The 66,225-nt window shown below is 40.0% G+C and overlaps 1 protein-coding gene across 5 annotated transcripts; it reads left to right on the forward strand.

The window, feature by feature from the left end:
* The first annotated feature begins 3,801 nt into the window (after positions 1-3,801).
* Positions 3,802-56,151, forward strand: BOD1L1 (biorientation of chromosomes in cell division 1 like 1). Of its 5 annotated transcripts, none has more exons than XM_079154273.1 (27): positions 3,802-4,196; positions 9,778-9,902; positions 13,795-13,985; positions 14,405-15,013; positions 15,547-15,696; positions 18,311-18,477; positions 19,629-19,740; positions 20,374-20,512; positions 21,848-21,920; positions 23,710-29,812; positions 32,751-32,815; positions 34,195-34,261; positions 35,321-35,364; positions 36,640-36,700; positions 38,364-38,434; positions 39,066-39,138; positions 40,389-40,468; positions 43,994-44,078; positions 44,439-44,512; positions 45,498-45,573; positions 45,678-45,709; positions 46,723-46,768; positions 49,766-49,815; positions 49,913-49,997; positions 50,411-50,564; positions 52,116-52,256; positions 52,393-54,684. In XM_079154273.1, the coding sequence occupies exons 1-27, from the start codon at positions 3,954-3,956 to the stop codon at positions 52,547-52,549; spliced, it is 9,273 nt and encodes a 3,090-aa protein (XP_079010399.1). In that variant the 5' UTR covers positions 3,802-3,953; the 3' UTR covers positions 52,550-54,684. The 5 variants fall into 5 exon arrangements, with proteins under 5 accessions (XP_079010399.1, XP_079010400.1, XP_079010398.1 ...); XM_079154274.1 differs by lacking the exon at positions 52,393-54,684 and adding an exon at positions 54,883-56,151 and having other exon boundaries at positions 3,803-4,196; positions 45,675-45,709; XM_079154272.1 differs by having other exon boundaries at positions 3,803-4,196; positions 45,675-45,709; positions 52,393-54,683.
* The last annotated feature ends 10,074 nt before the right edge of the window (positions 56,152-66,225 follow it).

The raw sequence follows: 66,225 nt of genomic DNA on the forward strand, positions 1-66,225 counted from the left end.
GTCTGACTTCAAAGAAAAAGTCCTCCCTCCCCTTTCCTCTTTATGATTTCTCTCTTCTGAAGTTCCTGCCCTGATATTCCAGGGTTTACAAAACTTAATCCTAGTCTATGTTGGCCATGACTGCCACTGTGCTGCTGCAGACCTGTCTTCCTTTATCTCAACAGCTAGTCACTCTGCTGAATTCTGCAGCTCTTAAGGTAACACAAGCTCACACAGCTTAACACATTCACCATTTCAAAAGCACCTGCTCTCAGGTTCTTCCAGACTGACAGGGAGTGAGGTTTCCAGTCTCTGCCACATGTCCTAGAATCACCTTTCTCCCTCGGCACTTTACCATCCCTTCCTGTTGCCCGCCCCCCACGTTACCATTGTATAAGGTTCTGCCCAATCAGCAGCTCCACTTTCATGGACTGTTTCATACCACAACAGAAAAAACAGCTGTGACCATGTAGTTTGCCTTATAGAAGCAATGGCACATCTTTGCTTCTTCCCCTTGAGCTCTGCCTGAACCATCATTGAAGATTCTACCAGACTTTAGATGAAGAGTCGCTTAGAAAATGATATTTATTCACTTGTTTTTTTTTTTTTTTTTTTAAACACAAAAGGCTTAGTCAAGATGGACATGCCACAAAGTGGGGACATGAGGAAAAGGAAACAATTCTGCCTGGAAACCAGACAGGCTCCCCAGGGTTGGGAAATCACCAGTGTTTGACTTTCACTAGATACAACCCCCGAGAAACAGTGTTGGGAGGACTGAGTGGTGTGGTGGAGAGGCTGGACAGCAGGACAAAGAGGAAGCCCAGGAGTCAACCACTTGGCAATACTCTGGTACTCAAGGACACAGCTGGCTACCAGTAATGGCTATCTCAAAAACTCACCATTGCCTCCCCAAAGTGTTGCTAAAATTTGCTTAACTGTGAACTTAGTATCACACTTGAGAAACAAAATGAGAGTTAATCGTGTTCAGGGAAGAAGTATTTGAACTTTTGGGGTGTCCTTAATTCAGAACACACATACAGATGGCTAGGGGTATGATGGAGATTATTTTGTGTGTGTGTGTGTGAATATGCCGTCTCTTCCAGGACCTAACATAGTCAAACTTTTTATTTTATTTTATTATTTTCGTTTAGTTTTTGGTCCTAGGTATTGAACCCAGGGGCACTTTCCCACTGAGTTACCTGCCAGCCCTTTTATTGTTAAATTTTGAGAGAGGGTCTCTCTTAGTTGCTGAGGCTGGATTCAAAACAAAAAGGAATAAACTTAAAAATAAATAAATTAGGGCTGGGGATGTAGTCCAGGGATGAAGTGTCCCTGTGTTCAATCTTCAGTACAAAAATAAAAAATAAAAAACTTAAATACTGTCTCCCCTCACCCCAGGTATTTGCAATGCTTATCTCTAGGACCCATCTTCAAATGAAAAAGAAACTGTACAGCCAAAGCTGTACAGATCCCTGACCTGGATTCTTTTCAATGTATCCAGATGTTTTTCAAGGTTGCAACATTGTTCCATTTACACTGTATTCAGCACAATGTGGGTAACAAGTGTAACTTGAACTCATTGGTACAAATGTGCTATTTCTTTTAGATTAAGGTTGTGCTATTCAATAAAGCAACTATTACACATTTTAGAAAACCAGTTGTGCATTATCTACTTAAATTATTATCAATTCTCACATTAACACATTTTGGAAAATATTGAGGATTTTCTACAGGCTAGTCACAAAATAAAAATATTTAGTAGCGACCAAACAAGTTCTTCTTTTAGCATCAAATCTTTTTGACCATTTTTTTTCCTTTTTCCATTATTTTATTGGTGCATTAAAATTATACATATGATGGTATTTGTTACATATTCGTACATGCACACAATATAAGTTGACCAATATCACCCCCCAGAATTTTCCCCAATTTTGGTCATTTTGCCTAATTAAATTTGTGGAGATTTACAGAAGTCTTATGGACAATCCTTAGTTATTCTCAAAAGGATGAATAAACATGATATACACATCCACATATACCATTGAAATACCATGCCTTTTCCATATATACACTTGATAATTAACAAGTTTTGCAACATATTGTACTCCATTGGTGGCCAATTAAGTAGAGAATCATGTTATAGTCTCATCTTGTTTTCAAAACTAATTTTGAAAATAGGTAAAACAATAATATTTTACACCACTTTAACCTTGACTATTTTTTGTCAGAAATCTTTTAAGATTAATTTCATGATTTTTTTCCTCCCCTCTCTGAAGTCTTCATTATGCTTCTCAAAAACTGAACAGAGGCTATTTAAATTGAAATGATGAAGTCAAAAGGTCTTTGATGGGGAATACCTTGACATGAAAATGGGTCCTGTTAATTAGGTTATATGACAAACATTTTCAACTTGAATTAACTAAATCTGTAGCTGCAAAAGTTATGACAAAAACATAATTTAAACACCTAATAATGAAAAACATTTTTCCAAGACTATTCATTAAAATGCACAGTTTAGATTTTCACCAAACTTTCAAGTATATCCAGTTAAACAAGGTGCATTTTGTTGAAAAAGTTTAATTCATAGCCATTTGATATCTTTATAAAGCTCATCTGGTATACTTCCCAGAAACTGAAAAAGTGCAAGAGTAAGGACTAGGTAAACAAAGCCTTTGGTAAGCCAGTTTTTGGTTGCTGTCAATAAAATCGAGGGAGGACCTAACTGAATATTCAGTTTACAAATGACCAAATCTAATTTTCTGAGGTCAAGACTATAAAAAACATAAAAAGTGAATCTGCTACAACAAAATTCATCCAAGTACAGAATTTTTCTATGTGAACAAGATTTCTCAGGCCATACAGCTATAACAATTTAAAATAGGAAAAAAATTGATACTCAACCCTTTTCCTTCTAATCAGATATATTCATCCACAAGGGCTTGAATTTTAAAAGGAACAATAGTCATCCTATGGAGGCGCGACTTCTAATAAAATTTATATTCTATTCAATAATTGTAACTTTTTAATTTTTACTGTTGCTTTGATAGGGCACTAATAATAATTTTAAGGACAACTCGGTCCCAAATCAAGCGATCTGCTGGCTGTGTAACCTTGTGCAATTCAACCTCTCTGGGCCTCAGTTTCCTGTTTGTGAATTGGGGGTAGTAGTGTGACCCAGCCCTTCGTACTCCTCCGAAGATGGAATGAGTCAACCCACAGCGCGTGCTAGGTGAGCTTTACCCGTAATTTTTGTAATCATGAGCAAAACCCCTGACACTAAGAGTTGGGGGGTGTCTTCCCCGACGGGAAGAGCTGGAGGGCAGGGGTCCAGGCAAGGCACGCTGAACAGCAGGACTGCAAAAGGGAAACCCTCCCGAGTGGGAGGGACTCAGAGAGTCGTGCTGCGACCTCCGGGCAGAGCCCGGGCAGGACCGCAGGCGAGGCAGAGAGCGCAGCCTCGCGGAGTCTGAAGCAAGAGGCCTGACGCGCGGCTCGCAGGAGCGGGAGCGCCCCGTAGCGACGCCCGGCGCTCGGGACCAGCCAGCGCCCCACCCGCAGCCCGGCCCTCAACCCGCAGGTGCCATTCAGGCCCGCGGATCCCGGGCGTGCTGCACGTCGAACTCGCGACCGTCCTGGAGCCCACACTCGAAATCTGTGCACCAGACCCGCAACCCGCCGCCGCTGGGCCTTTGCGTTGCCGCCGCCACGGCTTCCGGCACAACGCAGCCTCCAGAGGGCGCCCGCTCCCGGACGCGGCCGGAACTGGCCCCTCGCGGCCCCCGTAGCCGCACTGAGCTGCTCTTATCGCCGCCTTTTCCTTCCGTCCCTCGGTTCCCTTTCACTTCCGGGGTTGCTCTGGATCCGCTGGTTCCGTAACAACATCCCGTTGGCTTCCCTCAGGCGGCGGGACCTGTGTAGCCGCCGCCTTCCAGGAGCGCCTCCCCGCACCCGCAAGCTCCCCGGCCCGGGCCGCCATGGCCACCAACCCGCAGCCGCAGCCGCCACCTCCGGCGCCGCCGCCTCCCCCGCCGCAGCCGCAGCCGCAGCCGCCGCCGCCGCCGCCGGGCCCTGGGACTGGCCCGGGCGCGGGAGGGGCGGGCGGCGCGGGGGCCGGCGCCGGGGACCCGCAGCTCGTGGCCATGATCGTGAACCACCTCAAGAGCCAGGGGCTCTTCGACCAGTTCCGCAGGGACTGCCTGGCCGACGTGGACACCAAGGTTCGGGGCGCGCGGGGGCTGGGGCCGCGGGCCCGGGGCCGGAGGCGCCTTGCGGGGCGCTGTCCCGCGCCCCCCGGCCGGCGGCGCCCCCACTTCCCCAGCCCGGCCCCTCCGAGCGCGCCTCTCGCCGCTGCTTTTGCAGCGCTTCCTCTTTGAGCTGCAGCTGCGTGGCACGCGCTGCAGAGCGCGGTGTGTTCATTCATTCTCGTGTCCTTGCTCATTTAACCGACTGGTGTTCCTTAAGTGCCTGCTGCTGGCCAGGCACGACCTGGGCTGTGGAATTACACCGGTGTGCTGAGCAAGACCAACCATCGTTCCTAGGGAGAGCGGTTTGCTGGCACTAACGCCAGGAGTGCTGTTTTGTGTCGGTTCTCATCTCTGACAATTTGTTCCTTGGTTTACTTTGTATCCAAGTTAATGTGTCTTCGCTCTTGAAGGTTCCTGGGCGGTAAGGGCCTTCCTTGTCCTTGTCTTTTAAAGAAATCACTCAGTGATGATTGAATAAATTACTTGCAGTGTGTTTGGCTGAACACTGGGGACGGGGGTAAGGAGGCAAAGCCAGGCAGTGAAAAGGGGTTAGGAGATGGGATTTTGGTTTGGTGTCTAGCAGTGACTGCCTGACTAAAGTAGAATAGGCCAAGTTATTTTTCTAAGGTGAGGGGCAGGTAGAGAGAACGGAGCCATTCTTTGGGGAAAGGATGGAGGAGAGGTGCCAACAAATACCGAAGAGGAAAAGCAGAAGAGAATGAGTTCAGGAGAATAAGAGGGAGATCGGGAAGATCGGCAAAGATGTTCCCTGTCCAAAAAGGGGGCTGGAAAGGGAAGGGACTTTGTACCAAATGTCAGAGTAAAAGGTGCATTAGCAGGAACAGGTAAACTTACTGGATTTGGCAGAGAATGAGCTGAAGACAACAGGAAGGAGCAATCAATGAGACGAATGAAAAAAACAGAACCTAGAACTCTGGAGGCAGGTGAAAGGTGCAGGTGAAGCAGGAAGCATGTTGGAAAATTGTTTTGTTGTTATGTCTTTTGGCTTCAATTCCGGTGTGTCTTGTTTTGATGATGTAAGAATTTGTTCATAAACTATTTGGCTGGTCTGAGAAGCCTGTTTCTTTGAAAAAGGGGTGTTTTCAGTATTTGCAGGTTCTTCCCAGACTTTGAGATGAATGCACACAATTCTCCCACTTCTAGGAAAAGCCCTCCAGAAAATCTGGGGATATCTTTCCCTGTCAGGACCACTATGTAGAAGATACTTTCTCAGGGTATTGAAGTTTTTATACTAAAGAGAATTTGATTTATTCAGGGAAGTTGCACAGCCATCTTTTTGTTTCTGTTTTTTGTTTGTTTGTGGTGCTGGGGATTGACGCCAGGAGCTTGCACGTGGTAGGTAATTGTATTACTGAAGTATGTACGCAACCCTTTTTATTTTTTGAGACAGGATCTTGCCAATGTACACATCTTTTTAAAACTGATAGCAGTTGCCTTTTTTTAAATTACTTGATAGAAAAATATTAGACATGTCCAGAGAAATGGTACCACATGAAGTTGGTTTTTCAGTAAGTAGAGATTTTACTTTGCTACTCTCAGAAACCTACAGTTCTGTGTGTTGTTATTTGTGTAGGCAACTGGAAATTTTTAATACATGAATTGGAGAGAGCTACAATGTCTAAGATTTAATTTTTATTCATCCTATTCATATTAAATGTTATTATTGTGTCTCTATAATATCCCTGCCAGACCCTCTAAAGTGGATTATTAAAACCTTTCTTGGGGATAGGGGGAAGCACAGTTTCTTTGACAATATAATGAAAGCTAAGGTCTTCTCCCAAGAAAAATACATGTATACACATTAAGATACTGCTCTCGTAGTTCAAAGTGATCAACTATAGACAATTTCATATGGTTCCACCTAATCCGTAGGTATTCAGGGACCACAAAATAAGAGCAAAACTGAAGTGACATCCACCTTCCAAAAAACAAGAATTTTCTGAGTATGGTTGAAGTTCTTCCCTCACTTCTCATATGCTGTCATACTCCTGCAATCAGTTACTCTCTCCCCACTTCTTTTCTTCCTCTTCCTTGGCAATTTTGTTGATTTTAATTGTATTTAAGGTATTCTTATTTATTAGCATTTTACATTCCCTTTTCTTACTTGGAAAAAAAAAGTAAGCTTAAAAATCTCAATAAACACAAAAAACTAAGTTTTCTTCATACGAGCTTCATATTCATAACAATGTGATAAGTAGGCCAAAGTATAAATAAGATTCCCTGTCCAAGCAAAGGAACTTCCTTGATTGTCATCTGCCACTTGAAATATGGTGCTTTTGATGACAGACCCTGAAAGACTGACCTGCTTTTTGTCAAAAAGTCTCACCAGCAGCATATAGGATTGCAGCAGCATTCATTAGTCATACACATGTAAGAAATAAGACTTCTGATACCTGCCAGGTGCTGTCCAAGAGAAGAGCTACCCAACCCCCCAAAAACTATGCTGGGGTCATCAGTGATCCCTGACCAAAGAAGATCTGACTATGTCAGACCAGATGAACTCTCCCAGCCCAAGGAATAGAAGCCTTGACTAACCCAAAGATCCAACTACTACTAGGGCTTCTCCATCGTAGACTACAGTTTCCAGATCTCTGGAGCAATTTCATGATTGTGAGGCCATTCTGACTCCTTTATATTAATTGCATCTGAAGAGGAGAAGGAGAGACATCGAGAGGCGCACCATTGTGGCCTAGGCAGAGAGCTCTCCAATAAGTAAGATCGGCTTCTCTACCCCAAGTAATATAGGCAGATTTTGGATACTTTCTCAGTTATACATGACTCCTAGTCAATTTATTCACCCCAGAAATATTCACTGAGCAACACCTACATATCAGGTGTAGTTTTCAGTGCCAGGGATACGGCAGTAAACCAAAAGTCCAGCTGTTATGGAGTTTACATCCTAGCAGAGAAAAATGGACAGTAAATAATGCATGGAGCTGTACGGGGAAATGAAAATAAAGGAAACAAGGGGAGAAAAGGCTTACCGTTTTCCTTTGAGTAAGTTGTTCAGGGAAGGTTCCAGTGAGATGATATTCTAGCTCACTGAAGGAACTGATGCATTCCAAGTAAAGAGATGGGAAGTATAGAAGACCTGAGGCCTTGGAACCTGCCTAAGGAAAGGTACACCTCCCTCCCTCCACAGATTCTGCAAGCTTTAGACACCAACCTAATTGGTTTGCCTTTTTCTTGAACTGAGAACCTATTAGCAGGTTTTGAACAAAAGGACATGATCTAACTTGTATTTTAGGAAGGTTGATCCTGCATAATTATTAACAACATTCCCTTTTATGCACATTCATGATCTACTTTGGATAATGAATCATGGTTACCCTCATTTTAGAATATCTACTGTACTCCCTTGGAAAATAGACTTCAGGTAGGCAAGGGTGGGCAGATCAGTTCCTGGAATCCATACAGATGAGAATACCTTAGGCCAGAGTGGTAGCAGGGAAAGTGGTGGGAAGTAGTCAAGTGTCTGAATGTATGCTGATGCTAGTTCTGACAGCATTTGTTCATGGAAGGAGAACTTAGAAGCAAAAACTTGAGCTTATTTTGGATAGACTACAATGCTAAATGCATTATGATATCTGAAACTAGTGTTTACTGGATTTGGGAATACTGGGGAGAAGTGTGTTAGGCTTTGGAATCATTGGGCAGAAAAATATTAGTTTTAGTTCACATTCGTAGAGTAAATGGAGAGGAGCATGAGAAATGAGTGTTGGAAGTGATGAAAGTCCATCTCCTAGGGTTGGAATCTCTGTCAACTGTGGCAGAGATAGCTACCCAATCGTCTAAGAATTCTTAATTGTTTATCCTCTAAGCAGTGTGAAAACAAAAAGTAAGAGAGGAAGAGGAGCAAGATTATACCCATGTGGAGAGATAAATATCTCTCCCAAAATACAGTGAAGTGGAAGGATCACTCAAATATTGTGTGTATAGAAGATAGTAGGAACATGGAAGAAGGTCATTGTAAACCTACCTTGGGCTTCAGAATGACTTCCTGGTTTAGGATGAGCTCTGAAGGTGAGAAGTTTCCCATACAGACAAGTAGGGGGAATGTTAGGTGCATGAGAATTTATTTCTGGAGTTTAAACTTTGAAAAGCAAAGGTAGCAAATGGCAGAATATGAGGTTGTACTGTTTCTGCCTAATATCATTCAAGGATACTCAAACTCATCTGAGTTAAGAGCCATATAAAGGAAAAATAAAGACCTTGAGTGGCAGGGGCAACTTCCAGGGACCGGGAGCAGTCCTGAGTGAATGGTTGCGAATTCCTTCAGACAATGCCCTTTTAAGTGGAGATGACCTAATATATGTCCTCTCTCTCTGTTCCTCTTCTATCAGGTTCTCAGCATTAGCACTGATGACATTTTGGGCAGGATAGTTCTTGCTTGGGGGCAGCGTGGGGCCACTGTTCTGTGCATTGTAGAAGCTTCAACAACATTGCTGCCTCTTACTGGGTGCCAGTAGCATCCCCCTCCGTTGTGGCAATCAAAAATGTCTTGGACATTGCCAGACTTCCCCTTGACAGTGGGGGAAGTTTGAAATCACTGTGGTTCAGAGCCACTGCCTTATTCACATCTGATACCTAATTCTAGTGGTTTTCCCTCACTAATGAGTCCACGCCTTTCAAAACATTTCTGCCACCGTGACACAGACCTCCATCAGTCTAATTATTGCATGCTTTCCTAAATACGTTTTGTGTCTTTTTACTCTTTGACTATAGGATGATTAATCATCCGGAGACAGCACATCACTACCCTGTGTGTAATGCGTTCCTGCTCTCTACCTTCTGACTTCAGACTTCTCCAAGTGCCAAAGCCTTCCAGCACCAGGCCCCAATCTCTGTCCCCAATGTCATTTCTCTGCTTTTTGTATTCTTTTCTCCAACCAAATTGGATCATCAGGGGGTTCCCCAAATGCTCCTGACCTGCAATTTCTCATCTGCTTGCTCTTTGCTCATATTCTGGACTGTATCTTCAAAGAGGGCAGTTCATATCCCAGCTACAGTGTGAAACTTTGGAACTGATTTTTTTGCAACTCAAATGCCACATTTTCAATGAGGGCTTATTTCCTCTACCTTTCTCCCTTTGTTTCAGATCATCCAAATTAACATGTACTTGTGTTTTATTTTCTAGTCCTTTGTCTATAATTATAAGAGGTGTTTTTCTACTTTGTGTTCCTCACCCCAAAATACCTTGTCCTAGATAAGATAGGCAATATTTGAATGAGTATAAGTTACAAGCAGGATTGTCATAGGTTGTGAAACTTTGTTGCCTTATTACTTACACTATAAGAACTATTAACACTGCTAAAAGTACACAAATTCCTGAGACTGATACTTATGTTTTATAACACTGGAAATTTTTTTAAAAATTTTTTTGAAGTTGTAGATGGATGGCATGCCTTTATTTTGTTAATATTCTTTTATGAATATAAGGATCAAACCCAGTGCCTCATACATGCTGGGCAAGCACTCTGCCATCGAACTACAGTCCCTTTAACGTGTATGTTTGTTTGTTTTTTCATTCTAGCCTGCCTATCAGAATCTCAGACAGCGTGTTGACAACTTTGTTGCAAACCACTTGGCTACTCATACTTGGAGTCCCCATCTCAATAAGAACCAACTAAGAAACAATATTCGGCAACAAGTCCTCAAGTAAGTCTCAGAATTGGAGTTTCTAGGCAGGTTTAAAGTGTCCCAACCTGCTCTGCCTGAGAGCTGAAACACGGCATAGAAGTTTAATAGTCTAATGATGTTGGCAATTTTTTTCAGGTTTGGTGTGGCTATTCCATGTGATGCAGTATAATTTTGGAATATGGTCTAATTACTTCACATTTCTCCCATTAGTTTTAACAGTCTGTTTTTATTTTATTTATTTACTTTTTTTTTTTTTTTTTTTGGCTGTTGGCCTTTGAAAATATGTGAAGAAAGGAAATAACATAAGTTTTAAAAAGTTCTACATGATAAATATAATGTCCTGTATAGCTGCACTCACAAATATGTTTTGACCCTGAAAAAGCAGACTTTATTATTTTTGTTTTATAAAGAAACATTAAAGATCACTGAAATTAAAATATTTTCACATAATTTGAGGCCATGTCTTTATTCTTTTATTGACTTCTGGCTCTACTGTTTATTAATGATATAGAAGAGGAGAAAAGGTATTGATCTATCAGAGCTATTTTGAGTGAACATAAAACAAAGAGAATAAGAGTTGAAATATTTAAATAGGTCTAAAAAATGTTATTTACTGCAAACAAACAAACCTGATTTACAGTGTCTTAGTTGTTTTTGAATATACATATTTGCGAAGACAAGAAGACTTTCTATCCCTGCTTCATCACACCCAAAGAGTAAGTTATTTAAATAGCTTTTAGTCTTTCTTCCTTGACAGATACATTCAGGCACATTTTTGAAAATGAAGTCCAGCTCTTAAACAATTAAAGTCTATTTTACACCTGCTACCTCTTTAATTCTCTTCAGTTCAGTAGGAATTGCAAGCCCTCTCTAGTGTGATAGCTTCAAGCCACAGGAAGCCCCAGAAATAAAAAAATTCACACCCTAACTAAAGGATTCAGTTAGTCACAGATAATACTAGAAACCAGGAGCCTGGGGGCTTAGACTGTGTCTCCTGGTGAATAAGAGAAAAGGGAAATTAACAACAGCCTTGTTGTCTACATTTTAAAGGATGTTTGAAGAACCTGTAAGAGAGTCCAGGTGAGATCAAAAGATTCCACTAGAGGGCTGCATCATAATACCTGTTGGAGGAAAAAGTCAAAGCTCTTGCAGGAAAAAGAAGAGACAGAAGACGTTTGTTGGGTGACAGGCTTGGAGGGCTATTCATTTCCACAGAGCTTCAGAACAGTTCCAAAATAAGCTGCAGGAATGGGACTTGGGCAAGTGGGGACCTGCTTACTGACAGTGTCCCTCCACCTTTATGCACAGCTCTACTGCTTATGTGTTGCTCTCATTCCACACTTTCTTAGCTGCCTTTTCACAAATGATTGTGTTGCTTCTTTAAAGCATATTTTATATATTCTCGAGTTCTTTTTCTTTGTATGTTGAGAATATCAAATGGAAGACAAACTTCTTGTTACATATTCGTATGTGCACATGATATAACAATACAGTTTGGTTAATATCGTTTTTTAGTATCTGAAATTACATTTACTCTTCAGCATACAGAAACTATAAGATGAAGAAACAATCTTTCATTATATTTTATTTAAGGGAACTTAACCTTGTGCTTTTAAAAATCAAACACTTAAAATATTGTACCAATATGAAAAATTGTTACCACAAAATTATGTTTAGTGAGGGAGTAAGGTGTTCTGTGAGGAATTCTGGAGCAGTCTACTTATGAGTAAGAACATAGACATTTTAAATGTCAGAAAACAGCTGTCTTCTTGAATAACTTAGGCATCATTCTTCCTGGGACATCTAAAAATTTTCTCCTTGTTATTTTTAAATTATTTTTATTTAAATATCATTAGTAAAGTTTTCTGTTATGGTGATAACATTTTAAAACTTTCTTGAAGGAAGAGATTATTTAGTTGTATGTTAACTGATGATATAGGAATAGATTAACCTATATAAATAAATATAATTTCTGTTTTTTTATGCATGTATTTTGAGAGATTAAGCTACTAGTAAGTTTGAGCTATCTGCAGTTGCCATTTTTGTTCTACAAAAATGTCCAATATCAGTAATCTCAGATGGTTTGACTGGATTCCTCATCTCCCAACTTTATTGGAAGGAAGTTTTGATCCTATTTAGGCTTTAGTTTGTATTGCTGAATTTGAAAATCTCAGAGAGCTTTGAATAATGATCTTGACAGAACTGAATTTCAAAGACAAAGAAGTAACTTTAACCAGGCAAATGTCAGCTGTCAACACTTTGGCTTTGCCCTTGAACCTAGGACTGAGGGTTCTTTGCACTCTTGTGAAGCATCTGTGGTCACAACCCAAGACATTGAGGCCACTCGGGGCGGTGTGATTGTTAGCACTGACTCCATTCCTATTTAAGATCAGAACTTACCTCCACGGGAGAGAGGACTAATGTAGACGTGTTTTCTTTGTTTCCAGAACAGAGACACTGAAGCAATAGTTTTGGAATGAATGGACTTTATTTTTTATTTTATGACTTTATACTTGGGTCCTAAATCAAAACATTTTTAAAATTGCTTATTTCTTTTCCACCTCCTGTATTTTGAAGGCACCTCTTAAATTTAGCAGGGTTTACAGGATTTGCATTGGGGTTTTTTTCACTACTTTTTTTTTTTTTTTTTAGTCTTAGAACTTTAAAAAGCGGGTAACCTACTTTGTGCTGTATTGGCTCATTTTTCTCTGTGGCCCACATAAGTGGAATTATAGTATCACATGGTGGAAATGTGCCTCAAGAAATGAAAATAAAATCCATCCTCCACTTCAGACAGAGCTATATTCAAAAATAGCTTTTGGAAGGTGTGAGAAGTAACGTCCTCTCACTTGCTCTGTAGAGGGAGACCAAGACCTAGAACCTGGAAGTGACTAGCTTCTCAATCTCCCAACACAGTCACTCCTCCAGTTCTGTTTTATGAAGAAAGTGTTTCTTACAGTAATTTCATGTTCACTTATTTTGCCCAGACGCCTTATAGAGAGCTTGTGTCAGATACTATTTTCTGCCCACTCCTCTTTCTGTTGTGTGTTATCTCTTCAACCTGAAGCTCCTTTCCTCCCTTTCTCTTCTTTAGAAATCAAGACTCAACTCAAAGTGTCTCCTTTGCGGAGCATTCCCAAGTTACTTTGGCCATACAAATGACTCCTCTCCCCTCTTTCCCTGCAGTACCTGATGTGCTCGTGTGCTTTTCGTATGTGTTATAATTGTTCAAGGCCAGGTCTGATTTGTCTCTGCTGGGTAGCCATATGATGACTATTATAGAGAAGACAATTGTAATATGAATGCTGAACAAATAAATTGCCGTCTTTATATCAGGAAGATAATAAAAAGAAAGCCAGAAGTCCTAAGTTTTAGTTGTTTTTTCCTAAAGTTTTATTTTTATTTTTTTTAATTTGATGAAATTATACTTTGTGCATGCGTTCTTCAGTTTTCCTGGAGTCTCTAAGACTTAGAAAAGGCTTGTGTTTTTCCATTTAAAAAAATGTTGCAGAGTTCATTGATTGAAAACCCTAAACTCAGCTTTAGTGATTATTTATTCCTGTGTACCATGGGCAGAGTGGGAGTGCGAAAAGAATCACCTATATACCTGGGCTCTAGTACTGTGGCTAGTTCTAAAAGGGTTTTGTTTTTGTTTTGTCTATTTTAGTTTTCAACCAATTGCACAATGATGAACAGTTTTCATTCTTTTTTGTATTTATAGTAAAATGTTACTCCAACATGAAACTTATTTTCTGTCTTCTCCACTTCCTATATAACCAGATAAATGGATTGGGACAATTTAAGGTTAAATACATACTTATGAGAGATACAGTTTTATTTAAAAGTAGTTAGTGCAAATAATAGAGGATTATTTTCTTCGTGATTTCTACTGTTAATTATGTTATTTCAGATCGGGAATGCTGGAGTCTGGTATCGACCGAATTATTTCTCAGGTTGTGGATCCAAAGATCAACCACACATTCAGACCTCAGGTGGAAAAAGCTGTGCATGAGTTTTTGGCCACACTAAATCACAAAGAGGAAGCAAGTGGCAGCACATCTCCAGATGATGAGAAACCAGACTCCTCCGTTGTTACACAAGGTGTTTTGGTTTTACTCTTGATCAGTCCCATTGTTTTTCTTCTTGAACTGAGTATCAAATTGGGATATTTGGTCTTTAAAATGTTGCCCTACTTGGCTACTCCAGTGAAATTATACTTATTTTAAATATTAACCAAGCTTCTCAACTGAAGCAATATTTCTTTTTTTGAGATTAATATAAAATGATAAACATTTTAGCAATGTGTGGGCAAGTAACAATAGAGGGAATAACTAAAATAGAGAAGATACTCTTTTTTTGGGAACTAGGCTGTTCTGGGGTTTGCTGGTGCCCTTCCCAGTATACTGTGTTAAAGGAAGTAGAACATTCTGAATATGTGTACCTGTACTGGTTCCTGAAAGCCTAAAGGAGCACAAATGGTCTGCATAAATGTACTCTAAAAATATTTTTTTTCCTTTAAGGTGTCCCTGCTCCTGGACCCAGTGCTAATGTAGCCAAGGATGCCATGTCAATCTTGGAAACTATAACTTCTCTTAACCAGGAAGCTAATGCTGCCAGGGCTTCAACAGAAATGTCCAATGCCAAGACCAGTGAGAGACTGTCTAAAAAACTCTCATCTCAGCCAAGCAGTGACATTAGTATTGACAAAGAGAGAACTTCAGAGGACTTGACTGATAAAGAAAAAACTACATCTGACACTGGAGGGGAAGGACTGGAAACAGCCCCAAAGTCAGAAGAGCATAGTGATCTCCCTTGTCCAGTTGAAGAAATTAAAAACTACACAAAGGAGAACAGTAGCTTAATTCTACTCAGTAAGGATGTTCAGCAGGAAAATGGTGATCAAAAAAATAAGTCAACAGACAAAGGTGAAAAGAAACCAGACAGCAATGAGAAAGGAGAAAGAAAAAAAGAAAAGAAAGAAAAGACTGAAAAGAAACTTGAGTACTCAAAAAGAAGTGAAGATACACAAAAAGTAAAAGATGAAAAACAAGCAAAGGAAAAAGAAGTAGACAGTTCAAAACTTCCTTCAGAAAAGAACAAAGCCAACACTGTCGAAGGGGCGAGAGAAGGTACTTAAGAACTTGCGAAAACCTGCAGCAGTGTGTAGACATTGTATTGATTGAGGAAAGGGAGTATCAAATTTGCCTTTAAATTTTAATTAACTTTTTGAGACTTGTTTCAAAACTATGAAAATATTTATTCCCTTTGCTAAAAGAAAGCAATAAGCATTTATGTATTTTCATACTAATGTATCTATGTATAGAAAATTAGCAGAGAAACTATAAATTTTGTCTTGTGTTTTCATCATATACATTATTCCAAGCAACGTAATTCATAGTTGTACATCCTAATTGCTCTAAGGTATCCAGTACAATTACTAAAAATTTACTTTTGTGTTTATCATTTACACTAAATTAATAGTTCAGTCGTTTTTACAGTATACTAGTTTGCATTTATATTTTCTGAAAACAGATCTATTTGATAGTTTAATTTCTTTGATGTATATTTAAAGCATAAATTGTTAAGTGTAATTTAGGAATTGGGCGTTGAGTATGTTCTTGTAATGAGGTGACTTATTTTCTATTTTCTTCTCTTTTTGGAGATTGCTCTTTGATAGATTCTGATGTAGATGGACTTACAGACATCACAGTTAGCTCTGTCCATACCAGTGACCTTTCTTCTTTTGAAGAAGACACTGAGGAGGAAGTGGTAATGTCTGATAGCATGGAAGAAGGAGAGATTACATCTGATGGTAAAGCATTTTCCTTACAAATGCCTCTGTGAAGCTTTTGTTGAGCACTATTTGCATATTCTGCTTTATCCTGGGAGATAAGGTGGTATTGTGGCAATAACATGGGATTTTGTAGTTGGAAAATTTCTTTTTTCCAGCTTCAATGTTGTCTGAGCAAGCTTGGTAAGGTAACCAGCCTCAATAAGCCTTGGTTCTCCATCTCTGAACTCCATCCCCTGGGTCTGTCATAATATTCAAGTGAGATAATGTATATAAAGATGCTTCATATATGTGTATGTGTGATGTTTAGGAAAGCACAGTCTACAAGACCAACCTTATCTCTGATACCAGTGACAAATTCAGGGGTCCCCAAAACTATCCTTCAGTAATTCACTAGAAGATCTTACAGAACTCACTAAGGTGTGGTATACTCATGGTTAGCAGTTATTACAGCTAAGACATAGATTAAAATCAGCCAAGGGAAGAGGTATATGGGCAGAGTTAGGAAAGTTCCAAACAGAGAACTTCCAGTCATCCTCTCCTCTGCAGTTCAGGACAGCCTCACTTTCTTGGCATCCATGTTTAATAATACACACGGAGTATTGTCAGCCAGAGGAGTTCATCGGAGTCTTGGTTTCCGAAGTTCTTAATGGGGCTCTCGTATGTAGTCATAGTTGGCTGCCTCTCTTATTCAAGCTGAAATTCCATGACCCAAAGCCCCTCCCCTCAACCACATCTTAGATTGTTTGGTTTGACCTGAGGCTGCAATGGAAACAAAAATCCTCCAGTCAGTCACAGCATTCCCAAGGCTTAGAGATACTTCCCAGAGGCCAAAACCAGACCTCTCCCTGTGCAAGGCTGAATTCTTTATATGCAACTCGTTTTCCAGCAAACCCTTCCTAAGAGCTCAGTATGTTCCAGGTACTGTGCTTAGGGCCTCTGTGATAACTCCTGGAGTCCTTGCCACAGCCCTGAAAAGCAGTACAGAAGAGGAGCAGGGTCACTGGAGAGAGTGTCTTGCCCAGGGTCACATGGCTGGTGAGCTCCAGTGCAGCTTTCAGACCTGAGACTGTGCTTCTCACCAATACCTTATGCTCTTCTTTACCCATGATTCAGTCTGTCTTCTGACTTTGTTTAAAATATTCAAAAAATACTAAAGTGAATCATCTGTCAGTATAGCATCTGGTAAATTTGCTGCTGGCTTTGGTTCGAATACTTAGGAAGAAAATCAGGAGAAAAAAGTAGAACCTTTTAACCACACAGATGTTTTTCTCAGTCTTTCCCATTATCCATTCACTTCTTTATATCTAAAAATAGCAGCATTACTCCCTAGTTTCCATGCCTGTGTTCACGAGACCAGTTCTACAGCGCCCATTCTGGAAGAATGCCGCTCCTTCTGTGGACACTCTGCCTACTCTACCCTAACTAAAATTCCAGTATGTGATGCTGTTTGGAGTCTCTTCTCTTTTTTTTTTTGCGGTGCTGGGGATCGAACCGAGGGCCTTTTGCATGCAAGGCAAGCACTCTACCAACTGAGCTATCTCCCCAGCCCGAGTCTCTTATTTTAAATAAAGATTTTATGTGTTTGGGATCTAAAAGATAAAAAGATGACTATTTTGACTAAATGGTGAGAAATAAAAAAACCTCGTTTATTCTTTTCCTTTTTGCCAAATGGAAACAAATCACCTTCTTAGTGCAGAGGAAGTAGTGTGTACTTGGTGTACAAACCGTTATTGATTCTTGCCTGAAATCAAAGATGATTATTAAAATCTCAAGTTTTTTGGTTCATATTTTCATTGGTGCATTCTAATTGTACATATTAATGGGATTTGTGTTACATATTTGTACATGTTCAAGTTTTCTTTTAAAGTACAGCTTCAAGTGAATTTGTTCAATATAACGGTGGTAAAGCATTCATATCAAATTCATGGACAAATAAGAATTAACCATTTGTCAAAAGAACTTTGTTTTAAAAATTTGGGGAGTGGAGGAAGCATAACACTGAGATGGCTCTAATGCCTCAGGTTCCTGGGTTCCCCAGAAGCAAACTGAAAACAATGTAAATCATAAAATGAAACTTAAACTTAACCCATCAGAAACCACCAACTTACCTCTACTGAGGGACTGCCACCTGACCATGCCAAATAAGGCAAAGACCATCACCAATTCAGTAAGTTATTTGCTTTGCTTCTGCATTCAACCTGTAAAACCTTCTTAAGGCTTAAAGTGAAGTTCTCAAACCTCTTCTGGTTCTGAGTTTGCCAGATTGATGAAACGTTCCTTGCTGACATAAACTGCGCTGGAGGAGTAGCTCCCTGGTAGGTTCTTACCTAGCATACACCAAACTCTGGGTCGTATTCCCAGCACTGCAGAAAAACTGTTGATTCAGTCTGTCTGAAGTTCTTCTTTTAACAACATAAGCAAGTGGAACATTTCATTTTTTCTTTTTCTTTTTTTATATGTGAGAAGATGATCCTTAAGAAATAAGATAAATAATAACTTGTAAAATTTTCGATTTCTGAATTTTCACATACCAGATACACTTGAACTATATTGATACTGCTTTTACTGCTTGTACTAATTGATTTTCTTACTAATTCATAGTCACATTCTTTTTTTGTTGACTTTCTTCCAGATGAAGAAAAGAACAAACAGAACAAAACAAAAACTCAAACCAGTGATTCTAATGAAGGAAAACCAAAAAGTGTACGGCATGCTTATGTTCACAAACCATACCTTTACTCCAAGTACTATAGTGATTCTGATGATGAGCTTACTGTGGAACAGCGACGACAGTCTATTGTAAGTCCAGTTTGGGCTGTTCTGTTTTAGCTTCCTGCTTCAGGTTGACAAACTGGTGCACGTCCAGAGCAGAGACATCTGACTCTGCCTTCAGGAACCTTGTCATTTAACTAGGTAGCATAGACATATACGTATGAGAGAGGTGTTTGGGACATTGTTATTAATAGAAGTGAATACTGGTAGCAATCTAAATGTTTCATAGTATGGACATATGGATCAGTATGGATCAAGTCATAGAAAAATATGATATGCAGCTATTAGCATATTACTAAGAGAAAAATGTAGTTAACCTATTTCCTGGATTTCAAAATACTTTTAAATTTGAGATGTGCTACTGAATTAATAATAGCTTTTTAAAGAAAATTCTTGTCTCATTGTATGTGTCCATCAGGTTAAGTTTATTTACAGTGTAAGAAACATTAAAATACAAAAAGTTAGTACATTAAAGTGCGAATAGTGCATAGCCTTCCTTCCAGTCCTGTCTCTTATAAAGATTACACGTTCAGGAGTTGTCCCTGCTTAGGATTGGTGGTGCTTTGACTTTGAACAGTGAGTCAGAAAGGGGTGGTGGGAGTATCACAGTGATTGTGAATTCTTCCTTATTTAAAATATGAAAGAAGAAGGTCCCAAATCCAAAACCTGTGTGCCAAGGGTATAACCACCAAGTCAGATCTGTTTAAAACCAGCCCATTAACTCAGACTTGCATTCCAACTTTTTCCTACCTGTATTTACTTGAAAATCTTTGATATTTTTACTGCTTGCTTTTTAATTGAAACTGACAGTTAAAACTAAACAATCTTTTAAATAGTACCTTTCCCATTTTGTAACCCAGTGGCATTCTGAATAAAGGAAAATCTTCACGTCTGTCTCTTATTCTTCTGATAACTTCCAAATTGAAATGTACACAACTATACATATATACACCTACACACTCACAAATGTGTGTGCATGTATATTTTCTGTGTACATACATACTGTATATACACATGGGTGTGTGTGTATAATATATATGTATGTAGTATATATATGTGTTTTTGCAAAGCCCATTAAATTATAAGAATATCTGAGGGCAAACTAAGACTTTTTCCTATTTAATTCAAAATATTTTTACTTTTGCCTGATAATCTGTCTGGGTATTTTGTGGGTTTAGGCTAAAGAAAAAGAAGAGAGACTTTTAAGAAGGCAGATTAATAGAGAGAAACTTGAAGAAAAGCGAAAACAGAAAGCAGAAAAGACAAAGTCTTCCAAAGCCAAAAGCCAAGGTACAGTAGATTTGACTTTTTTTATCTTAAGCTGTCTTATGTACTCTCTTATTTTCTAGTTGCTCTATTAATTAATTGTCTATTAATTGTGACATCATAATGTAAAATATATTCTTAAGTGTGGAAGATTTCCTTCCTTTTGATCTGATGTGTTTAGTTTTCTTTTTATTATATTTTATATGTAAATTAAGCATTCCATAGGGTACTAGTGGATGCTCTCCATGTGTTAGCAATTTGTTTTTCAGTAATGGTAGATTGAATCATCACTGGAAATCGATCATTGACATGTAAGTAATCAAGTCTTTCTACTGATAGTAATGCATTTAACCTATGCTCTATGTTAACTTTTTTTTTTTTTTTTCTTTTTTCTTTTTGGTGCTGGGATTAAACCCACCTTATGAATGATGAGCAAATGTTCTTCCAATGAGCTATACCCAACAGCTTCTTAAGTTAACATTTATCTGGAATATTGATTAAAACAAAATTGAATTCTGTTATGTTATTTCAGCACCATTTAAGAATATTAAAGTCATTTTACATTTTTAGAGTAATTATAAACCTTAATGAAAAAGAAATATAACACTGTTTATAAAATTTTCCTTTGAAATATTTTATTGATTGCTTCTTCTCTAGGAAAAAGTCCTGTGGACTTAGAAGAATCATCAACAAAGAGTTTGGAACCAAAAGCCCCCAGAATTAAAGAAGTCCTTAAAGAACGGAAAGTTTTAGAGAAAAAAGTAGCCTTAAGCAAAAAGAGAAGAAAGGATTCAAGGTGCATGTTTTTTCTGGCTGTGTTCCAATTGAACACTTGGTTGGCCTGCTTTTAGAAGAGAGGTGTTGAAAATGTAGTGAAGAGTAGCGCCTTAGACGTGTATGTTGCTGCATGTTTTGCAGGACCTTAGGGCTTCGTGTTTGTCATTGGGGTGATTCACTGAGTGTTTATCTATAACATTTCAAAGTAATATATCTTTTATATGTGTGGTTCTGGGAATTGAACCCAAGGCCTCATCCATACTCGGCAAGGGCTCTTCCACTGACATAATTGTAATGTATTTTAATCTTAATTACTTTTTCTATAATCTCATAGAAGCTTTAGAGCTTCTCTTGAAAATAGTGTACATGTGTAAAGGTATTATTATCCCTAGAATTTGAGAGTTTATGAACACTATAGATCACTATAGATATACTCTAGACGTATCTCTTTTCTGGGCATTTGGTAGCCATTTACTTAAAATGATTGCGTGCATTCTCCAGTCTTTTATCTAGTCGTTTTACCAGTGTCCCATGCTTCTCCCCCTAACTCAGAGCCTGAACTAGATTCTTTTTTTTTTTTTTTTTTTTTTTTTTTTAATTTTTCTTTTTTTTGGGTGGTGCTAGGAATGAAACCCAAGGCCTCATGCTTGTTAGACAAATGCTCTATACTGAGCTACATCTCCAGTCTTTTTCATTTTAATTTTGAGGCAGGGTCTCATTGAGTTGCCCAGCCTGGGCTTGAACTTTAGCTCTCCTGCCTTAGCTTCCCACATAGTTAGGATTACAGGTGGTACCGCTCTGCCCAGCTAGTTCATTTCTAACATTGCACTATCACTGCTAATTCTGTAAGAATTGGAAAGCCAGAGAGACTTCTGAGAGCAATAATAAGGTCATGTGAGTCCTGAGCTACAATTTTGTTGTTCCATCAAGTCACAGTTAGGTAACTTAATCATAAACTTCAAGATAACTGAATCAGTAATTTGCAGAACTCAGAAGTAAGCTGTCAGATTTATTACTGTACCTCATTTCTGTTGATCTGAATAAAAAAGAATGCCCTATTTACTCAAAAGTTGTAAGACTTTCAAAATGTAAATTTGGCCTGTACATTATTTCTCTTTATTCAACAGATCAAGAGTTTTTGTTTCAGCTAGTCTTCCCTTTAGCACCAAGAGTAATACATGTCACATTTCAGATTGTTTTCTGTTGTCTAAGAATAGGATTTAAATTGAAGTATTGCAAATCTCCTTTTCTAGATCAAGTGTTTATAGTAAAGGAAAGTTTTTTTTTTTCTTACCTTCCTGAGAAATTTTGACTTTAGATTCAAAGTTCATGTTTGACTTTTCCTCCTCTTTAGGAATGTTGAAGAGAATTCCAAAAAGAAACAACAGTCTGAAGAAGATTCCAAAGAAACCTTCAAAACAAATGAGGTGTGTGTTAATAAATCCCCATTTCAAGTGCTCTTTTTGTAGTAATCTTTTCCATGTTAAATTAAAAAAAAAAATGCCTCAGATTCAGCATTCTTAAACCCTCATCCTATTATGGTCTGAATTCTTCCTCATTTTGGTGAGCTGATTTATATGATCTTTTATCTAAGTAATAAGCTTTTGTCTTCCTTCCCCTCACCCTGTTTCTTATATCAGCAATAGCAAAACTGCCAGTAATAATAATGAGAAAGAAAAATGAGGGAAGAAAACTAAAAGGACAATAATCCATTTTCCTCTCTTTGATTCCTTAATCACAAATGCACATAATATTTTAGGGTGGAAGTAATCTTTTTCATTTGATGTTATCTTGCAAACTTTGTAATTATTTAATGATTGCATTGTGGTGTAGTAAGTGCATTTGTAGTAATTTATTTAAGCATTTTTTATATTTGAGCACTTAGGTTATATCTGAGATTTGATCATTTTAAGTAGTAAAATTATATGCAGTGAATACATTTCTTCTCCTTTTGGCTTATTTTCTCAGGACAAACTGGCTTTCATTGGGTTTAAATCCTCTTTACTCAGCCATTTTTACAGTTCTTTAGCTGAAATATCTTAACATTTCCAAGGGAGAAAACTAATAATTCAGTGATTATTTGTTCATAGCCAATAAGTATTTTACATTTCTTTATCCAGAAATTAGAGTCATATAGAAGTACATCCTAATATTTTACTGGCATATCTTTAAGTGTTTAATTTTTATTTTGGGTAATTTTTTTGGAAAATTATAAAATTTTATTCACATTAATTAATTAGAGTTGTTTATTGTATACATTGATGCAAACTCCTTTCTTTGAAAATTTTAATTTTAAAATAGTTATTAGGATCTTGCTGAGTCTGAGTCCATATATTAGTTGAAGTACATAAATCTTTATGTTGAAACATGCAAGTTGTATTATTAAACTGACCCAGAGACACAAAGGACTTTCCTAAAACAGGACTTTGGCCCATTATTTGAACAAGAATAATTATAGCTAATAAACAGTTCTTTTGAAGTGGGTTTGGTTAACATCTGCTGATTAATATTAAGAATCTACTCAGTACCAAGACATGGAGAGGAGAGGAAGGTTTAGATGCTATTATCTCTTAGTATCTGCCTCTGAATACATAAACTTACTTATTTTTTATATTAATTCTGTGAGTTACTGTGTACCTTTGAAACTTCATAAGTAGAATATTGTACAAGTAATCTAGTTGAAGAGTTTTTCTCTATAAACGATTTGGGGTTCTAAAGTGAAATAAAAGAAATCTTTATTTCAGTATAAAAGCATTTACATTATTTTCATTAGCATGCATAGTATTTTTAGAATGAAGATTGGAATGTCATTCATCCAGTCACGTTTATTAATGACTACTGGGCATTCGTGAGTTCCAACTGTTTAGAGTCGAAGAAGGCTTCCTAAGTGTGTGAACAGATTTCGGGAGAAGTAACTAGTCTCTGCAGATCTGCCTGCAGTGCAGTAGAAGAGTGCAGGACTCAGAGCAAGATTATCTAACTCACTGGTAGCACAAGTACTTATTGCCTGAATGTCCTGTTATTGAGTCATGTAGTCTTCAGCTTCCTACTGCATAAAAGAGGTTAATAATACCTACCACAGGCTGTTTCAAGGATTGGATGAGGTGTCACATATGTGGCAGGACTCAGCATAGTAATATAGTGTGCTCAGATATTAAATTTGAATCTAAAGATTGGTTGTGGTAACTCTCCCATTTTAACCTTTATTTCCTACAGCACTGTGAAAAGGAAAAGACATCTTCTTCAAAGGAGCCGAAGCATGCTTATGCAAAAAGTGAACCAAGTAAACCTGCCCGGAGACTTTCAGAGTCTTTGCATTCAGCTGATGAAAACAAGAATGAATCCAAAATTGAAAGAGAACATAAAAGGCGGACATCTACCCCTGTGGTTATGGAAGGAGCACCAGAAGAAACTGACACAAGAGATGGAAAAAGACAAACAGACCGCTCAGAAATTGCCGTGGAAGAACCCCAGAAACAGAAGAGCACACTTAAAAATGAAAAGCATTTGAAGAAAGATGATTCTGAAACACCACATTTGAAAAGCTTACCTAAGAAAGATGTGAAATCCTCCAAGGAGAAGCCAGAAAAAGAGAAAACTCTGTCAGAAGAGAAATCATCTATGAAACATAAATATAAAGGTGACAGTATGCATAAAACAGGTGATGAGACTGAACTTCACTCTTCTGAGAAAAGTTTAAAAGTAGAGGAAAATAGTCAAAAGCAAAGTCAACAAGTGAAGCTTTCTTCAGATGAGAAAGCTGAAAGAAAAAGTAAACATAGAAATGAAAGGAAATTATCAGTTTTAGGCAAAGATGGAAAGCCAGTTTCTGAATATATTATAAAAACAGATGAAAACGTACGAAAAGACAACAACAAAAAAGAGAGACATTTGTCTACTGAGAAAACTAAGGTAGAACACAAGTCAAGAAGATCAAGTGATTCCAAAATTCAGAAAGATTCTCTAGGTTCCAAGCAACATGGTATCACATTACAGCGAAGAAGTGAAAGTTATTCAGAAGATAAGTGTGATACAGACACGACTAATTTAGATAGCAATTTAAAACCAGAAGAGGTTGTTCACAAGGAGAGGCGAAGAACAAAGAGCTTGTTGGAAGAGAAGCTTGTGTTGAAGTCTAAATCAAAAGGTCAGGGCAAACAATTAAAAATTGCTGAAACAGAATTACAAGACAACGTCACAAAACAGATGACAATTCCAAAACCAGATAAGGAGAAGAACACAGAAGAAAATGACTCAGAAAAACAGCGCAAACCTAAAGTTGAAGACAAATCTATAGAAGAAACGGGTGTTGAGCCTGTATCAGAAAGTGCTGCTGCTTCAGCACATAGTACACAAAGGGACTCTAGTCACCGAACTAAGTTACCACTAGCAAAAGAGAAGTCTAAGGGGGAAAGGGACTCGGGCTCCTCCAGACTCGACAGGAAGCTATCAGATGGGCACAAAAACAAAAGCTTAAAGCATGGCAGCAAAGATATGAAAAAAAGAGAAGAAAACAAGTCAGATGACAAGGATGGTAAAGAAGTTGACAGTAATCATGAAAAGGCCAGAGGAAATGGTTCAGTCCTAGAAAAGAAATTGAGTAGAAAGTTGTGTGAAAATCGAAGAGGAAGCTTATCACAAGAAATGACTAAAGGAGAAGAAAAATTAGCAGCAAACACACTGGGCACTCCCAGTACTTCTTCCCTTCAGAGACCAAAAAAATGTGGTGACGCCACATCAACGCCTGAGCAGGAGCCAATGGAAATTGATTCTGAGGCAGTTGTCGAAAATGTACCGGAAGTGTCTAAACCCCAGGACAGCAGCAATAGTAGTTCTCAGCAAGACCTCGACTCTGAAAATGTTGCAAAACAAAAAACTGCTACCACAGTTCTAAAGGATGAGTTAAGAACTTCCACAGTAGATTCAAAAACAGCAGGTACAGCCTGCAAACCAGGGCGTGGAACAGGCGTTACTGGCAATTCTGAAAAGCATGCTGACCATAAAAGCACCTTGACCAAGAAAATGCATATCCAAAGTGCTGTATCTAAACCAATTCCTGGGGAGAAAGAGCCCATTCGAGGAACTCATGAAGTGAACGTGGACTCCAAGACAAGCCAGAAAATGTTCCCTGGTGTCCCATCAGAAAATGATAGGCCACAAAAGAATTTGAAAAGCACAGCCAGACCCACTGAAGAATGTGTTACTCAAGGAGATGCTGCTTTTGAACATTCCACAGATGTAGACCCCTCATTATCTTTAGGTTCAATGACTGTTATGCCTCAGAAAGAATTTCATGATTCAGCTGTAATTCCTCTGGTTGACAGAACTATTTTAGAAGGTAGCACAGCCAGCACCTCCCTTGTGAATCGCTCTCATATCCCTAACCAAAGTTTGACTACTAGGAAATCAGAAGCCCCTAGGACAAGTGACAGCAAAGAAGGTGGCAAAGCTTCCACAGTAGACACACCAGCAAAAGTAAGTGTGGCCAGCAAAAGACACATTCCAGAAGGTTACCAGGACACTTCCTTAGACAGCAAACAGGGAAAAGTGAACACATCTCTTGCTAGCAAGTCATTGGACATGATTGTGGAAAATGAGAATTTTAGTAAAGAAGGTGGATTGATAGACACAACCAAGCAAGAAAGTGACTTAAGTGCAGAGCCCAGTTTAAAGCAGACAGATAGAGCTCCAGTAGAAAATGGCAGGAAGGATGGCATTGCTGTCAGTCTTGTGGCAGACATGAGTACGGGAAACGATGCTGAAACCGTGGCACCTAAGCTTAATAGAGCCCCAGATGAAATTAAAAATCTATCAGTTGATGCCGAAAGGAGTGAAATCAGTGAGGTAGACACCAGTGCTGGGGGCAGTGCCGCATCCTCGGTCTTACAGCAGAGGAACGGAAAACCTGAGAATGTGGCGACTGGCGCTCGAGCAGAAAGGGCTTCTGCTGCCACTAGTACTGAAGAGAAGGACAAAGGCATTGACTTAAATCCAGTAAAGACTGGGGATGCCACTACCACTTCTTCAGAAACAGGAGAGCGTGGGGTAGCTCTTCCCTGCACCAGCATTGAGGCAGACGAAGGCTTCATGGTAGGTGCATGCCCCAGAAACAACCCCCTCCTGGGCCAGGCGGAAGCCAGCGAATGCACTGTTTTTGCTGCAGCTGAAGAGGGTGGGGGCGTTGTCACAGAAGGATTTGCTGCAAGTGAAACTTTCCTCACAAGTACTAAAGAAGGAGAAAGTGGAGAGTGTTCTGTGGCTGAGTCGGAAGACAGAGCAGCAGGTCCCGTGACTGCTCATACAGTTAAAAGTGAAGCCAGTATGAACAGTGTTGCCGTAGAAGAAAAAGATGATGCCGTAACCAGTGCAGGTTCTGAAGGAAAATGTGATGGTTCTTCAAGCACAGACCCTGAAATAGTTGAAGGAACTGGGACTTTTATTAGCGAAATTGAAAGTGATGGTGCAGTTACAAGTGCCGGGACAGAAATAGGAATGGGATCTCTGAGCAGTGAAGAGATTGATAGGTCCCAGGGAAATAGGACAAGAATGGGTCCCAAGAAAGAAACAGAGGGCACCGTGACTTGTACAGGAGCAGAAGGCAGAAATGATAACTTTGTTATCTGCTCAGTAACTGAGGCAGGGCCCCAGGAGGAGCGCATGGTTACAGGGGCGGATGTGGTTCTAGTAGATAATGACACACCCCCAGGAATAAGTGCCAACCAAGAAGGAGACGGTTCGGTCAATGACGGTGCTGAAGGTGAGAGTGCAGTTACCAGCACAGGCATAACGGAAGAAGATGGAGAGGGACCAGCAAGCTGCATGGGCTCAGAAGACAGCGGGGAAGGCTGTGCTATAAGTTCTGAAACAGAAGAAAATGGAGAGGGTGCAATGGACAGCACAGTAGCCAAAGAAGTCACTAATGCACCATTAGTTGCTACTGGTCCCTGCGATGACGAAGGCATTGTGACCAGCACAGGTGCCAAAGAGGAGGATGATGAGGGGGAGGGCATTGTGACTAGTACCGGGAGAGGAAATGAAATTGGACATGCTTCAACATGCACAGGAATAGGAGAAGAAAGTGAAGGGGTGTTGATTTGTGAAAGTGCAGAAGGGGACAGTCAGATTGGTCCTACGGTGGAGCATGTGGACGCTGAGGCTGGGGCAGGCATCATGAATGCAAATGAAAGTAACATTGATAGCATGAGTGGTGCAGAAAAGGAAATCAAAGACACGGAGATCTGCTCCAGTGCCAAAGGGATTGTAGAAAGCAGTGTGACCAGTGCAGTTGGCGGAAAGAGTCAAGTGGCACCAGTTCCACAGGGTTGTGAGGATCTCATGACTAGTGCAGCTTCTGATCAAAGCGATAGTCATCTCACCAGGAAAGAAAAGGTTGACGATGCCACTATTTCTACTGGCCTTGTGGGGGGCAGTCATGATATTCTTATATTTGGGGCAGTCCCAGAATGTGAAGTTGACCACACATCTCCAAGTGAGAAAGAAGACGAGAGCATCATCACCTCTGTAGAAAATGAAGAGTGTAATGGCCTCGTGGCTGCTACAGCTGGTGGCAGTCTTTCCAACCAAGATGGTTTAGCTGGGGGTAAAAGTCAAGGGAAAGGCTTGATGATTTCCACCAGTACAAGTGATTACACCTCTCAGGTGAGCACAGTTGTAGACATGGGGGAAGGGCATTCACGTAGTCTGAGAACTGAGGAAAATTTGGAAGGCACTAGAATAAACTTGGAAGAATTTGAGGCCCCCATGCCCAGTGCAGTTTCAGGTGATGAAAACCAACTTACAGCTAGGAGTTGTGAAGAGAAAGATGAGTGTGCTATGATTTCTACAAGTATAGGGGAAGAATTTGAAATGCCTATTTCTAGTGCAACAACCATCAAATGTGCGGAAAGTCAGCAGCCAGTTGCAGTAGTTGAAGAGAGAGCTAAAGGCCCAGTGTTGGTAAGCACTGAGGACTTCGAGGGCCCTATGCCCAGTGCTCCCACAGAAGTTGAATGTCCTCATGCCTCGACCAGCAAGGAAGACAAAGATGAGTGTGCTCTCATTTCCACCAGCATAGCAGAAGAATGTGAGGCCTCTGTTTCTGGTGTAAGTGAAAATGCACAATCCATTGCAGATGGGAGTGCTCTTATCTCAACAAGCTCTGTGGAAGATTGTGAAGGCCCCGTGTCAAGTGCCATCCCTCAGGAAAAAGTCCGTCCCCCAGTCACACCAATGGAAGAGCCAAGTGACACCACCATGATTTCCACAAGCACTTCTGAAGGGTGCGAAGCAGTCATGATTGGTGCTGTCCCTGCAGATGAGGACCAGGCCACCGCTGCAAGGGTAGAAGACTCAGGCGATGTTGCCATCATCTCCACCAGCACGGCAGAGTGTGTGCGGATGGTCACCAGCCTAGACAGACCCAAGGAGACTCAGCTGGCTGCAGGCAAACCAGAAGGGAACGACGACTTGCCAAAGGTGAGCAGGTGCGAGATCCCCATGCCAAGCCTCATTGCTGAGAGTAACTGTCAGTGTCCTGGGCCGTTCACAGGAGGCAAAGAAGCAGGCCCCCTGTTGGCAGTGAGCACCCAGGAAGGGCACAATCGACTGTCACTTTGTGAGCCCTCCAGAGAGCAAAGCCAGCCAAGGGCTGTAGCTATAGAAGAGGAAGACAGACATGACAAGGACTGCCCTGTTCAGGGCTCATTTACAGCAAGAGGACAAAATGAAAACACTTTGCACCTCATAAATATAGAAGAGAAGAATGTAATGTTGAGCTCCATTCAGAGAAAAGACAAAAGCCCAGAGAAAGAGACAGCAGGAGGCAGTAGCACTACAAGCTGCTCTCCAGCAGGAAGGGGCTCAGAAAAAAGCGCCACCTCCTCCATCCATCTGAGAGGACCGCAGCAGAGGGCTGGAGACATCTCTGTCAGTATTTGTTCTTTGTCAGCAGTAAATACCGGTGCTAAAGAGGCTGATGACATGCTACCTGTCAAAGACACTGCCCCAGAGTATTCTAGTCCTCCTGACCAGCAGGGGCAGGAGGACAACCTGAAAACTACCATCACCAAATGTATTACTGGCCAAGAGTCAAAAATTGCTTCCTCCCACCCAGTGAGCCTTCCAGCTGCCAGCCATGTAGCTCAGTCCTTGGCTTTAAAATGTGGGAAGGACTTGACCACAAAGAGTGATCGTAGCAGCAAACAGGCTGTGGAAGCTTCTACTGAGAAAACCGGTCATGGGAATGGCACACAGAGGTCATTGCATGGAGAAGGAAACGTAGAGGATACTGTTTGTGTCGAACCCAACGTGTGTGACATAGGTGAGAATCGGTTTGTAACTGCATATTTTAGCGTTTTACAAGGATGATTATTTAACAGTTCACTTAAAACATTTTCCAAAAGATGGTTTTAATTCCATTCCAAAAGAATGATATATCAGAATATTTTTTCATCATATCAGAATGTTGCAAAATAGTTCTCAAACTTCAAGGTTGAGCTTCTCTAAAAATATACTTGGGTTTAAAAGTTTAAAACCTTAGACCCACATCTCATTTTCAGGAGAAAAGATGCAGGAGGCTGAGATACAGAAAGTCAGTTAACTGTTTATCTCTGTGACTGTTTCAAGTTTCTAATCCTCTATCTCATCTTCAGATTTCTTTTTTGTTGTTTTTACTTGGCAGTACTGGGGATGAACCCACAACCTCACTCATGCTAGGCAAGCATTCTGCCACTGAGCAATATACCCCCAGCTGCCTATCTTCAAATTTCTTGTCAGTCAAAATGAAGAATACTACCAGAACCCTATGAGATCAATATGTTTTTACCACCCTAATTTTACAAATGAAGAAATAAGGTTAGAGAACTTAAGTAATTTGTATGACACTTGGGGATATCTTAGGGAAAAAAAATGTATAATTTCTGAGACTGTTTTCTATTGTATAAAATGGAAATTGAAATAGTTACAATCCATAACAGTAATTATAGATTTTGTATATGGTTCAGTTATTGCCTACTCCTAATTGAGGGAGCACTTGCTTTTGGAAAGCCTGGGAATGGATCCCAGGGCTTTGCATATATACCAGACAAGCCTTCTTCCACTGAGCTACACTCCAAGCCCCTACAATTTTTTAACTGAGTTTGCTTTTCAAGTAAAAAAAGTATTTGTTTTAGAATATGTTTGAAAGAGAAAGGAAACATAGTCCCTCCTGACAGATTTCGGAGAATGCTCGTCTTTTAGAAATAGGTGATAACTTTAGAGGTAATTTCTCTGACGTTCATTATACCATCCAGTTTCAGATACTTTGTACAAAATACTACTTTCTGTGCTCTGGGGATGCAAAGATAGAGAATCTGGGAAGACAGCTACAAATTCAGCCATGTATCATACCCAAGTTAGCAGTGATACTGAGATATGACACATACATAGGATAAAGTGAAGCCCTGTGTTGTGAAAACTCAAAGCACATGGGCTAAACTTGAAGGACTCAGGGGACAGATTTCTTTTCCACTCAGGGTGTGTAATTTGTGGCATCCTGGACTTTTAAACTGGAGCTGACCTTAGCTATCATCTAACATAGCCTTAGGAAACAGGCCAGTAGGGTTAGTCCTGTTCATTATAAGGACTTAGGTAAAATTAAGAAATGTCCTAAGGGTTAAAAGAAGTAACTTTAAAATTTTCCATTGAATTTAGCCTGAAGTAAATTGAATACTCTGGAAGTTTTCCACTTGGTCACTGGTAGTCTGTTACTCTACCCTCCCCTGTCCCCACCCCCAAGGAAGAAAAGTAGAAGAGCTTTTGCAAGAAACAGTCCACAAACTCTTGGAGAAAAAAAGGTTTTTTTGTTTTTTTTTAATTCATTTTTATTGTAAACAAATGGGATATATCGTGTTTCTCTGTTTGTACATGAAGTAGAGGCATACCATTTGTGTAATCATACATTTACCTAGAGTAATAGTTTTTGATTCATTGTTATTTTTTTTCTTCCCCCCACTCCTCCCACCCCTCTTATCCTTCTATACAGTCCCTCCTTCCTCCATTCTTGCCCCCCTCCCACCTCCCATTATGTGTCATCATCCACTTATCAGCGAGATCATTCGTCTTTTGGTTTTTTGAGATTGGCTTTTCTCACTTAGCATGATATTCTCCAATTTCATCCATTTGCCTGCAAATGCCATAATTTTATTATTTTTTATGGCTGAGTAATATTCCATTGTGTATATGTGTGTGTGTGTGTGTGTGTGTGTGTGTGTGTGTGTGTGTGTGTATACCACAGTTTCTTTATCCATTCATCAATTGAAGGGCATCTAGGTTGATTCCACAATCTGGCTGTTGTGAATTGAGCAGCTATGAACATTGATGTGGCTGTATCTCTGTAGTATGCTGATTTTAAGTCCTTTGGGTATAGGCCAGGAGTGGGATAGCTGGGTCAAATGGTGGTTCCATTCGAAGTTTTCTAAGGAATCTCCACACTGCTTTCCAGAGTGGCTGCACTAATTTGCAGCCCCACCAGCAAGGTATGAGTGTACCTTTTTCTCCACATCCTCGCCAATACCTATCATTGCTAGTGTTCTTGATAATCGCCATTCTGATTGGGGTGAGATAGAATCTTAGGGTAGTTTTGATTTGCAAGAAAAGGTTTCTCTGGCAGCTTATGTGTGAGGCAAGAGAGGGAAATTGAAGAAGCCACAGCCACAGAAGGACAGGGACAGAAAAGAAAGAGGCAAGACCCAGAGTAAAATTGAGTTTCCACCTGAGAAATTTTTCCTTGTCTTTCTTATAAGTTTTTAAAAAATGTTTTTATTAGTACATTATATTTATATGTAATAGCAGGGTTCATTTGGACTTAATCATGCATGCATGGAATAAAGTTTTCTTCAGTTCATTCACTAGTACTTTCTCTCTCTCTCTCCCCTCCCTGCTCTCCCTGTTCCCCTTCCTCTAATCCATTGGTCTTTCTTTCTTTGTTTTTTTGTTTTGTTTTGTTTTGGGGTTTTGTTTGTTTGTTTGTTCGTTTTTCATTCTTTCTGAGTAGCCAACTTACTGTACAGCAGGAAAGTTTTACTGCCTCAAAATGAATAAACTACCCTGCCTTTGATCCAGATTCTTTTCACACAACATATTCTTTTCTGTTGTTTTGTAATTACTATAAAATAAGCCAGCAAAGAAATCTCTGCCAGATAATATTGTCTTTTTTTTTTTTTTAGAATGTATTTTGCAATCAGATTCTTAAGTTATTTTAATTGTTTGGATTTCATTAGGTAATGAAGAGTCTCCACCAAAAGTTTTGGAAGGAGCAGAACTGTCAACCCACTTCAAAACAGAGGTATGGCTGATAATTACCTTGAGCTGTTAGTGGTTGTATGCCATTTTGCCATATATTCATTCGTGTGTGTGTGTGTGTGTGTGTGTGTGTGTGTGTGTGTGTGTACATAAGTATATATACATGCACATATCCAATATGTACATACCTAAGCATCACATAGCTCCTCTTTTTACTGAATTTCTGACACTGAGTATCGGCATTACCATATCCTATGGGGAAGGGTTGGTAAGAATCTCAGTAATATTGGTAAATATTACCATCATCAAGTCCATTTTCTCAAGCTTGAAACCCAGGAAGGAGTCAGCCTCATCTTCTGTCAACCACATATACTCCATTGTCAGTTCTTACATCTATTTTCATTTCTGTAGCTACTGCCCTCATCTAAGCCACTGTCTCAGTAGCTTCTCATTACACTTCTACTCTAGCCCCCACCTTCAGTCTGTAATTCATACAGACCCAGATTGAAAAATTAAAGGATTGGCTTTAGTTTTTATTTGTTTATGTATTCAAGTACTGGAAATTAAACCCAGGGTGCTCTACAACTGAGCTACACCCCCTACCCTGTTTATTTTTTGTTTTGAGACAGGGTCTCACCACATTGCCAGGGCTAGTCTCAACCTTGAGATCTTCCTTCCTCAGCCTCCTTGGTGGATGGAATTAAAGGTGTACATACTGTTCCCTGCAATGTGCTTTGTTTTATAAAACAGATCCTATCATTCTGCTTAAATTTTTCAGTGACTTCACATCACACTTAGAACAAAATCCTTTTTTTTTCCCCCTTAATTGTGGCCTGTGTACCTTATACAATTTAGTCTCTGTGCCTCATTCCATGCCCCATTCCAGCTGCCTGATTCCATGGCACCTTCCAAGATGGCAGTAAATGTGGAGGTTACCAGGAGGGAAGAGGGCTCACAACCTACCCAAAAGGAACCGTGGGCCAGGAGACATTTGAGTGGAACTTTGAGAGTAGACTAGATGCTCACCAGAAGAGAAAGCAAAGGAAGAGCCTTCCAGGCAAAGGAAGTATGTGTTCTAGATTCAGAGGGCAGAGCCTGTGGCGTCCCAGGCTCCTAGCAGCTTGGGGTTATGTAGGCCTGATCAGGAAGGCTGCGTATTGTGCTAAGTTGGACTTTTACTTTTAAAGCAGTAAGAGAACCATTGATGGGTGAAGTATGAGATTAGATTAATTTTTCTTTTTCATTTTTCGATTTTGTATGAATTTGAAAGTATGCTTTTATATTGTTTAAAGATTCTAGGTTTTTTTTTTTTTTTTTTTTTTTTTTTTTTTTTTTTTTGGTCTAATTCACTTGAGGCTAGTCTAACCTCCTTGTTTTAGAAACTTCAGTTAACTTATTTTTATGGCACTTTGGATTTTTTAGATACTTGTGTCTTCAGGGGAAGAGAAACATCAGAACGTTCTAGCATCACCAGGGACTGTGTGTGGAGGTAAGCTCCTTTTAGCAGTGGTTCATGCTGACTTCTCCTTGCATATGTTTTTATTTTCATTACATCTTAAAATCAGTAGCTGATCCAGGCTGTGTGAATTTGCCTCTAGAGGGACTCCGCTCCCCTCTGCCCTGCCCTGGTGCTGGGCTTGAACCTCTGAGGCACATGCCCAGGCTCTTTATTTTTCATTTGAGACAGGGTCTCACTAAGATGCCAATGCTGGCATCAGACTTGGTGTTTCTACTTCCTCTGCCTCCTGAGCTGGATTTATAGGCATGTGCCACCACACCAGGCTTATTCTTTCATTTTTAACATTTTTTTCTTTAAATATCAATCCATTTTATTTAAGGTAATTGCTTAAATGTGATGTCTCCAAATAATAGTAATCTTAAGACAAATCAATCAGTCCTGGAAGACCACACCAAGACTTGTTTCATGATGAAGATGTCTAATCCAGAATTTGGACAGATACCTTAATTAGTTCAGATAATTAACATCTTGTGTTAATCATTGAGAAGGTAACATTTTTGGATTCTGAAGTCCTTTGTTCCCACAGTTATATTTCTGACTGCTTTTCTGTGTTTAGTTACAATTCAATAAGAGATCTATTTATGTAAAAGGAAATTGTTTAAAAGAAAAATGTGTGTTCTGTCACTGTTGAGTAGAAGCAGCAGACCTTGTACTTCAAATATCCAAATATAAACAGACCATTGCTGTTTGAAGGGATAGGATCTAACTTGTCATTTGATGGCATTATTTTTAAATGAACCAGTGTTATATTGTAGCTTAACAGTTGCATTAAGTCTCCACCTTTTTCCTAAGCTTCAGATCACCAAGATAGTTAAATCACTGTAGTGACTAAATGGACCATTGCCATCATTACAAAAATGCAGTCAACCTTGATTTCCATTGTTTTTCTAGTAGTAGAAAAATAATTGGTCAGAATTTTATAGTTCACAAACACTTTGTGATCCTATTTAACTACCTTGAAAATCTTTAAATTTGTTTCTCTGCAATTCAAAAACTATTTTCCTTACTTCTCATTTTTCTTTTGAACAGCTGAACTACAGAAGGAGCTTTCATCACTGAATGAATCCCTAAATGTAAGTGACTAATGGTTCTGATTTTGGTGGTGATGGTGGTTTTGTTTTGTTTGAGAGTGAGAAACAGATACCAAGTGGAGGGGTTGTCTGTGCTTCTTCTTTTGAGGACTTATGAGGCCAGTTGGTAGCATGCTTACCACTGAAATTCAACCTACTGCCAGCTGCTTTTTACTCTGTCTTTTCCCTGTTTACCTACAGCCATTGATAAAGAAATTTGAACTTTATGGTTTTTATAATTATAGTAAAATGAAAATTGGATCATGATGTCTTAATTCATCCTGGTACTGTAGACAAAATAGTTTTTAGTTTTGAGAAATTTTAGAAAGCTGTCTGAAGGTACTGAACCATAATTGCCATATATACATATTTTTCCCCAGATCAGACTCATAATTCCTTTCATGCTTGGAAGAGTGTTATTTGGTTTTGTTTTGTTTTGTTTTTCCTCAATGTATTCATAGGAAACCTAATATCATTCCAGAGGTAAGCATTCTGTAAAACACTAGTAAATCATTGATAGCCACCTTCTCTTCAGGGCTCTTAGAGTTGCTGAGAGAGCTTTACTTACCATCAGGCCCCGTGGGATCATAGTGCTTACCCTGTTCTGCAGCTGCAAGCTCAGACACAGTGTGCTAAAAAGGAAAGGAAGGATGGAGAGAAAAGCCCCACTAAGCGTGCTTCAGGTGTGCCCTCCAAGAGTTACAGAGATTTTAAATAGGGCTGAAACCCACAGAACTCGCCTGTGTGCTCCCTCCTGTGTCGGCCTTTCTCCAGGACCCCAGCAAACATCCTGTCCCCAGATGAGCACAACTTCCACCCAGGCACAAAGTTCTATAACTGGAACTTGGAATATTGTAGGATATTTTGAGACTTTCCTCTCAGTTTAAAATAAAGTGGTATTGACGTGATTTACCTAACAAGTAATTATGACAAAATCCTGCAGAGTTTTTTTAAAAAAAGAGTACCATGAGAGTTCTTTGGAAGGGAAGGGAATTCAGAAAATTCAGAAAATTTTTCTCTTAGTTTTCACTCTTTTGCCAAAACTATTTCAAACACAAGGAGAATAAACACTGAGGGGTGAGAATGTAATTAAATCGAAACTTTTTACAAGGAAGGTGTTCTGTGCTTTGGAGCTTTGGGGTAAATTAAAAAGAGCATGTCCTCCAGTTCCTTTTGGTGTCTGCACAAACAACCAGATTATATAAGTACTGCCTTTTTTTCTGCTTTTTAACTTTTTCTGAAACTATCCATAAGTAACCATTTATATTGTGTATTTAGGTTGAAAATTCAGGCTCAAGAGCAAATGAAGGAGTTCATAATGAATCTTACAAAAAATCGGGTAAGTTAATGAATTTCATAGTTGTCACCCCCATCCCAATACTGAGGATTAAACCCACTGAGCTCCATCTCCAGCCCTCTTTTCATTTTGAAACAGGGTCGTGCTGAGGCGTAGGCTGACCTCAAATTAATATCCTCTTGCCTCAGCCTCCTGTAGTTGGGATTACAGGCATGTGTCCCTGCATCTAGCTCATAATAGTCATTTTAAGATTAATTATATTTACCAGTTTTTGAGAATCTTCTATGTGCCAGGCTCTGTGATAGTTACTTCCAAATTTTCTCATTGAATTTATATAATCCACTGAGGTGAATGTTAAGCATTGCATAAATCTTTGAGTAGACTAAGGCTTGCAGAGGTCAGTTGACTTGTTCAAGGCCACACAGCTTAGAAGTATGGTATCATGCCTTAAATAACTTTTGCCAGTAACCTCATAGTGGACTCAAAGTACAAAATGCATAGTCCCCTACGGTTTGTACCATAGAAGTCTAGAAGTTCTGTGCTATATTCTCAACAGAACATTTGCTAACTTCTGATAGGTAGTCTGAAATGTAGTAGCAGATCAGGAACATCACATTTATGTGGGTCTTCTCCCAGGGGTCATGTCTCATTGCAGACAATATGTAGAAGCCCCAACTCCAGGCAGATCATTTTCTTCTCAACCACAAAATAGAATTTTATTGATTCTCCATTCTGAGAATGGAAAACAGGGTCTATTTCTCATGCACTTATTTTATAGCATATCATATAAAACAAAAGTTAAAGCAGTGATAATTATAAATACCCCTATACCTAGTGCCTAGTTTAACTGTATGTTAACATTAAGCATATTTGCCTCCCACGTCTTTTTAAAATGTTACAAATGTAGTTGCATCCCCTTACCACCCCTTCCCGTGCAGTCTCTTTCGGTTACCCCACTCTAACAGGAAGCACTATTCTGCATTTAATAGACTTTCTAGTTTCATAAACAATATGCAGCATATGTTGCCTTATTTAGATGAATGGTATTATATAAACCATCTCCATGTTATTTGCTCACTTGGCAATATGTTCTGAGGTCTTTTTCCTGTTGACTTGTGTAGCACTAGTTATTTTAATTGCTAGTCACTGTTCCATTGTGGGAATATGCCATAATTATTAATTGCTTCTTTTGTTGGTGAACATTTAGATTTTCTGCTACTTTTCCTAATTACAGAGTGGGCTGCTTTGCTTACTGTTGGGCCTGATCCCCAGAGTCTGCAGTGCACCTCTGTCTCTGGTGTGGTATCATTCTGTTATAGGCCACTCTTTAGTGTACCGAATATGCCAAATTGTCTCGAGGCTGTGTGCTGATACTGTGCTGCTGCAACACAAGCTGAAGGGAAAAGGCCTGAAGTCGACTGTGAAATCCACTGTTGTGACCCTGCACATGTTCCGCGCCCCCCTCAATTAAGTCACATCTAACAATGGCAGAAACTGGAACTTACCTGATGGAATTTTGGGGATGATCTCATCAAAAATTATTTATGAACTATAGCAGTACTCCATAACATTACTGCTATTCTGTAAATTTCTAAGTCCATGTTTTCCTCACCCCATCCTCACCATGCACCCCTAAAACAAGTATTAGAATAAAAAATATTCCAATATTTAAGGTGTTTTCTTCATTATTATCTTTATTACTCAGGGATATCCAGTGGTGGAAAAGACAACACAGAAGCCAGAAGAGGTCACAGTGTTGAAGCAAATTCTAAAGAGGTATGTTTTCATAATAAACCTAAGCATCTCATGTTTTAGATATAATATTTTCATCTGTACACCAAGAAAAGTGTTAGAAAGGCTTTAATTATTTATAATATTAAATGGATGTAATATGAATTCTACATATCACTTGTATCTGTGTGCTGTTAAAATGTTTGGACAGTTTCACAGGTTCCAGGATTATTTGGAAGCATCTATGTTATATGATCAGAATGTGTCTTCATCAACCATAAGAAGCCCTTTTTTAATGGGCCACTAAGAAAGTAGGAAAATTACTAATTAAATTATGATATGCCATCGATGTAAGATATAGCTTATCCTCAGAGATGACAAAATGAGAAATGAAATAAAAATTATTTTAGAATTGTTGAAATGTAGTATGTTACCATAATCAGGTTTGGATGTTCTGTATGGATTTACATTCAAAACCAGAAAGACTAAAGATTAGAAAATTATGTAATTCAAGTCTAGATGCCAACAATGTTACTTGAGGCGTTTTTTTTTTTTTTTTTTTTTTAAATTTATATAGAAATTTATTCCAAAGAATAGAAGCTAGTATTATGTGCCCCCATGTCAGTTCATTTGGTCAAGATTCTGTTGCCTTTAATATAGTCATTCTTCATTCTAGGTCGAAGAGGAAGAAAGGCATATTCCTAAAAGAAAAAGAAAGAAGCATTATGCTTCCTCAGAAGATGAACTGGGTATTTAAAAAATATACATACACTTATATATATATATATATATATATTCCTCTTTCAGACATCTTTAAAAATTACATTATTCGACATCCAAAAGAATAAACCAGTAACAGAATCCTTGAGGGTGTCAACTGTTCACGTCACAACTCTGGAGGCTGATGTGAGGTGTCTTGACACGGCCAGGATCTCTTTCTTCTAGACCTCTCTAGAAGCTAGGATGTCCCCTGTAGAAGAGTCAACTCCTGGACCTCACAGCAACTCAGGCTCCCTGTGCAGTGTGGTCTGTTACACAGCCAGGTGTCACCACGTCCTTGCTCTGCATCAGAAGCAGACGCCCTACAGAGCTGAAGCGCTTTAGGCAGAGTGCATGTGAGGCCCCCCCTGCTTCAGACTGTTGGTTTTCTCATGTCCGGATATCAGTGCCATCAGCTGGAACTTCCCGTAGTGATGCAAGTGTTCCATGCTTACTTGGTCAGTTTAGTAGCTACTGGTCACATGTGGCTGTTCACATCATTGTGATTGATGTGAATAAAAGAATGAATTTTTAATTGTTTTTAATTTTAAATTTCAGTAGGCACATGTGACCAACTTTATTGGACAGTTTAGGGACCTTTCTATTCAAATATCTGACACAAAGTAGAAATTCAATAAATACTTACTGAGTGAATGCAGGAGAAAAAAATGATAAATACTTTTGTAGCTAAGTTATAGTGATTTTTTTCAGTTCATATTATATTCAGGTACCATCCATGGCACTTCATGTACATTTCCCATTTTTATCTTCATAGCAATTCAGTGAGTTAAGTATTGTTGCCATTTATAAAGAAGAAATTAAGGTTCTGAGAACTTGACTTTACGTCTGCCAACCAAATCCAATTCCGAAGCCCAACCACTAAGCTGTGCCTCTTAGGTAGTAACTCATCCAGGAAATTGAAGTTAAGGTATCACTGGGAACTGTAAGCGCACTTAGCCTTCCCCATAAAACTGCTGCTTTGTTGATACCTTGTGAGCATTTAGGAATTTTTTATGTTATGCTTTATTTTACTTTATTTTATTTTTTTACTTTGCCAGAGCCAAAGGCCAGTGGTTGATACTCAGATCACATGGTATTGTAAATACATTCAGAATAACTTCGGACTTCCTTGTGTCACAAGCCTAAAAAAGAAGTTTAAAACTGTCCTAAAATAGAACTGTGCATTTCATTTTTCATTTAGCTTTTATTCCTTTGTGATTCTGTCCAAACTGATTTACAGATGGTAATTCAGATGTCCTGGATTCCAGAATAGAAACAACACAGAAACAGTGCTCTGAAACTGAGCCACAAGACACAAAGGTATTTTTTTCTACATATTAATTTTAAGTTTGGGAGTAGCCTAATTACATCACTCTGAATACTTAGTATTTTTTCATCCTAGTATGCCTTTTACTTTGTTTATACCTAACAATAATCACTGTATTAAAAATATATGGATTTTTTTTAGTGTCCCCCACAAAAAAAAAAAATGTTTTACTTTATAATCCGTAAATTGCAAGATTATGTTAACGTCACAATTCAAAGTAATGTTTCTTTGGGGTTTTGCTCAGTAATATTAATTTCTTAAAGAGGCTTTCATGTACTTTCATCACAGATGTACCAAAATACAAAATATAGTGATGTGTATTACTTTAAAATATTAATATTCTACCTTCTCTCTTGCTTAACCTCTGCCCCTAAAATATAGGGATCCCCAAGGTCAGCCTCCCTACTGCCTTTCCCTGTGGTTCTGTTTTTTTTTTTTTTTTTTTTTTTTTTTTTTTTTTTTTTTTCCCTCATGTCTCAGAGAAGTTCAGACTTTCATTTCTGCTCCTGCTCATATTTCCCCTTTTTCCTGCTAGACTTTTAGAATTTTCTTCCATTTCTGAGACTTGGCACTTTGAAACTTCTTATTGTGTATCCAGACTAGCTCCATCTCCTTCTCTTTCTTTTCTTTCTCTGTTTTCTTCCACCTCGTTACAAAAGTATTTAAGTCAGGTTGTTACTTACCATCCAAAAAAGGAAAATGGCATATTCTCATAAATTCTGGTGAATTGTAGTCAAAGGAAGAAGTAGCTTTTAACCTATCCCTTACTTCCCTGTCCAGAACAGGAGCTAATGCTCCTAAATTTGAAGAGAGGCAGTTTGAAAGGGTATCTATTTATTGTCTCTTCAATTTCATTTAAGTTTTTTAATATTAAATTTAACCAAAATCAATCAACTATTTTCATCAAAAATTGCATACACAGTATTTTTAGTATTAGAATGTTTTCTTGCATGGAAAGCTGTCTGTAATAGTATTTATTTCATATCACGGTTAGTGTTAATAGTAATTTTTGCATATTAGGTTGGAAGAGATTTTATAATTCCTATTATAACTTTCTGCGTAATAAGTATGTATCACTTTATAAAAGGAATAACATCATTATTCTAAAATGTGTATGCCAAGACTAAAAGAAGACTGAAATTGAATATGTGGAAAAAATGTAGGCACTGGAAAAATCATAGAGGGAATAAAAAGTGAGATGTACACATGTCCTCAGGATCTGATTAAGTGCCTAAGGCGCTAGAGATTGACTCTCAAAAGAACCACCCCAAGGACAGAAATGCAGTTCATTCAGTGGTTTGAAAATTTCTGGGCAGTTCTTCAACCCACTATATAAAAAAAATTATGTGTGTTCTTGCTGCACTTAGAGCAGGGGTCCCCCAAATTCCTGCTCACGCCAACTCCCCAATACACACACACACAGAGACACACACACACACTCACTCACTCTTCCCCCCACTCTCACATGAAGAAATTCTAGACTGGAAATCACAGTGTGCATTAGTCTCAGTGTTTATTGGATTAGAGGAAATAATTTGCTTAGGAGAAGGTTCTCACTTTCCCTAAGGACTGACCTTTCATTCTCTAAACCATATCCTTCCAAGGTGGGTATAAAGTATACCATTGGGCTATGAGATGAAATGGTAGAACCACTCTTTATATCAGGCTTTTATCCAAAAATAAGCAAGTCTCTAATAATATTTAATATACAAATTGGGCCTGATGTCCTTACTGAGAGCAACATTACCTCAATATCACATGTCAGTCTTGCACCATAATTGCATGTCTCAGTCCTGGGCATGTAGGACTTTCAAGGTGCCTTAAGGAAAGTGGTAGTTCCATAATATAGGGGACTTGAGAATAGCCCCTTCAGTTCTTTATTCTCTTTCAACATTTTATGATTGACTAGAATTTACAAATGCTCAGTGAAAGGAATTTGCAGAGTCTGTCAAACTAGTTTTAATTGAACTGACCCTTTCAAAATAAACACATACTTAAGATTCCTGCAAGGCAAACCATAAGAAAAAAATAACATTTATAATGCAGGCACAAATACATAAGAGAAATGGCTGAGCTACCACTTAGTATTACTAGGAAGTAACAGAAGCTCTTTGTCATCCTCAATACTAAGTACAAAGAACCAGCATGAGATAGGCAAAAAAAAATTTAAATGTTTAAGAAAAAGCATGTGAAATGTGGATGTTATATGGATGTATTTGCCTTCATATTTATACTCCTTCACATCCTGGAAAGGCTAAATCAAAATCCAGTGACATTGAACCTCTCTGAAGTAAAGTGTCAGGTGAGGGTATTTCTTTGTAGACCTTTTGTATTTTGAACAGGAGAACTTCTTCAGATAAGTAATATTAAAAGTAATAGAGGGCCAGGGGCAAAGCCCAGGGGTAGATGTTTGCCTAGCACGTGTAAGGCCCTGGGTTTGATTCCCAAAAGTTCATCATCATAGAAATTATCCCACTCCTCAGTAAATACCCAAAGGACTTAAAATCAGCATACTACAGTAACGCAACCACGTCAATGTTTATAGCAATTGAATTCACAATAGCTAGATTGTGGAACCAACCTAGATGCCCTTCAATAGATGAATGGATAAATAAACTGTGGTATAGATACACAATGGAATATTATTCCCCCTTAAAGAATAAAATTATAGCATTTGCAGGTAGATGGATGGAATTGGAGAATATCATGCTGAGTAAAATAAGTTAATCCCAAAAAACCAAAGGCTGAATGTTTTCTTTGATAAATGGGTGATGATACATTATGGGGATGGGGGTTGTTGGGGGTAAGAGAAGAATGGAGGAACTTTAGATTACGTAGAGAGAAATGAGAGGGGGAAGGAGGAAGGGGTATGAAAGATGGTGGACTGAGACAGACATTACCCTAAGTACATGTATGATTACACAGTGTGAATCTACATCGTGCACAACCATAGAAACAAAAAGTTGTACCCCATTTGTATACCATGAATCAAAATGCAGTCTGTGAAAATTAAAAGAAGTTATATAATTAAAAAAAAAAAAACAAGGATTTATAATTATTGTAGTGGGCTAAGTAAAATTAATTAAGATTTTTAGTTTTTAAGTTTATCTCATCCTACTTTATATAGTTTTATTTGCATACTGTATTGGTATTATACCATAAACACTTTGGTATTTCATGCTCAAAACCTTTTGTGACTAAGGGTATATCATTTGACTATTGAAAGATCACTGATCTACACTCCTTGAAATACTCAGAAATCCCTTTAGCACCTTACAATTTATCCCTTCCTCCTAAACCCGCCTTTCCACCACTCCACAAAGAAAAATATCTTTTGCCAATCTATTCATTTTTAATAAGCTCTCTAACAGCAATAATAGTTGCTTTTTAAAAGCCATTTTCCAACTAAGTGTCCTAAAAAACAGCTAAGAAATTGTTTTTGAAATAGAAAACTTTGCAGAGAGTGAGTGGAGGCAGAGTTGTTTGAAAAAGAATCCTCATGTTCAACTTCTCTATAGGAAGAAAATTCTGGAGACTTGGATGAAGTATCCAAAACAAATTCCAAGACAAACAGCACTACTTCAAGGGCCATGGAAGAAAAAGGTGAGTTAAAACATATACGTATACCGGGATAAATTGAAATACTAAGCCTTCAAAGTAACCAGCATCTTTCTCACTGAACTTTCCCCCTGAAATATCTGTTTTGCTCATTTGCTTTCTCTGTATAACACCATACCTCATGCTTGAGGTTAATAAGGTTTGAGAATTATTTTTAAATTGGTCCTGCTCTACCCAAAGTGTGCTGCTGCTCTCTTAACCAAGCTCAGGCTACTAATTTTGATGGTGGAGGCATGAAAATGAAGTGTGTGTGTGTGTCCGCGATGGCGCAGGTCCCCTAGGTGAGCACCCCTTGCAGTGGTGAAGGATGACTTTTGGACTGAGCCCTGCCTGCCTTTTCTGCAGATGAACTTAGCAGCAGTGAGGCTACCAGTGAAAAGACAGAGCAGAATGAAGATGATAGCATCAAATCACAGGAGGTGAGAGCTGCTTTTCATGTTTATTTGCTCAGAATGGTTTAGTACTAAAACCAGATTGAATGTGAGAAATAGTGTTACCAAGAGATTTTCCTAAGTACTTTTGAAAGAGCTTTACTTTTTCAGTGCAGTGGGACACTATTATGTAGCATGCATTTTATCAGTGTCATTATGATTAATTTTGTTCATCTTTGTTTTATCAGAACATTTTCGTAAGACCTACTTTGGCATGGTCAGATCAGGTCAGTCCAACACTTCCTCAGTGGCAGTGTGAAGTCTGACCCTGAAGCTTAGCATTCTGCCAGGCTAGGTACCAGGACAGGACAGCAGCAAGAGTCTGAGCCCCATGGAGCCCAGCCAGGAGAAAATGGGAGCAGCATCAGGATGGGCCAAGGGGACCCAGTTTCATGAGGCATGTCTTAGGTTCCTGGGAGGATGAAGGAACAGACAAGATACTTCAGCCCTAGCTTTTATAGACCCATTCAGGTTTCAGGGAGCCCATGGACAGAGCCCCTTAAACCCAGGAACAACCTGTACACTAACCAAGACTAGATAACCATTGCTAACTTTGCAATTTTTAATGGTTCATTTTGTTTTTTTATACTTCTATATGAGAAATCAGTGAACTCCTTTCTTTTTTATATGAAATAACATTTGTTCATAAGTAACTTGAAGTAAGTCCCAATTCAGATGGGATTTACATAGTTCTTACAGAGTAAGAGGTAACACTTGCCAGCACTTACCTCCTTGACCCCATCCTCTCAAAATCCTCACCTCTCCCTGGATTCCGAGAGAGTTGTCAGGGTCCAGTGAGGGAAATATAGAGAGAGAAGTAGAACACCACGCCCAACACCTCTTTTAACTTTAAGTCACAAAGTTGGAATTTGATCACACTTAGGAGGAAACTAAATCTCAGGCTGAGAAAACAAACTGTATAATAGAGGATAAAATTGTTCTTTTGCATTTTTTTTTTTCATTTCCCTCTTAGGAAGATCAACCAATTATTATTAAAAGGAAAAGAGGAAGACCTCGTAAATACCCTGTAGAAACAGCATTAAAAACGAGTAGGTATTTGGAAGTGTTTTCAGTTCATACACAGGAGAATTCTTAAACTCATCTGTTAAGTGTGTATTTTTGTTATTGTTTTCTTTTTTTTTTTTTTTAGAAGATGACTCCAAAACAGATACTGTCATTGCCACTGTAAGTACCTACAAAAATATGAGAAAGAACTCTTCAACTACTGGCTCTTGGCCTTGAAAGGGTACACTGTAATATCTAGTATTTTGAACTCCTGTTTTTTTAAGTATTTGAAAAGCTTTAAAAGATTTTCCTAAACATGGGGCAACCGTTCAAATGTTTTGGCTAGTAGTGACATCATACAAATGGAATTTTATTAGCTGTTCTTAGGTTCCATTCCTTCCTCCCTTGAGTTGGATCATGGGAAAATTGTATATTGGAACTTACTTCCTTATGGTTACCCTTAGCTAAAATATTGAAATTTGCTGTTTTATATGATTTTTGAGACCAGTAACTTTTATGGAAATCTCTAACATGTCTCGCCATTTACTACATTCTGTGGAATTATTTTTATACTAAAATGTGTACTAGTTCCAGTGTAGAAGAATCCTCAACAATAGTTTATCATTTTGAAATTTTTTTTATCTTTGACCCTGAAGTGCATGCCCACTGAAATCATGGTGTCAAGACTTTACTGTATGCGGTTTGGTGGCAGCACTGTTAGGAGGATAGACACATGACCACCGACCCAACAGAAACCCTTGGGATGCTAAGCTCTGCTGGGACCAGTCAAGGGACCTCTGATTTCCTTGGCTGTAAAGTGACATAATGATACCTGCAGCCCTTGTCTCATAGGGATATTATAAGACAAAAAAAAAAAAAAACCAGTGAACCAGTGTGACTCTATTTACCAACATGGGAAATAGTTTGCTGGCTCTGAGAAATGAATATTAAGAATATCAACCACAGGGGCCCATTCTCTAGCATGCAGCAGGATGACTGGGGAAGAGGCTGGTGGCAAAGACTGTTCCGAAGCATGGGCATTCATGTTGGCTAGGTGTACTTAGCTTGCTGCAGAACGTAAGTCCCAGACTTCCTGTCTGTGTAATAAGTAGAGGTGTGAACCTTCTTTTCATTATAGATTGCCTTTCTATGTGATAAACTGCTGGTTTCAGTTTTTTGTTCTTTAAACTTAGGTAGAACATTCTCCACCTAGCAGCAAACTGAAAATGATGCAAACAGGTATGTTCCAGGAGCGCCTAGCTCTGTGTATGCTGTAAGGAATTTGGTGTGCTTTCAGTTCTCTCACAGAAATTTTCAAACCACTTCCTAAGTAAGTCTTTTTCCCTTGGTGAGCAAGAAGGCTGACTGTTGGGGAAGGTTTTAGACTTTCATTCTGTTCATTGGTAAAATGAGTGAACTCCTTGGTAAAAACAATTTTTCATAGAGCCATGAGAGAATATACTTTCAGTCTCTTTCTGTGATCTGAGCCTGTCTCTGTTAAGAAACCTAGGAGGAGGAAGGTAAAGGCAATAAAAGGCACAGGCTGGGGATATAGCTCAGTTGGTAAAGTGGCTGCCTCACATGCACAAGGCCCTGGGTTCAATCCCCAGCACCATGAAAAAAAAAAAAATTGAAGGCACAACACTGGGGGCCTTGCATCCACAGGAAGAGCCTGTACTGCAGGGCTTCACCAGATGTGCTGGATTTGTAGGAAAGAAATAGACGAGCTGCCTGGGATTGGGCACTGTTTCCAGGAAGGCACAAATTCAGCCCAAGAGCCTGCTGAGCTCAGAGGGATGGTGATTTTGAAGCAGTCTCTTCAGTTTACAGAGCCCAGGACACAAGAGATGAAATTGTTTGAAATATTTTTGTCCTCATTCCCAGGAGAAAATGCATTCCTAAACACTGGCAGTCTTGAGCTCCACGAGGCAGAATGAGGAGAGCATTCCTTATTGTTTAGCCTGCTCCATGCATTTTCCAGATTCTTCAAAGTGCATACACATTGATTTTAAGGTTTAAAATTCTGTGTATTTTTATGTAAGAGCCACTGGTGGATTCTCAAGGGCTGACATAAGCAAAAAGCATGAGAGGGAGAGCTATTTTATATCAAACAAATAGCACAGCCAGTGTAGGAACGTATCTGTTCTGATCAGCAAGATAAAGCAAATGTATAATACCTGTACAAAATGTTTTCCACATTCAGCCATGTGTAAGCTTGTGATTATTTTTGTCTCTAGGTAAGTTAAGGTTCATTTATTTAAAAAAAAAAAAAAAAAAAAAAAAAAGGAGAATTCTGCTTTATGTATTTTGGGAAGGTTTTTGTCACCATTATTGAGTTTTTTTGTTTTTTTGTCTTACAATGTTGGGGGTTGAACCCTGGACCTCATATATATATATTAGGCAAGCATAATAGCACTGACCTGCATCTCCAGTTCTTTTTATTTTAAGACATGGTCTCACTAAATTGCCTATGCTGGTTTCAAACTTGTGATCCACCTGCCTATTAAGCCTCCTTAGTAGCCGGAATAACAGGCATGTACCACCACACCTAGCTATGCTTGGTTTTTAACCAATTTTAATTTATAATATTCTAAATCCATATAAAAAGTCTTCATAACTTGAATGTCCTTTAAAGACTCCAACTTAAGCTATGTGATTCTGTTGTGAGGGTTACTTGACAATAGTTTTCTGAACCTGGGTAGTGATGAACAGTTTAAAACCGACTTCTTTGTTGGCCTTTTTATCAGATTTTTTCCATCTTCTCTGTAGTATAATATATTGAACCTGCAGAGAAGGGCAACTACTATAGTCTTCATCATTACTAAGTACCTTTGAATTTTTATCATCTACAAACATGCCCTGATTATAGCTTCAAAGAGTACATTGACTAATCTTCATTTTTCATATCAACATATATTCTCAGCAAATTGTAACATCTCCTGAAAACAAATGCATTGTGAATAGGCATAAATAGCCTACAAACAGACTTGTAATACATAATTTTTTAGTTGCTGTGATGTATTAAACTATCAGTTATCATTCTGCTTATTCATTATGTGACTCCAAACTATGGAAATCAAATTATGCAAACTTGGTTTTTCCAAACTTTAAATCAGGATTGTAATTTACAGAACTACCTTGAAATTTAAAAGCAGCACAGGTTTAACATCCTTGATCAGAAATCTGGAATGCTCGAAAATTCAAAACTTTTCAAGTGTTTGCATGACACCATAAAATTCTACACCTGACTTCATGTGACAGGTCACAGTCAAAATACAGGTGCACTAAAACTGCTGTATAAAATTACCTTCAGAAGAAAGGAAAGATAAAGACCAAAACTTACCTTAAAGAAATATCAGTGAAGCTGCCAACCAGCTTCGTATATCCACCTGATGTTTATCACTTTAAAAAAAAACTCACACACAAGCACAGTTGTCTATCAATATGACCTACACAGATATAATTGTCTGCCCCAGTTATAATAATATTTTGAGAAATTTGTGCATTAAAATGGTATTTCTTTTAGGAATTTATCCTCAAATTGCAATGCTTTTTGCTCCTTATTGTCATTTTTATACTGTGTTATTTGAAGAAACATGAAATTCTGTACTTTTTATATTTAAAAATTACCTACAGGATATATGTATATATAAAGTATATTTGAAATATATGTATGTATATAGTGTATTTGAAATATAAATTAATTTCACATTGAGACTTGAGTCCCATACCCAAAATATCTCAATATACATACAAATATTCCAAAATCTGAAACCTGAAACACTTCTAGTTCTAAGCATTTCAAATAAGGAATACCTAACCTGTACATGATCCTGAGTTGCATGCGTTACTGGTGTGTCTTAGAGTCTCCCTAAAGACCCTGTTTCCCTGCCTTTCTGGGCTCAGAGCATTTGAGTTACAAGGGACCATAAAGGTGGTCTAACCCAGCTCCTTGTCTTTACAGATGAAAACATTGAGGCTTAGGAATTTTAAATAATTGGCCAAGATCACAGCTTATACATTGCAAATCTGAAATGAAAACTGTTTTCCTAACTTAAATTCTGACATGCTTTCTGCTAGGTATTCTCTGATTCTTTATTTAACTGATATAAAATGATGATAAATTGTATAACAATACATTAAATAGCATTGGTGCATGAACAGATAATAATCAGACAATCAAAGTTAATTTTTCAGTAATAATGTACTAATGCAAAGATTTCCCTTTTTTTTAAGATGAATCCAATAAAGAAACAGCTACCCTACAAGAGAGAAGTATAAGCAATGTAAGTGTTAGTTTTCTTATCAGGATACATCCTTTAGAAGTAAACGTAATCAATGATCAATTGACCACCCTTTCAACTTTACTTTTATTACCCCTAGGACGATGGTGATGAGAAAACCGTGGCGAGCGCACGTCGGAGAGGAAGGAAGCCCAAGCGCTCGCTCACTCTGTCGGATGATGCTGGTATGTCTCTAGTGTGATCTGAATTACTGTCTTATTATTTCAGAATCACCTTTTTTAAAGAACTTTTCCTTGGAAGAGGAGAATCCAGTGGGGTACAGCTCGTATTCATGTTATGTAAATATGTGTGAAATGGCTCTGATCCCCTGTCAGAAATGGTACATCCCAGATGTTTTTCTCAGAACAGGTGATTTTCTCATGCATGCTGGCTGTGAACTGCAGAAGTAAACTATCCCAAATGTGTTTGAGATCAAGTTAAACAGTTGTGAATTGCAAGTGCTGAAACTAAAAGGAAGTGGAAAACCACTTCTTTTGCCTCCAAGTCCCCAATATCCTTACTTCTAAACTCCATGACTCTCCTTTGAAAGTGTCTTTGGGAATTGTACAATCCAGGTGTTACCCTTCTCTCTGAACAGAATTCTCAGAGCCAGAAAGAAAACGCCAGAAATCAGTTTCTGAAGCAACTGAAGACAAAAAAGATCAGGAGTCTGATGAGGAAGAGGAAGAAGAGGAAGAGGAAGAGCCCCTTGGAGCCACCACAAGATCCACCACTAGATCAGAGGCACAGAGGTAATGGGGGCAGCTTAGAGCTGCCAGACATCTTCACCAGTTTCTCCACCCAAAAAGAGCTCCTAGTTTCATGGGATTCTCTGAACTGAAGCACTCCTGCCCCAGTGGAAGCCGTTTCCTTTCATTTTATCTCTAGCAGAGGGCACATGTTCTCAGCTGTCCATCATTCTGCACCTTCTTGAAGAACCCATTTCCTTTTTTTCTTGGTTCTGGGGATTGAACCGAGGGTACTTCACACTGAACCACATCCTGACCCTTTTTATATTTTATTTAGAGACAGGGCTTCACTAAGTTGCTTAGGGCCTCACTAAATTGCTTAGGCTGGCTTTGCACTTGCAATCCTCTTTCCTCAGCCTCCCAAACCACTGGGATTACAGGTGCAGACCACCATGCCTGACTTGAAGAACCTGGGTCCAGTCCCTGGTACAAAAAAAAAAGAGCCTTGGGATATAGTTCAGTGGTAATGCCTCTTGAGTTCAATCCCAGTACCCCCAAAAAGTGATTCTTTAAAAATCATATTTGACTTATATCATCTGGATAAACCACCTGGATATTACTGTTCTTCCTGAAGGTACTTTAGGAACCTGTGATTTATGAATGGATTCTTTTCTCTCTGGCTCAGATTCCCTGGCATGGGTTGATTGGTTTCAGGGCTATGGCGTCTTCTTCATAATTTTAGATCTCAGGTGGCTGTGCTCTCAGTGGTCATCCAGGCCTAGGCCGTCAGTGGCTGAACACTGTTTGAGCAGTCCCTCTGAGACGGTCTTCCTTTTCTTGCACATGGGCAGGGGAAGCCACTCTCCTTGGCATTCTCTTCCTCATGTGCAGTAGAAGCTGGTCTCATGGTAACTTTTAGTCTTGCTTCTAGTTCTACTTTGGGGGCCTTGTAGTAATTTTCTCTTAAGTATTTAAGGGTGACTTCTGGGTCTTCTTGTTTTAAACCTCCTTATCCCTATTTGCTCCCTTCAGTTTGTAGTCTCTTTCAAGCAAATGTTCTATAACAAGTGTTTCTGGTGAACTCAGAAGAGGACTGCCCCATCTTATCTTCTGGATTCTATTTTCAGTATGCATCCAAATCACTTCTCTCAGATTGAGCCACACACCAGCTAGACAGTTCTTTTTCTTAGAGTTTTTATTGGTAATTCATCTTCCCTCATTTCAATTTCTTTTTTATGCAGTTGACTTTTGGGGACCTCTGAATTGTGCTTTCATTAATCTAGGCCCCTATTCTGCTCCAATGAACTCTTCTGATATCTCTATTTTGTCAACCAGTATATTTTCTATTTTTCACAAATTCATCTTTTTCTAAGTTATGATAAAATGTCATGCACAGTAAAAGCCAAGATAGAGCCATACAAGTAGCATTAGTCCTGGATGACATCGAGATCTGCTTAATAGTGATGGTCAAGGAAGCCAACCGTTTTTCTGCTTTTGATCCCCATTTTGATTCCCCACTCTCCTGTGCACAAGGAGCCTCATCCTTTCTAAATAGTCCCAAGGACAGGAGTATTCAGTGCTACTGTTGCCCAGTGTTTCTATAATCTGTTTCAGAAAGCATCATAGTGAGCCATCTGCACGTGCAACCTCCAAACTTGGCAGCCCAGAAACAGTTTCTCCTAGAAATCGCCAAAAATTAGCAAAAGAGAAGTTACCTACCAGCAAAAAAGTTAGTAAATCTCCCCCATTAGGAAGGTAAGTCCCTGCTTACACTTCAAGTCATGTTTAACTCCTGAGACTATTTTTGGTACAGTAATGCTTTGTTCCTAATTTGTTTTAAGATTTTTATCTCTCCAAATAACTGTCTTTGGCAATCCTTGGTTTCCAAAAGGAATAAGAAGGACTTCAGAGGTGTCTTCAGTGACCTTGCCACCCAGCCAGGCTACACAGGCTCATCCTTTAGACTTGTGATTATTGATTCTCAGCCACCACCACCAAAGGCAAGGCATGCTTTCCCCAAGTGGTCACCGGTCTGGATGCTTGGTTAAATCCACACAGTGTGGTGAAGCATCATACATCTGGCTTAGCCAGAGCCTTGCAGAGGTAATGAGGTGACAGAGCATCTTCTTTAAGACACAGCCACCTGCCAGCTGCACCTTCCACAGCAGCCTGGTCAAGCTCTGCTCTACAGGTTGTGCCAAGTCCTATCTCTTTGCCTTAGCTTGGCCTTTGCGTGTTTGTCCCCCTGCTGGTAAGCTGGGTCACTCCAGTAAACAGATCCTTCCCCTTCTTCAAGTCTCTTCCTTAGGGTGCCCTCCCCACCTGCTTCAGCCCGTTCTCCTCTCTCCTTCCTGATGCACTTTCCGTCAGTACTGGGCAGTTACTGGCATGGCATTGTTTTCCCCTTTGGGCTGTCTCTCCTTGAGATCTTACTTCAAAAATAAAAGATGGTTCACATGTATAAAAAACTGTTTTGGTATCTCTTGCCACACTTTGATCTTCATAGCACATTTGTAATACATGGATATGTTCTTATCCCTGTCTTACGAAGGAAAGCAGATCTTCTCATGATGTCCTGGAGGAACTAGGGGCATACTGCTCAATTCAGTGTGTAGAGGGATCACCTGGTGAAAATGCAGGTCACGATTCTGAAGGTGTGGGGTGGACTGAGTCCGGGACTAACAGGCTCCCAGGCGACCAGTGCCCCTGGTCACAGACAACACTCTGGGTAGAAAGAAAGGATATGGAAAGGGAGTTCCCACGGCAGGAGACGCAGTCTGCTCAGAGCTGTTCTCTGATCACCTGGGTCCTGACACAATAGCACTGGGTGATCGTGTTCCCTGAGTGACCACTGTCTCTCCTGTACATGGTCTGCAATGGTTATTGGCAAACACTGCTTCGTGGCCATTCTCCACACAGGGGTAGGAAACGTGCCAGAACCACACTGTCTGCAACAGTGTTAAAGTCTATAAGCAACTGTTTTTAGACCAGTGAAGTTCCATTTTTCCCTACTCTGCAGTTTTGACTTTCCTAGTCTTTTCATTCATTGACAGAAATTCCTTGCCTATTCCTATGTGTTGAGCATTGCACTAGACACTGGAGATAGAAAAATGAATAAATCTCAACAGCCACCCCGGGTGAACATCTTATCTATTGGGAAAGATACACGTAAGACTTCGAAAGCTTTTTTGACAGCAACCCACAGTAAGAATGTTTTGCAGTATATCTGGTGCTAACATTCCCACTGTAGAAGCTGAAGCAAGTTTTCATGAGTAAATCCAGATAGGTATACCATCAGTGGTATTTTCTAATGTGTTCTACTAATATGCTGCTTTACAATGCTGACAGTAATGTGAAGATTGAAAAGACATCACAGAAAAATTACCATGGTGAATGCTATATGAAGATACAAAGTGCCATGGATTCTCTGAGGAAGGCACAGCTTGCTCTCTGATGCAGAAGCCTTCCCAGTGGAGTGGCTTCTTTTTTTTTTTTTAAAGTAACTTTCTTTTAAAAAAAAAAAAATTTTAGTTGTAGATGGACACGATACTTTTATTTTATTGATTTATTTTTATATGGTGCTGAGACTCTAACCCAGTGCCTCACATGTGCTAAGCAAGTGCTCTCCCACTGAGCCACAACCCCGGCCCAGAGGAGTGGCTTTTGAACTGGGCCTTAACAAAGGAATCTGGTCAGAGGGGAAGAATGAGTTGATTTAAAAAGCAATCATGTCAAAAGCATGAAGATGTAAAGAAAACATCATTTGTTAAAATTAGAGAGCTGGTTATAAAAGACCAGGTATACTGTGCTCTGGATACTTTATCCTGAAAATTCAGAGAGCCAACAGGGATTTTATACATCAAAGGTCAGTAACATGGTTAATTGGAGTCCTAACAGTTCTGAGTGCAGACCAGAAGACAGGGGTATGCTGGTGACAGGGATTGGACAGCACATTCTTCCAAACAGCCTATTCTAACTCTGCCATCTGTTTCCGTGGTGCTGAACTGCGAAACATGGTTTTGCTTTAGACAGACCCTAGGTTGCAGTCCTGCTCTTCCTGTTAGTTGTTTCGATTTGGGGCAGTGTGTATGTTGGTAGGAATGTGTACGTAGGTAAGCTAGAAGGAAGCCCCGAGGAGGCGGCCAGCCTGTCCAGGCCAGCACCCAGAGGTGGTAGAGCAGGAACCAGAGCACAGGTTCCGCACTCTTCCAGGGGCTCAGGGTTTGTGTGTCTGGTTATCTCAGGCTCCTTTTTCTGTATAAATGCCACTGGACTTTTCTCTTCTTGGCAGTCCAGTTAAAAACTCTTTTTTAAAGGACTCCCAAATTATTTGCAGCAGCGTTTTTAACTCTGGCCATTGTCTTGACTTTGTTTAATGCAGATCAAAGACACAGCTCTCCCCTTCCACCAAACGCAAGAGAGAAGTCAGTCCTCCTGGAGCCCGGACAAGAGGCCAGCAGAGGGTCGAGGAAGCCCCTGTGAAGAAGGCGAAGCGATAATCCTGACACTGCGTCCCTGACGCTTGAGGAGCGCAGTGGAGAGAAGAGGGGATCGTCCTCCTGGGCCGTAGGCTTGTTTTTTTCCCAACCAAGAAAAGGATATGCATGTGCTATAAGTTCCTAGGTGCAAGCTTTTTCTTGTTATGTTTTAAACAGCTTTATAAACTATTGTTCATAGAAGATACTATGTACATTTATTTCAGATAAAGGAAAATAAGTTTACTTTGTATCTGAACTCAAAACAAAGTAGTTGTATATTTTAACATTCAAAATTGGGATTTCCCAATGTGACACATCACTAATGCAAACCCTTCCAGCCATCAGACACCAGGCTGCCTACTGGTGATCTGTGTATAGTATATGAACATGTAAAAATAGGTTGTATTTTACTCTATGTATGATGCTAATCAATGAACACTTTATTTATTTTACAGAGAAAACTTATTGGTGAACTTTACTATATCTGTTTATTTTATTTTATTATTTTTTTTAATAAAAAAGGGTTTTAAATGCTATGCAGTCATTAGTAGAAAATTTTTAGGACTCTGCCTGCCCTTTGACTATCTGAACGTGACCTGGCAGGAAACACAGACATTGTCGCATGTATCCAAGTAAAGTAGCTGAGCTGAAGAAGGGTCTCCATTTCTTTTCTGTTCACAGTCGTGACTGTTTTTAAGAACCTAACTCGTTTTTAGATTGTGTTTGCATCCGTGACTTTACCACCAGCCCCGCTGATGGTAGAGAGCCTGGATCAGGTAAGGTGACATGCCACCTCCCGCAGTGGGGCTCCTCTGCAGGTGTCCATTCCTCTCTTCCCGCTGTTCCGAAGCTTCTACCAATATTCTTTCCATATCTTTTTCAGAAAGAGAAACGCATCGAATGTTAGGTCACTCCTGTCTATTCAGCTTCAGAATTTTATGTTGTTTTATATACAATTATTTCAGGATAGAAACTGGTTTTATTGCCAGGTTCTTTTTTAAACATGTTTTAACTCCCATATGAACAAACTATCCAATTTAAGTTTTTCATAAACTTTTCTTAAGGTCAAATTTGTCTCTTGCAATGATGTGATGAGTTGCCAAATAATTGAGATTATTTTAAAATGTTTTGTTCATATTCTTGTTTTATAATTAAAATTTACATTCAGTGTGTGTGGGTTTTTTGTTATTTTTTTGTTTGTTTTGTTTTTTGGCTCAATGTAAGGTGGATATTTCTGTCATTTTACATGGTTTCTTACTGAGATTTTATATATAAATTATAAAATGTTTCCCTAAATCTTGAGTGGTAAATTTTTTTTCATGTGTCTTAAATTCTTTTCCTGTGCAAACCATTTCTTCTCTACAAGTAACTGGTTTTAAATATACTGCTCCATTTTCATATTCAAAGATGAATCAGTAATGGCCTCTTGTGTGATAGAATTGAACTTTAGACCTAGAAGAGACCTTTGGACCAGGAACATGAGAGTTTCTCATTTTTATTTGTACGGACGAGTTTTAAACAAAGCTCAACAATATAGTGAATCATCTTCAAGTCAGCCAAGGTTAGAAGGCTGACTAGGTTTTAAGCTCCCAATTCCTTATACAGTCTTTGCACTGGTCACTTTTAGATCAGTTAATAGAAGTGCAGACCTGAAAATATATTCTCAGTACAAAACCACCCTCCGTTTAGAGAGGCCTGCAATGGGGCATGACCTTGTAGGGACCCGGTAGTTGGATTTTGAGGAAATACTGCCTCTCAGCTAAATCAAAACTGTGTGAAGAATTTCCTAGTGGAAGTCAGCTAGACCACGAGCTTCCAGTGGTTCTAAAACCTAAGCAGAGAGCAGGTCCCATGGGGTCCTTGGGAATGTGTGGGGGCAGTTCTTGGTGATGTGGTGACTTGATACTGCTAGCATTTAGGGAGAAACAGGATAGGATGTGAGACATCCTGCAGCTCACAGGACAGACAGAATCCAAAACTGTGCAGCCCAGCACGCCAGTGGCTCCCTGCTGATCCACTAAGAAACACTCGGAGGTCTCTCCCTGTACGTCACTCCCCTGCCATCACCACTGCCAGACCTCACTGCTTCTCCATGAGAAACTGAACCCTGCCATCCGCTCTCCTCATCACAGCGAGACAGCTGCCGCAGTCCAGGGAGACTTCCTGAAGGTAGGGAGCATCCCACAACCGAGGGCAAGGTGGCTCAGTCTTTCCCTTGGTGATCCAGTCCTACAGAAAGGCCACTTCCTCAGGGTTATACCACTGGAGTTAAGTTCTAGAACCTACTAAGGTTCACCACATCCACCCCAATTCAGAATGGCCAGCAGGTAACACTCCCCTCCTCGGCCACATCTCAGTGAGCTGGTGGCAAAGCTGAGCCTGAGTTATTTTTTGTCTCTAGCCCCAGGCCAGAGGGTTCATCCTGTTCCCCAGGGGAGGGGGGCATTAACCCTTCTACCTCCACCGCATGCTAACGGACCTAGGGCCATAATCCAGTCGGTGCTTTCCCCAAGCATCTCCCCAGTTTGTAAAACCTGACGGGAGAAATGGGGAAATGGTTCTAACTCGAAGAAATGCTGAAGGAGTTTACTTTCTTATTTGTGTTTTGATTTTTTATAATTTATTTTTCCTCCTATGTGCAAAAGAGTACCTTATATTTTCTAAAATTACTTCATTGTGTAATATTAATCAAGAACAAGATTTTTTTTTAATATTTCAATGACAGGGACACTTTTCTTAGGGAAAGAAAATAGAAAATGGCTGTATAGCCACAGTTTTTCCACTGGAAGTGCTATGCTATAAAAATGCACATTTATTGAGTGCATGTGCCCATCACAGAACAAATATGAATGCAAGTGCCAAGGGGTGACAACCACAGAAGCACAGAACTGGGCGGCAGAGGTTGGTGTCGGGCCACAGAAAATGGCAAGGGGTGAAATCACCTTCAGAGAGAAGTTAGGACACAGGATAACTCCTAGCGGTCAAGATGGGTGGGAGATGTTTGTTTTATAGGGATAGAGTTTCAAGCAAGGTTGGAACTTGGAGAAGAGAGCATCTTGGGAGCTGAGGAGCAGGAGAGACAGAAGACAATGAGAACCATGTTGACCACAGAGTCAGCCTTTCAGAAACTTGCTGGAAGAGAACTCTGCAGGTAGTAATAGCTAGATAGCTCTTAGTCACATCAAACTCCTTCTGAGAGATGCACCTTCACACTCAAAACTTCTGGAAATTCAGTGTGCACATTAATACAACTAAGAAATGAGTAGAAATTAGACCAGTAGAGGAGCAGACCAGGAATAAGGTTGCGGGGCAGGTTTCTGTGCTTTGGAGTGTGCAGTAATTTTGTTTTGAGGCCAAACTACAATGTACTTTATTGCTCTTGTTGCTAGGGATTGGCCCAGGGGCACTTGATCACAAAGCTACATCCCCGTCCTTTTCGCTTACTTGTTTTTGAATTTTGAGACAGCAATTTGCTAAGTTCCTGAGGCTGCCCTCGGACTTGCGATCTCCCTGCCGCAGCCTCCCAAGTTACAGGGCTTGCAGGTTTGAACCACCATGCCCAGCATCTCCACAGTACGTTCTTTTAATTGGTTCTTTAAAATCAAATTATGTAGAACCCATGATGTATTTTAAAGTGACATCCGGCTGAATAATTGTGAACAAGTCCATGCCTGGCAAACACGGTGAACCACATGAAAACTGCTACTTGCTCCACAGCAATTGTAAGATGCTTTTGAACAAGAGGCAGTTATTCGAGTTGTTTCTCTGAATTAATTTAACATGTAGGTTTTTTTACAATAGCAAGATTTAACATATCTACCTTTTGTACCATTTTTAAAATACTGCACAGTTTTATGAAATGTCAAAAGGATAAATATTACACATTTTTAAAAATCCTACTTACTATGCCTTCAGCTTAAGACAGAACAGTACCAACACAAAACCTTCTGATGTGCCCAACCCCATCCCAGTCACATTACTCACCTTCCCCAAGGCCACCACCATCCTAAATACAGGTCCTTTATTTCTTGCCTGTTGTCAGTTTTACTACATACGTACATATCTCCAAGCATGAAATTTCTCATTGTGCTTTTACATAGTCAGTTTATACGAATTATTTAAGACTTGCTTTTTTTCTTCTAGATTTTGAAATTAACCTGTTAACTATGTGTAGCTCCAGATAGATCATTTTCACTGCCATATAGTATTCTACATACACATCTTATAGTCTGAGCCATTCACCTGTTGCTAGGTCTTTGGTTGCTCCCAGGTTAATCAACAATTTGTGAACATTTTTGTGAAATTTTTGTAGGACAGAGCTTTGAAAACATGTCATCGTTCACATACAGTGTGAGACATGAAAAGGCACATTAAGGTCAACATTAGGACAAGGATGGTCGCTGCTTGGGGAAATCCCCTTTTCACCAGAGGATCTGGCCATCTAGCCAATTTATCCCCTGCCCCCAGGAAAAATATATATTTTATTGAGGCATAATTGACAAATAGAAAATTATGTGTATTTGAGGTATATGATGTGATGATTAGACAGAAATGAAGACTGAGTATCTCCCTCCTGGTTTGTAGAGATTCTTTGTGCAGACGCATACACATCTAGTATGCTAACAGTTTTGTTTCCAATCCACCGTTCCTTTTTCTTGTAACATGAGATTTATTGGCTTCACATCAGTGTTAAGCTTTATTAATTTGACAACCGGGTATTCGAGTGATGGGTTCACTCAGAGAGCTGAGTGAACATCACCTCAGGGTTCATTCTCCTCCGCGGCGGGGAGGGAGCAGTGCATTGACTACCTCGTGTTAGGCGGGACTGTTGCCTATTAGCATCTTTTCTGTACTTTAAGTATGGGTTAAGGAGATGCACGTGGGTACCAAGTCAAGAACAGCTGGACCTGCAGCGGTCAACTTTAGGTGCCAACTTCACTGTATTAAGAATACCTCGAAACTTGCAAAGCATTCTTTTTGGTATATCGAGGAAGGGTTCTGTGGGTGAGCCTGAGTGGACGAGGTGGGGTAAATTCACCCTCCATCTGGGCAAGACAGCATCCGGCTGACGGAGGGTGGGAGATAAAAACAGAAAAGGTGAAATCTCTACCGATTCCCACAGGCCGGGATATACTCTTCTCCTTTCCTTGGCTCCCTGGTCTTTGGTCCCCAGGACTTGCACCAGCAGCCCCCTGGGTCTCCGGCCTTCAGTCAGAGCTACGCCATCAGCTGTCCTGGCTCTGAAGCCTTTGATCTGGGCTGGGCCTTGCTGCCAGCATCCCCGAATCTTCAGCCCGCACGGTCTGCCATGGGACCAGCCTTCAGCACCACATGAGCTAATTCCCTAGTGTTCACCTCTCATATCTCTGTACACGTCCAGCTGGTTCTGTTTCTCTGGAGAACCCCTTGATAAGGACCCAGAGACCCGGAACTGCCACTGCAATACAGAATACAGGAAGAATATAGGAAGGACAGACTTGGAGGTGAGACACAGGGGCTTCATAATTGGCATGGGTCACATTCTGACCCCTCACAGCCATCTCGCCTTCTCCAGGTGTTTAAACTTCGATTTAACAACTATGGCTGCCAGGTTTCCCTTTATCTCTGATAAACTCAGCTGTGCTCTTTAGGCTGACCAAACAAGTAATCAATCTGGCACCTGAGACTTAGCCTGCAGGAGGGCCTTTACAGGTTCCTGTGTGCCACACTACCTAAGGTGGAAACCAAGCCTGAATTTTCAACTTCTCTGAAGGAATTGTTAAATGTCCTCATTTGCTGTTCACATTGCCTGAAGGATCAGTCTCAGTCAGTTTTTTGTTTTGGGGGGTTTTGTGGGGGTACCAGGGATTGAATTCAAGGGCACTTGACCACTGAACTCCAAAAAAGTTTACTGTCAACAGGTGGAGCTGTTTTTGTTTGTAGGAAACAATTTGTCAGTCTTCCAAAAGTCTTACTCTAAATAGTCAAACTGACACTTCTTTCAACCCAAGATCTCAAACTCTGTTAATTTCATCTCTGTCATTTGGGATCCTCTGACTCTTCAAAAAAACATTTCCCCAGTAAACACTGTTAGAGTTTAAAAGGATGGAATGGATCATTTCAGATTCTTAAAATTTAAAAATGTACATCAATCCTTTCAGCAAAAGCCATGTCTGGATGCATTTGTCCCCCTTCACCCTCGGCCCCTGCTTCCTTCTGACCTGAAGGTGGATTTATTCCAGAGATGATCTGCAGAGAAGGTGCCTTTGCTTGTCCTCCCCGTGCTTTGCTAACAACCCGTTCTGCGTTTACAGGAAACACATGTCCCCATCCCTAGGTCACCTGCGTTTGTGCAGGGATTCCTCTGAAGCCTCCTCAAACTACTTCCTTTGACAGCTCCCAGGACAGCACAGTCCCATCTGTTCTGACATTCCATTAAGCCTTTTCGCTACCACAATATCCTGTTTTCTCCTTCCTGTTTCTGGCCACACTTACTCAGACAGAGTGGCAGCATTTGCCATAAATCTCTCCGGCGAGCTTTCTCCCCTACCTTAAACCCCTTTCACTGGAAGTACAGCCCTCAGGCACTTTCCCTTTCAGAACCCAGTCCAAAACATCCCATAATGGAAACAAACATCTCCACGTTAGGTCTCGGAAGATGATTTCACACCAACATAAGAAACTAAAATATGTGATTTGTGCTAAAAGGCTAAGGGAACTGCTGTGTACCTTGGCGTGGTGGTGAGCCAGCACACGTCTTGTGGAGCAGGCTGTTGGCGCGCTCATCCTAGGGAGCAGCCAGGTTCAGGTGACCCAGAACAAATCACCAGGCTTCTCCATGTCCTCATCTGTAAAGAGAAATTCAGGAACCTGTCCTGCTCATCTCATCTCACAAGGTTGTGTGGAGGACAGAATGAGACCATTGTTCAGTGAATATTTGCTAGAAGTCCACCATGTCCAGACCCATTCCAAGCACTAGGGACGTTATAGTGAGTCATTTAAAACACTGAGTTTATGAGATCCATCCAGATGGCTGCATGTACTGGTAAACAGGGCATTTCTTATGCTGTACAGTTTTCCATTGTGTGAATATACCACACAATATCCATTTTACTGTTGAGCATTTCAGCAGTTTCCAGGTCTTTGGTTATTACTATATATATATATATATATATATATATATATATATATATATACACATACACAGAGAGAGATACAGATATAGATAAACAGCTGTGAACATTCTGGCATAGCACTTGGTGGACTTATTTCTGTGGGGTCAAATTCACCTTAAGTCTTCCTGATTAAACCAGAAAGGAAGTCCCAGGTTGGCACTAGCATGCTGTGACTTCTCTTTGGCCATGGTCAATGTGTCCTCACAACAGAGAGCCAAACTCATCCTGCTGCCTCTAGCTAGCATTCCCAAACATTGCTCTATCTGCAAAATATATATGTAAGAGTATATAGGGCAAAAAGTTACTACTGCCCCATTTATTTATATATTTATAAATATGTTTGTATTGCTTACCTATAGTTTATACAGGGGTTCTTTCAAAAACAGTTTTAAAACGCAAGTCACATCAAAGTGGTGGAGCACACTGGTGATCCCAGCAACTCTGGACAGGACAGGGCCGAAGGCAGAGGATTGCAAATTGAAAACCAGTCTCAGCAACTCAGCCAGACACTGCTTCAAAATTTAAAAAATAAATAAATAAAAATAAAAAGGACTTGGTATACAGTTCATTGATAAAGGCTGGGTTTGATCTCTGTATCATAAAAAAAGTCATTTAAATAAAGGTATTAAATACACTGTAATGATAGGTGGATATATACAGGTGGCAAAAATGTAGAGAGGGCGTGTACAAAAACTGCAATGTAGGACGTGTTACTCTGCAAAAGCTCCGCTCGTGAATTAAGCGTCTTTATCATCACTGCCTCCACTGGTCCCATTTATGAACACCTGCTCAGGTGGACAAACCACTCTACAGCTCTGGGTGTGCTCAGGAAGGGTTACAGTCAGTAGAGGGCGGTCTCAGAAGGACCCAGAACTTAGCAAATGCGTGGGATGAGCTGCAGGCAGAGAGCAGAGCCTTTTACAGGTCGCCTTTGCACACAGCACACCCTGCCAGGTGCTCCTGGCCACGTTCTTGGCCACACCTTGTAAGTCAGAGATCTCCACACCAGGAATGGGAGGCTCAGCACATGGGTAGCACAAACAGGAGCGCGGGTTGTGAAGGGTTCCAGGTGAGCACCAGAGACCCACCCACCGGGCTCGGGTAGGAGTCGGAAACCTGGGGCAGGAGCGGAGCTCCTTCAGGAATGGCTCCCTCTGCTCCTCTCCTCGACCACAGTCCTCAGAGGGCCCGGGCGTCTCTGAACACTGCCTTCCGACTCATCTCCCTCGTGTTCATACTCCGGCAAGCTTTCATTGTTTTGTTTGGCTTGTTGATGTTGTTATTTTTTTTTTTTTTTTTCCTCTTCCAGGACTTCTAATCCATGGGACCTACTTCTTCTCCATTCCCCTCATGTCATTATATTTTGCTCGGATCCACCTGGGATTCCAAGGGCCCATGACTATAAATCCTCCCCACTGTCAACAGCTTTAAATCCCTGTTCTGATATGGCCCAGCAGGGCCTCCACCTTGCATAACTCACTGTCACCACAGGGGCGGGGGGCGGGGGGGTCATTACTGGAGAAAAGCACACATCTGTGCTATCTGCTCACACTTCTGATTCACGGATGTGAATCTCAGATACACCCTCAAGGTCGGTCAGCTGTCCTACCATGCTGCCCAATCTCTTCCTTTCCCAATATACAGAGGACACCTTGGCTGCTCTTGGCCCAGCTGACCTCATACTCCTTGAGATAACTACATAAAGGGAGTTTGACATACCTAAGCCCTTGGTCAGCACTCAGTAAATGCCAGCCAACCCTGTTATGACTACACCCTCTGTCACCTAGATTTCCGGTCAGTAGGCATTGGACTGGCTTTCCAGACTAGAAACCAACCCTCTCAGGCCACTGCAGTTTTCTCCTCTCTCCTGCATCTTCAACTGGCTCTGCTGGAGGCTGACTTGAGGATTTGCAAATACCCCACTGTCTTCTATCTAAAAATGAATCTCTGCATTGTCTTAATTTGCATTTCTCTAATTACTAGAGATGTTGAACACTTTTACATATATTTGTTAACCCCCTGTAAAGGGTCTGTCCAGTTCCTTGGCCCATTTATTGATTGGGTTCTTTGTATTTTTGGTGTAAAGTTTTGTAAGTTCTTTTTAAATTTTGGAGATAAGTGCTCTATCTGAAGTGCATGTGGAAAAGATTTTCTCCCACTCTATAGGCTCTCTTTTCACATTATTGATTGTATCCTTTGCTGAAAAAAAAAAGATTTTTAGTTTGAATCCATCCCACTTATTGACTCTTGCTTTGATTTCTTGTGCTTTGGGAGTCTTATTAAGGAAGTCTTATCCTAAGCCAACACAAAGAAGATTCAGGCCTACTTTGTCTTCTATTTGGTACAGGGTCTCTGGTCCAATTCCTAAGTCCTTGATCCATTTTGAGTTGAGTTTTGTGCAGGATGAGAGGTAAGGGTTTAATTTCATTTTACTGCATATGGATTTCCAGTTTTCCCAGCACCATTTGAACAGCTATCTTTTCTCCATTGTATGTTTTTGACTCCTTTGTCTAGTAAGAGGTGTCGCTGGCTCTTTGCGGTTCCAAAATCCATGGATATTTGTCACCGCCTGCAGCAACAACTTGCATGGGTCTTATGGGTGGTGGAGTGGAAACTGAGGCACTTCTATCTTTAGTGCACTGCCTTCTTGCTTGTTCATAGAGGATAGAGGAAATGAGGCTTACTTGCTCTGAGAGGAGAGAGAGAGAGACTTTGAAAGACAGGCTTTGCTTAGAGCTTAGAGGAAGGAACTTGCTACGCCTTAAAGTCTGCCTTCTGCCGCTGCCCCTACTCGCTGCTGTGTTCTTTCTTCTGGCTTTTCTGCTAATGGCTGCTGTTGCGTGTTTTTCCCTCTGGCTGCTTCTAATGGCTGCTGTGGCGTGTCTTCTTCTGCTGTTTTTCTGCTAATGGCTGCTGTGTCTGTCTCGCTCCACCTACGCTTATATCACCTCCAGGACGCGGAGAGCAGGGCCACGCCTCTTACGCAAACATTAGGGAGACGCTCGGAGCAGGCAATTAGTGCTCGAGAACACATGTGCATACATTGTGTGCGTGGACGAGAAAATCACCTGAGTGTGCTTATGTCTATTAACCTCCTCGCTGCCGATGTGATCAGGCGCCATCCCGGCGCCGCCAACATGGCACAGCCCCCAACAACCTAGATGCCCTTCAACAGATGAATGGATAAAGAAACTGTGGTATGTATACACAATGGAATATTATTCCGCCATAAAGAAAAATAATATTATGGCATTTGCAGGTAAAAGGATGAAATTGGAGAATATCATGCTAAGTGAAATAAGCCAATCTCAAAAAACCAAAGGCCGAAAGTTTTCCCTGATAAGTGGATGATGATATATAATGGGGATGTGGGGGTGGGGAGAGAGAGAAGAATGGAGAAACTTTAGATTATGTAGAGGGAAATGAGAGGGGGGGTAGGAAAGATGATGGAGTGAGATGGACATCATTACCCTGTGTACATGTATGATTTCACAAATGGTATGAGTCTACATCGTGCATAATAGAAACAAAAAGATGTACCCCATTTGTGTACAATGAGTAAAATGCAGTCTGTAAAATAAAAAATAAATAAATAAATAAAAAGGAATCTCTGGAAATAGGATCCCCTGTATCTTCTGCCTCATTGCTCTGCTCCCTACACGTCAAACTTCTTTAGAGTGACCCTTTCCATCAGCTCCACCTCCTTCTCCTGCTATGTGCTCAATGCATTCCAATCTGGTCTCTCCCCATCACCCTGCAAGATGATCCTACCAAGGTGACCAATGGCATCCATGTCGCTAAACACAAGGGCCCTGTCTCTGTCTCGTACTGTGAAACAGCAGTACACTTTATAGTTCATCGCTTCCTTATGTGTGGCATTTTCTTCTCTTGGTTTCAAGTACCAACTTCTCCTGGTCCTTCCTCCTGAAACGGTGACTCCTCAGTCTCTGCTGACTCTCCCTCAGTGATCGAGTCTGCAAAAGTTGCAGGGCCCAGGTTCCTGCACCTGGGGTCCTCTAGGATCAGTGCGGTCTCTTCTACGTGACCTATCCAGTTTGGCCAACACCACCTTTCCACTGATAACTCCCAAAT

Source organism: Sciurus vulgaris, assembly GCF_902686455.1.
Source record: "Sciurus vulgaris genome assembly, chromosome: 9".
NCBI lineage: Eukaryota > Metazoa > Chordata > Mammalia > Rodentia > Sciuridae > Sciurus > Sciurus vulgaris.

What these genes read in the sequence shown, in the direction of transcription:
- BOD1L1 (XM_079154272.1), top strand. Translation starts at nt 3,954, where the DNA reads ATGGCCACCAACCCGCAGCCGCAGCCGCCACCTCCGGCGCCGCCGCCT. An exon ending in TGGCCGACGTGGACACCAAG is followed by an intron (nt 4,197 to 9,777) that starts GTTCGGGGCGCG and finishes TTTTCATTCTAG; the next exon opens with CCTGCCTATCAGAATCTCAG. An exon ending in CAGATACTGTCATTGCCACT is followed by an intron (nt 45,710 to 46,722) that starts GTAAGTACCTAC and finishes CTTTAAACTTAG; the next exon opens with GTAGAACATTCTCCACCTAG.